The 72089-nt window shown below is 37.9% G+C and overlaps 1 protein-coding gene across 1 annotated transcript; it reads right to left on the bottom strand.

Moving 5' to 3' along the window:
* Window positions 1–21643: 21643 nt before the first annotated feature.
* Window positions 21644–71742, bottom strand: LOC116755043 (serine/threonine-protein kinase MRCK alpha-like). The gene is given in 17 exon segments (XM_032633901.1): window positions 21644–21774; window positions 23633–23717; window positions 24850–24947; window positions 31994–32590; window positions 35348–35419; window positions 36546–36762; window positions 38388–38469; window positions 47508–47644; window positions 48256–48311; window positions 48314–48391; window positions 48987–48996; window positions 49964–50059; window positions 63627–63703; window positions 66438–66585; window positions 67969–68094; window positions 68470–68563; window positions 71528–71742. Coding segments are annotated over 17 exon segments (2319 nt in total).
* Window positions 71743–72089: the final 347 nt, after the last annotated feature.

Here is a 72089-nt window from a genome sequence, read left to right as displayed (position 1 = left end):
GGAAAGGAATTGAATTGAGACACTGTCACCTCAGCCTGATACCCAGAATAGGAATTCCCTTGCAGCCTCTAAGAGGGCCATCAAATGTGACCTGGGTCTTCATGGGGACAGAACACTCAGTGCTTGTGGAAGCAGTGCATTTTCTGGTTTTGCTCTCTCAGTACGTGGTGAGGTCTTCCTTATAACAGCCAAACCCTTCCCCCTCCTCGCTGCTCTTCACAGATTTACAGCAGGTAGTTTTGCACTTTCCCTTCTCCTCCCTGCCCCACTATCTTTTTTCTTCCCCAAATTTTTATGCAAAGCTTACAGACCTCCAGCATCATGGTGCAAGGAGAATCTGGGAGCATTGCTTAAATGGTTCTTAAGGCCATCTTCCCCTGCTGATGGACTGGTGCAGATTTCAGGGGCCAAGACTTACCTTGACTGGAATACCTTCATTGGCTGGAGTCTGAGGTTGCATTAACCTTTGATGCAGCCACATTGGCCCACTGGTTTATATGTAAGTATTCAGTCCAGTAAAACACCTAGCAGCTTTGGGAAGCCATGAGAGCTTGTCACATGGAACACTCAGTGAAAAGTCTCCAGATTGTTCTCCAGCCAGATACTTCTCCAGCAAAGATGGGTTTATTTGGGATCCACAGAAAACCACAATTCAGGTTCTGTAACCATGGTAAACCATGTACAAGTCCCCATGCAGCAAAGGAAGGATAACAATTTTATAGAGAGGAAAAGGAATATAAGCAAAGAGTTCATGGCTTTTCATTAGCTGAGTCCTTGCCAGGAAGGAAGAGGAGTCTTTCTTCTTCCTGTTAAGTTCTGCTAGCCTCACTGGGCATGAGGACGTCCCCTTCTGGTCTCCCAATTCTGTTGTGTTTTTTTTGCGGTACGCGGGCCTCTCACTGCTGTGGCCTCTCCCGTTGCGGAGCACAGACTCTGGACGCGCAGGCTCAGAGGCCATGGCTCACGGGCCCAGCCGCTCCGCGGCATGTGGGATCTTCCCGGACAGGGGCACGAACCCGCGTCCCCTGCATTGGTATGCGGACTCTCAACCACTGCGCCACCAGGGAACCCCGGAAATTCCATTTTTAGTGCTCTAGTTTCCCTATCTTTTATACAGATGATGATGATGATAATAATAATAATGTAGAGCTCTTATTTCCAAAACCACTTGGAGAAAATGATATTTGCAATTTTTAAGAAATATTATAGAGTTATTATAAATTATTTGGTTGCAACACAAAAATATGCAATGTCACCTCAAAAATCAATATTTTACTCAGTTTATGCAAAAAAAAAAAATACCCAAAATCCTAATGCATTTCTATAACGCTCCCAGTTGAAAACAAAATCATTTTTAAAAGGACTGCCAATTCATTCATAACTAAAAACTTGACTCATCTTAGCACATGATTTGGTTTCTCCCAGTTAGTTTTTGAGAAAGATTAGATGACAGGTGTTCAACCAGGACTTTTTGTACTACTTTTTGGATGATTAATGGGACTTAGCACAAGAATGGGGATTTAGAAAAGAAGTAGGAGATGCTTTGTTGAACAGACATGGAACTTCATTGTACCAGAATATAGGTATCATTTCAGAGAGGAATCTCTCCCTGAGAAAACAATTCCATGAAAAATAAAACCATTCAGGGCTTCCGTGGTGGTGCAGTGGTTGAGAGTCCGCCTGCCGATGCAGGGGACGTGGGTTCGTGCCCCGGTCCAGGAAGATCCCACATGCCGCGGAGCAGCTGGGCCCGTGAGCCATGGCCGCTGAGCCTGTGCGTCCGGAGCCTGTGCTCCGCAATGGGAGAGGCCACAACAGTGAGAGGCCCGTGTACAGCAAAAAAATAATAATAATAAAATAAAACCATTCAGGAAAACAAAATCCGAAGGCAGTAAAAGAAAGGGAAGTTGGCATACCTACCCCTGAAATTTTAGTTAAAATAATGTCAGCTGTAAAGCCAGGGTGAAGTGGGCTGACTGGAGATTGCTGAGACCAAATGGTAAAACAAAAGCTTAAACTGAAAAGACTCTAGTCAATATAAGAATGAATTAACCATTTTCTACATGCTAAAATTGTGCAGAAAGTCTTTTAAGCTTTTAGAAGATAATTTGTTCTGACCCTATTAGAGGCCATTGCAGTACTGCCCAGACTAAGATTGAGTCATAGAGAATTCAGAGGAAAGAAAGATTAATATAAGCTCATTAGACTGTCAACCTAAATAAAGAGGTAAACTGAGGCAAGCTCATATGACCAGAAATTGAGTTTTTTCTACACTAGCAGAAGAATTACAATTCAGGAAATGCATGCATTAGTGCTACAGGTGACTCCATTGAGGGCTTGGGGTCAGCTGTATTTATGGGCAAGAAGTGCAAAGAGGGGAAAGTCCAGTCAGAGTCCAAGCGGTAAGTGCATTGGCTTGAGGATGAGGAGAGATTCTTGACGAATGTTCAGTGGTCAAGAGATAAGTCTAGGTTTTCTGTAAATCAGGCATTTATAGGAAATCAGTCTCTCCATTCTTAAGGTTCATTCTTCTGACAGTGCATGCATGTGGTTCTCCATTTCACATTCTCCAGTTCCATTTCAGATTGAAATCCTTTTACATATCTAAAGGAGAGGTCTAACGCCTTGGACCCCTGGTTTTTCTACAGCTTATGTTTGGGGGAATCAAGTCCATCCATCCTCTCAAATTCACTTGGCTCATGTCCCAACACCTGACCGGTCAGCCCCCTCTCCTATACCTTTAACAGAAGCTACCACTTCAGGGAACACTGACCCTACCACCCACTTTCTAGCAGTCTTTCCACTGCCTCGAGATCCTATTCCTTACAGGATGACCCGGGTCCCAATTGACACTAGACTCATGGAGAAGCACCTGGACCAGGAAGTGTCACAGGCCAGTAGGACAGCACTCAACCCCTTCTTCAGAGGAGGTCCTGCCATCCAGTGCCCCAGGCACAACTCAGGTGAATGAAGCGAGAGCAGGTCCACCTTGGCTCAGAAGCTCCAGCCCCACAGGAGCCCAGCTCTCTCCTACCATCCCCACAGGCCTGGCTGCCTTGCTTCCTACCAGGGACAGTCCCAGTCACCCTAGTCAGGGAACCACAGCTTCCCACCAGACATGCCCATGCAGTCATGCAACCCCAAAGCCAGATGCAATTTACCAGTCAGGGTTATTTCACCATAATTGGTGCTGCCTGGTGGCACAGGTGGTAACCCCCTTTCTCAGGCTTCAGGGAAGCAAAACTAGAAAGTCAGCCTGAGGTCCAATGTGCCCTCCAAGGAGAGGATTTTGCCAACCCTCCACCCACAGGGTTACCTGGTATTTTGATCACAGTGGTTGGTTTGGTTTTGGAGAATAAAATAATGGAGATGAGCCACATGTTTGCCTGAACTGGGATGCACTGTTTTCTTCTCTTCCACATCAGTGCTTTTAATTCAGCACTCTTTTAATTCATAGCTTCTTTGCACCTCTCCACATCCCACAACCAAACCCCCATAATCGAAGAAGTAAACCTGAAAAGACGATACTGGGCCAGGGAAGCACACAGACATCTCCGGGCGAGTTGGCACAGGTTGTGTATTCCAAACAAAAGGGGAGTGTGAGCAATTCAAATAAAGAATATAAATATGCAATGTCTGGAGGTCTGTTGAACAAATTGACACTAGTATTTATGTATATGGGAAGGTAAGAAGATCTTTAGCTTTCAACACTACTAATTGCTGTTTTGAATTTTCAACATGTATCTTTCTTTCACAATTCTGGAAGAAAAAAAAAAGCAGGTATTCATAATTTATGTTACCCTGCTGAGCCCAAGCAAGGACCTTTAAATGGGGAGGAGGTGGGATCCAGGTCTCCCAGGTCCTGCGTGACTGGTTTACAGGGAGGCAGATGGAGCCCAGCTGAGTTCCCAGTATGAAAGCAGCAGACACTCCTTGGAACTAGAGAGGTCCCACCGCTTGATTCCTTGGGAGGCCTGCTGCCTCTGGTCCCCTGGAAACAGCTCAGGGCTCCTGGCACATTTGAAAGTCTTTGGCTCCCTCTTCTGGACAATCTCTGCACAGCAACCATTTCTTTCGGTAAAAGCTGAACAGATCTCTGTTAACACAGACAGAAATCAAACACTGAATAATTGATGGCAATTCCAGCTCTGATATCCTTGGAAATGATTGCTTACTTCTCAAAGGACCAAACTCCAAGAAACAAGGAGTCCGAGTGCCTGGAGTGAGGACCGTTTCCTTTGGCTGCATCTCCCTCTCCATCGAGGTTCAGAGAATTTCCCACTGCTATCTCAATAAGAGATTAAAAACATTTTAAAACTAGTATTTCTAATTAGTATCATGCTATTAAGCTTCAGCCCAAACTTTGGAGCCCCATATCCATGTTTTGTCTTTGTCTACATAGAAGCCAAGGAGAGACAAAAAGTTACCTGTTCCTCACACGTGTTCACACAGCCCGGACTGCCGGCTCTGCTTGGGGCAGTGACATTGGGGTGATGCCCATATCAGGTCACAGTGAGATCCATCAGAGCACTAAGCCTTGGGAACGTGGAAAGTTGAATAATGACTCTTAGGTGTCCTAATCCCTGGGACGTGTGACTATGTTATCTTGGGTGGAAGGTGTGATTAAGTTAAGGGTCTTTCAGGGAGTTGATCCTGCAGTACCTGGATTGGCTCCATGTAGGCATCAGGGTCCTTATAAGAGGAGCTAGAGGAGGACTGGACTACAGACAGAGGGAGCTCCGTGACGGAAGCAGAGCGACAGAGAGAAAGAGATTTGAAGATGCTGAGCTGCTGACCTTGAAAGGGGAAGGAGGCCGTGAGCAAAAGATGTGGGCAGGCTCTGGCAGCTAGGAAGCAGATTGTCCCCTGCAGCCTCCAGAGGGAGCACAGCCTTGTCAACCTATTTTCGACTCTGGCCTCCACACTATAAGAGGATAAATCTGTATGGTTTTAAGCTACTGGATTTGTGGTCATTTATTACAGCAGCAATCAGAAACTAATATAGGCATGAAAGGGTTAAATGATGGGCCCTGTCTAATGAAGGGAAGGAGCAGCTGCCTCCCCTTCTCCCCTCTCATGTGTCTCCTTGAAAGCATAACAGGCCCAGTAAGAGACCAACATCTCAAATTTATAGTTCAAGGTCAAAGGCCTGTAACCCTTGGAGCTGTAAACACACACACCTCCAAAATTAACTCAGTGGTCACTCACGAGGTATGCCAGCGATGTCACAAAGACAGCCACTTGTCTCTCAAGGAGATGAGAGAATTTTTCACTTTTTTTCTTCTGCTTTCGTGTACACATCTGCATGAAATTCTTGGCAGACTTTGTAATCTATTCATGCTTGCTTAATAACAAACCCTCTCCCTCCATCTGTCTCTCTCTCTCTCTCTGCCGCCCACCCCTATACTGTACAGAGGATGCATCCTTTGTCATTGTCTTTCCCCAGCAAGGCCCCACAGCCAGACCATGTCAATCATTCCTAAAGTCATACATGGGCTGCCTGAGGCCCAAGCACCAGGTGACATCACTTTTGAATGCCCAGGTGACAAGATGGTGAGTGCCCTGGATGTTTCTGCTAGAACTCTGACCAGAGGATCAGGGGACCTCAGTGCCCTTCCAGGCTCTGCCAACTAAAGGAGCAGAACCTTGGGGAGTCCACTCCTTTGAGGGATCCCAGATTCCTAAACTGAGAGAGTTGGTCATGAGCTGGCCTCCAGGCTCCTGCAGTTTTCAGATCCTAACAGCAGAGGGTAGAGATGGAGCAAACACCTCTCTCTTTCCGGATGCTAGACTGTGACAGTTGTCACATGGCTCCAGTGACTGGACACATCTGTGCCAACAACCCACAGGCCAAGCCCAGAGCAGGGGCTGAAAGCCGAGGGGGCTGGTTATCACACGCGTGCACTGGTTCTGAAACCCTGGCTTGAAGTGTAGGGGGAAGGATGGAAGGCCCAGTGACAAGGCTGAGAAGAATCAGTACAGCTCACAGGCTTTCCTGATTTAGACAGGTGTGCAGTCGGGACTGTTGTCCTGCCCACAGGGCATCTTCATTCAAGAGCTCATCACAGGAAGTTCACTGTTCTCGCCAATGTTATTCACTGTCAGGTCAGTGAGTCTAATAACAGAGTTAATTTGGAGAAAACACTGTCATTTCAGCCTGTTGGAATCCTGAATGTGCAGGAATAAAATAGAAAGATAGTTCTATTGTTTGTTTGAGATAACAGCTTGGGAGGCAACTCACAAGAGAATGAACTGCAAAGTGTTTCTCGCTGGTGCTCATTTTCCTAACAAACATCCCCAAATTGCTATTGAAACACAGCTCAAACACCTCGATTCTAAGATAGTCTGAATATATATGTACATATAACTGAATCACTCTGCTGTACACCTGAAACTAACACAACACTGTAAATCAACTAGACTCCAATAAAATTAAAATATTAAAAAAAGAGCCCAGGTACAAATTGCCACGTCTCTCTCTGCCACCATGACTGTGGACGCATCTGCCAAGAGGGAGCCTCCATCTCACCCACGTTGGACATACAGTATCAGCAGAAATAAACTTGTGTTGTGTTGAGGCAGAAAAAAATAAATTCTAAGATATTCTATATTTACCTCACTCAACTTAAGGGAAAGAGCAGACCCAGTTGTGGTAATGCGTCCCAACCTGAGGTATATTTATCTCTTTATTGTGCCTTTTCAGTGCACACATCCTTGACCATAAACCCAAGACTTGCACAAAGAAGATAAGCGAAGAGGTTTTTTGAGAAAAAGAAGTCGGATTCTCAGAGACAGTTCTCCCATCATACAAGGTGGAAGGAAATCCACAGAATAATGAAAATTAAATACTATATCACTTTTAGTGCCATCTCATCCTATCCAAATCATCAGTTAAATGTAAATATTACTCCAAATTAATTTTTGCGTAGCATCCTATCCCATTTTATCCCACAGCCCATCCTATCCCACATCACTTCCTTCCTGTCATCATTTCTGTACACACAAATCTTTTTTTTTTTTTTTTTTGCGGTACACGGGCCTCTCACTGTTGTGGCCTCTCGCGTCGTGGAGCACAGGCTCCGGATGCGCAGGCCCAACGCCCACGGCTCACAGGCCCAGCCACTCCGCGGCATGTGGGATCTTCCCGGGGCACGAACCCGTGTCCCCTGCATCGGCAGGCGGACTCTCAACCACTGCACCACCAGGGAAGCCTGAAAAGAAAGTTTTTTTAAAGAAAATAATCTGTTCAGAGCAAAGGCTTTTTGAGCTCTGTATGACAACAGAACGATATTAACATGACAGAACTTTCAAAAGCCATTTTGACATGTAATTTTACCTCTCCTGATAGTCCACGTTATTCATTTTGTAATCAGCAACTGTCTAGACAAAGTAAACAAGTACATAAGCTTCATTGCTACATTTTTGGTAGCTGAGGAAAAGACAGCAATATATGTGGAAAAATCAAATGCTGCTTTAGGACAAAAATGGTCATTGTTTCCTGCTGTAACTACAACAGTAAGATTTATATATTTCTGTGTATATACATATATATAAACAGAAATTTGATTTTAGATATTACATAATTCTTTTAATATAATTTTCATATACTGTTCATATACTTTAAATGTAATTTGAAACAACAAATATTAAGATTAAAAAAGAACAATGAATAACTCCTACTGGCATAACTGATTTTTAATTTTTTGTCTTGTGTGTTTTGGTCGTATTTACTGCTCTAGAGCTTTAACATGGACATATTCAAAGGAGCCTGTTGTTAAGAGTCCCATCAGAACCTAGACCAGGTCTGCGCTGTGTAACACCGCCACCTTGTGGCCAAATAGCTCATTACACAGCAACCCCAAATTAAATTTATATTAAAGATACGATCTTTCAAAAAAATCATAAACAACAATTGAAGCAACTAGATATATACAACCTAAAAGCAAAGACACAGGGACTAGGATATTTACATGTTTTTCACACATCAAATACATTTTAATATTTTGTGATGTGTGACTCTTTACATTCCTAAACATTCCATTTTCTGAAGTTAAATTCTGACAGGTTTTTAAAAGAACATTAACTAAGACACACAGAAAAATATCAGATATCTCTTAACCTCCCGACCAACTGTGCTTTCCCAGGACTCATGGAACGCTATGTGTGTGGTGTGTTTTAATCACTGTTTTTCTGTTTATAAAGTTATACATGTTCATTTCAGAAAATTTAGAAATTACAGAATTTTCTTGATACCAAAACCAGGCAAGGATGTCACAAAGAAAGAAAACTACAGGCCAATATCACTGATGAACATAGATGCAAAAATCCTCAACAAAATAGTAGCAAACAGAATCCAACAGCATATTAAAAGGATCATACACCATGATCAAGTGGGGTTTATTCCAGGAATGTAAGGATTCTTCAATATACGCAAATCAATCAACGTGATACACCATATTAACAAGTTGAAGGAGAAAATCCATATGATGCTCTCAAAAGATGCAGAAAAAGGTTTTGAAAAAATTCAACACCCATCTATGATAAAAACCCTGCAGAAAGTAGGCATAGAGGGAACTTTCCTCAACATAATAAAGGCCATATATGACAAACCCACAGCCAACATCATCCTCAATGGTGAAAAACTGAAAGCATTTCCACTAAGATCAGGAACAAGATAAGGTTGCCCACTCTCACTGCTCTTATTCAACATAGTTTTGGAAGTTTTGGCCACAGCAATCAGAGAAGAAAAGGAAATAAAAGGAATCCAAACTGGAAAAGAAGAAGTAAAGCTGTCACTGTTTGCAGATGACATGATACTATACATAGAGAATCCTAAAGATGCTATGAGAAAACTACTAGAGCTAATCAATGAATTTGGTAAAGTTGCAGGATACAAAATTAATGCACAGAAATCTCTGGCATTCCTATACACTAATGATGAAAAATCTGAAAGTGAAATCAAGAAAACACTCCCATTTACCATTGCAACAAAAAGAATCAAATATCTATGAATAAACCTACCTAAGGAGACAAAAGACCTGTATGCAGAAAATTATAAGACACTGATGAAATAAATTAAAGATGATACAAATAGATGGAGAGATATACCATGTTCTTGGATTGGAAGAATCAGCATTGTGAAAATGACTCTACTACACAAAGCAATCTACAGATTCAATGCAATCCCTATCAAACTACCACTGGCATTTTTCACAGTACTAGAACAAAAAATTTCACAATTTGTATGGAAATACAAAAGACCCCGAAGAGCCAAAGCAATCTTGAGAACGAAAAACGGAGCTGGAGGAATCAGGCTCCCTGACTTCAGACTATACTACAAAGCGACAGTAATCAAGACAGTATGGTACTGGCACAAAAACAGAAAGATAGATCAATGGAACAGGATAGAAAGCCCAGAGATAAATCCACACACATATGGTCACCTTATCTTTGATAAAGGTGGCAGGAATGTACAGTGGAGAAAGGACAGCCTCTTCAATAAGTGGTGCTGGGAAAACTGGACAGGTACATGTAAAAGTATGAGATTAGATCACTCCCTAACACTATACACAAAAATAAGCTCAAAATGGATTAAAGACCTAAATGTAAGGCCAGAAACTATCAAACTCTTAGAGGAAAACATAGGCAGGACACACTATGACATAAATCACAGCAAGATCCTTTTTGACCCACCTCCTAGAGAAATGGAAATAAAAACAAAAATAAACAAATGGGACCTAATGAAACTTCAAAGCTTTTACACAGCAAAGGAAACCATAAACAAGACCAAAAGACAACCCTCAGAATGGGAGAAAATATTTGCAAATGAAGCAACTGACAAAGGATTAATCTCCAAAACATACAAGCAGCTCATGCAGCTCAATATCAAAAAGACAAACAGCCCAATCCAAATATGGGCAGAAGACCTAAATAGACATTTCTCCAAAGAAGATATACACACTGCCAACAAACACATGAAAGAATGCTCAACATCATTAATCATTAGAGAAATGCAAATCAAAACTACAATGAGATATCATCTCACACCAGTCAGAATGGCCATCATCAAAAAATCTAGAAACAATAAATGCTGGAGAAAAGGAAACACTCTTGCACTGCTGGTGGGAATGTGAATTGGTACAGCCACTATGGAGAACTGTATGGAGGTTCCTTTAAAAACTACAAATAGAACTACCATATGACCCAGTAATCCCACTACTGGGCATATACCCTGAAAAAACCATAATTTAAAAAGAGTCATGTACCAAAATTCATTGCAGCTCTATTTACAATAGCCTGGAGATGGAAACAACCTAAGTGCCCATTGTCGGATGAATGGATAAAGAAGATGTGGCACATATATACAATGGAATATTACTCAGCCATAAAAAGAAACGAAATTGAGCTATTTGTAATGAGGTGGATAGACCTAGAGTCTGTCATACAAAGTGAAGTAAGTCAGAAAGAGAAAGACAAATACCATATGCTAACACATATATATGGAATTTAAGAAAAAAAAAATGTCATGAAGAACCTAGGGGTAAGACAGGAATAAAGACTGTGTCCTACTAGACCTACTAGAGAATGGACTTCAGGATATGGGGAGGGGGAAGGGTAAGGTGCGACAAAGCAAGAGAGAGAGGCATGGACATATATACACTAACAAACGTAAGGTAGATAGCTAGTGGGAAGCAGCCGCATAGCACAGGGAGATCAGCTCGGTGCTTTGTGACCTCCTGGAGGGGTGGGATAGGGAGGGTGGGAGGGAGGGAGACGCAAGAGGGAAGAGATATTGGAACATATGTATATGTATAACTGATTCACTTTGTTATAAAGCAGAAACTAACACACCATTGTAAAGCAATTATACTCCAATAAAGATGTTAAAAAAAAAAGAAAGAAAGAAATTACAGAATTTTATTCCTCTGGTTCCAAATCCATTGGGAGCATTTCCTGTATTGGCGATGGTGGGAAGGGATGATTTCAGGATGCCCTGGACACTGGCTTTCCTCCTGCATGTGTGGGTCTCAGGCCCCAGCTGGGCAGAGGGGACTAGACATGCTCCCCTGACTTGGGCCCACCACAGCCTCCACACTACCCTATTTCTTACCTCCTGCACCTGAGCCTGGACTGGGCTCCTAATAAATGAGGAGTGAGGGTGACTTCCATAGCACAGCGGAGAGGCTGATCCAAATTTAGCCATTGGCCCCAAACTCAGACACCTGGGTCTACACAGTCCTCGGAGAGAAAAGGCACAGACCACTAGCTGGCAAGAAGCTGAAATGGGATTCATTCACTCATTCAACAAATATTTGCTGAGTTCCAACCAAACTGTGTCTAAGATAGAGATGCATAAGATGGTTTGGGGCCTAGAGTTGTAATCACTAACGTGGTTCGATGATAATTAACCACAAGCCATCAGAGATAAAGTGAACACTAACATATGACAAAGCAAAAAGAAAAAGAAATATAAACACTGATTTATCTGTAAAAATAATGTTACTCAGTGATTTGTGACCTTACCATTTGAGTGTCTAATTGCCATGAAACATAGGAATTACTATGCACACCTACACTATTACCCATTCCAAATTTAATTTTGCTAAAAACACTGCACAATGAATATTCCATTCATGCCTACTCAGGCTTTACTGTGTCGAATTCAAGGCGTGTCATTGTCTTCCCCAAATTAAAAGAGAGCTAGAGCTGCCACCAGTGTTATTGCTATGAGCACAGGAAATAAAAACAAATGAGTAGCAGTCAAGAAAATAATATCTAATAGTAGATCTTAAGAGTTAAAATATTGTTTATGTCAAAGATGATGTTACGAGACCTACAAAGGTCATAGCCCCATGTGCCTTGGTAAACAGGTTGCCAACACTCTTTACACTGCTTAGGATTTCAAAAGCCATGTTTACAACCATTGCCTAGGCAACCTAAGATCTCGCGGAGACCAGCTCTTGAAGATGATGCAGGGAGGTCCCCAGCAAGTTCACACTGGCAGGAGAAATGATTTCCAGGTTTGGGGATTTCTGGGTCCAGCCACAGGCAGACTATGCAAACACATTCCCATGCTGAATAGCACCTAGATAACCACCTTTTAAACACACAGCTGAGCTAGAAAGAGAGCAATGAGCCACCCAGGCCAGGTGGCAAAGGGAGGTTAGAATGTGACCACTCACTCTAATGACCACACAACACTTCGCTGAGCACAAAATTCCTTCCAGTGGGGAGACAAAAAAGCAAATGAGTAAGTACAGCACATAGATGTTGATGGTAAGTTCTACGAAGAAAACAAGGCAAGGAGGGCTGGATATGAAGTGAGGATTTGGAGTCAAAATAGAATGCTTGGCAAAAGTGGCTGAAAACTGACATTTGAGCCAAAACACAAAGGAAGTGAGGAAAGGGCGCAGTGGTGGCCTGCAGACTGTGCCTGGAAGGTCTCAGAGGGGATAAATGCTCAGGAGGGCTCCCAGGAGCAGGAAGGAGCCTGAGGCTTTGACAGCTGACGAGGGCGAAAGGCAGGGCACTGAGCTGGGGAGGCCAGGGGGCCAGGCCATGCTCCGCCTTGAAGATGCCTACAAGGACACAGGCTGTTCCCCAGTGAGGGTAGAGGCCCTGGAGGGCTCTCAGCAGAGCTTGTGACTTGGTTTATCAGGCTCACTGTGGCTGCCGTGAGAAAGGATGCAATCACCTTCTGATCACCCCATTGATAAGGGAGGGATTCCTGCCCTGGATGCGTGACACCCAGTACTGGACAGATGGGATGGTCAACAGGTTATTAGTCACATTGAAACCAATCAGGGCCCTCCCGGGTACAAAAGCCTTTCCCTGTCCCGGTTTCTTTTTTGTAGGAAGAAGGCTTCAGCCTCCTAGACCTTCTCTGAGTTCCAAAGGGCAGATCCAAACAGTTACTAATTAGGGGAGGGAGGGAAGAAACAAAGGAGGAGCTGTCGAGAAACAACAGTGCAGTGATAAAGCAGGGTCCTGGTTCTTCCTCAAGGGGTATAGGTAACAATATATCTTTGAGTTCTTCTGCAGGAACTAAGACTCCCACCCAGGTGGAGGATGGTAACTTCAGGCTGAGCACAAAATTCTTGGAATATCACCCTATTACCTCACCACCAACCAAAGTCACACATCCTGCATCCCTCATCCCAAATTTTTCCTATAAAGACTCTTCCCCAAAACCATCAGGGAGTTAGGGTCTTTTGAACATGAGCAGACTGTTCTCCTTGCTTGGCCCAGCAATAAACCTTTCTCTTCTCCAAACTCCAATGTTTCCGTTTTTTTGGTCTTACTTTGCACCGGGCACATGAACTTGCATTTGACAACAACATGTACTCACAGCCCAGGAGAGGAGGACCCACAGGGTCACACAGGCGATGTGTTGGGACCAGAGGGGACCAGCAGGGACCCTGAGAGGTGAACTTTCTAGTAACAAAGAAGTGCCCACAGGAGGGTGGAAGGGCTTGTTGGAATAATGCTGTTGGCAGGCAGGGAACGGAAACTCACCTCTTGGGCATAAGCAGGTACCGTGCCTGTTCCCTGAGATGAAGATGGTTGTTTGACTACAGGACCTCATCTGTAGGAACACAATGGGGAGAGAAAGTGATGGTTAGGCTGTTTGAGTCCCCCACCCCAATTCCAGATGCCAAGGCAGCATCTAATATTGAACCTTGATAAAGGATCATCAAAAACATGAACTTTAGAGATGGTCCCCTTTGTAGGCAATTGAATGACCTATGAAAACATGTGGCATTGGTGTTGAGCATCTGTGTGCCCAGGGGTTGTGAATGTAGACTAATTAATGCCTGAGGCAACAGCGATGCCCACCTAGGAGTCCATTCACCACCTTGTATAATAACTTAAACAGGAGTCTTTGAGGAGCCATTATGCCTCGCAGTTAAACCAGCTGCTGGGGCCTCAGCGGGAGTGGAAGCTCCATAGAATACCTTTGTCAAGAGCCAGCAATGATACATCTTGAGAAACAAAAAGAGGACCTTGGTCCTATCAGAGTTCCCAAGGGGATAAGAACTGTCCTGGTGAGGCCATGAACTGTGGCCTTAGTCCATGTAGAGACATCTGTGACCTTGATTTATATCTGGGGCATCTGTGAGGCAACAGATTCCTGAGTTCTTTACCCCACAGGGACCAGTATTGCATGATGTCCCAAGAGTTTGTAAAAATGTGCAGATGGGACCAGTTGTTGGCCAGGGCATCCAGAGCTAAGATGACGCCTGAGGTTTGGCAAACTGTGTTGACCCTTGGGTCCCATGCTTTACCGGGGACATCCTGGCTGAGGGATGGGAAGCAGTAACCTTCCACCGCGGCACAGGTCCTGCCTCGATTGCTTTTCTCCCCTTCCTACCTGATCTACATGCGTATCTTTCTTACAGCCTTGTTTGTACAGGAATATTTCTGCAAGTTTCCAGTTAGTTTTCAGTGAGAAGTATTCGACAAGTAGATATAGTTTTAATGTGTTCATGTGAGGGAGGTGAGTTCCATGTCCTCGTACTCTGCTATCTTGATCAATCTCGACCTCTTTGGATTTTGTTCTGCTTTTTGAAACTGTAGGTTTGTGTCTTTAGGAAAATTTGGGACATTTTTGGCCATTGTTTCTTTGAATACTCTTCCAGTCTCACTCATTCTCTCACCTCCCCTTCTGAGACTCTGGTAATACGTATGTTAAGGTTTTTTTATAGTCTCAGAGGTCCCTGAGACTCTTCATTTTTTAACCCACTCTATTTTCTCTTTGTTGTCCAGATTGGATAAATTCTGTTGCTTTGTCCTAAAATTCACCGATTCTATCCTCTGTCTCCTTCACAGTACTACTGAGACCACCCAAAGACTTGTTGTTTTGTTTTTATTGCATTTTTATGTTCTGTAATTTCCATTTGATTCTTTATTGCAGCTTCTGTTTCTTTATGGACATTTTATATTTATAAATTTGCTTCAAGAGAATCCATAATTGCTTACTGAAGTGTTTTTGTGATGTCTGCTTTAAAATCTTTCTCAGATAATTCCAACATCTGATCCCTCTCCATGTGCATGTATATTGATTGACTTTTGTCATTCAAGTTGTGAATTTCATGGTTCTTAGTGTGACTAGTGACTTTCAGTTGTATCTTGGACACTTTGGGTGTTATATTATGACACTGGATTCTATTTAATATCCTATTTTAGCAGGCAGACCCTTTACTGAGGTGTAGCATGAGAGCCAGGCAAGTGTGTGATCAGCTTCCTGCAAGGACTTACTGACATCACCCTTGCAAAACTGGTGTGCTGACTCCCATTGTCTCGTTGCTGAAGGGTGGGCTAGAGTCCAGCTCCCTTCTGGCTCTACTGAAAACTTCCCAGTCAAGGAGGGCCACTGTCTCACACTACCTTGTTGCCTGCAATTTGGAGTATAAGCTCAGCTCCATACCAGGTCCTACTGAAACCAAGGTGGGTTATGCAGTCTGTTGACCAGTCTTCTTTTCACTACATGTCCCAACTTGTGGGTGCCTGGTGGGGGCAGATGCTCAGCTCCCCATTGAGCCCCACTGACACCAGATGGGGAAGGAGGACAGTGGAGTGCTGACTAGCCCTGCGATGGTCAATCTCATTGCAGCCATTGGGTCTGGGGCTTCAGTTCTCCCCTGCACTTTGTCCATATCGGGGGTGGGGGAAGGTGAAATTCTGACCAGCCTCAACTCACACCTTTCATGAAGTCCTCTGGTTTCTCAGGGTGGGTGGAAGCCCTCAGCTCTCTGGCTTTATGAAGGCTGGGGAATTAGAGCACTTCCTGCTTCTGCCAAGCTGGAGATGGAAGATGAGATGCCTATTTGGTCCCTGACACCATGGGTGGGGGAATCTAAGCACTGCCATCAGCTTCTGCAGAGCAGGAGTAAGGAGACTGAAAGGGCAGCTTATTGTCAAGCCCCACCAAAGACACATGGCAGTGGGAGAGGGTGTTTTTCCTGTTGATTTTTAAAGTGAATAGATCATGTATTGTCAAAAAGGCTTTCTGTTCTAGTAGGCACAATTTTCCTAGTCCTTTGGCTAGGAGAAACAGGCTTTTCTTGGAATTTATTTTTCCTACGCCTATTAGTGGTTCTGGGTAAGAGGCTTCTGTAGCAGTCTCTCTGGGGTACTGGGTACTGGGAAACAATAAGGAAACCAAGGTACACACTGCCATGTCATTCCTCAAGGACCAAGATCCCTTTCTTCTTCCCACCTTTCAGAGCATTCCCATATGTGCTTGTTGTCTTATGGTCATGATTTTTTCAGTTTAAGAAGGAGGATCTGGGAGGAATGGGTAGTTCATTATTTTTTTTATTAATTTTTAAAATTTTGAGAAATTTTTTAAAGTTACAAACAATAATGTAATAAGCATATGCCCATATTCTCAAATGAATCAATTATAAACATTTTTCATATTTGTCCCATATTTTTGCTCTCTATTTTTTCATTTCCTTTTACTTCTTTTAATAGAGATATGGCTTAAATAGCACTAAAGGGCATGTATTTGAATATACAGCTGGATGAACTTTTCCAAACGTACACTCCTGAAACGGAGCAGGACCCTATGGTCCTTCCTCCACCTCGCCATATCCTCAGCCTGCTTTTGTCTGTGAAAAAACTTTACCCAAGGAATAAGTTTAATCAGAGAAGTGGGAAAATGCAGAAACAAAGGAAAACTGTCAAAGGAGACAAAATAATAATAGTTTAGTCATGAAGCATAGTGAAGGACATTTACTTCCTCCTTAAGGTCTCAGGTAATATTCTGAGCCATGTCCTGTGAGCTGTCTTATGGATACTGAAACCCCCACCAGGTAGAAGTTAACTACATAATGACCAGGCTGTAGCCATGACATAAGCTGCCACAATTCTGAGAATTGGCCTCAAAGAAATGGAAACAAATCAACCCTGGAACTGAAGATTAACTGTACCTAAAACAATCAAGATGATGCTGGTCAGACCACCAATGACCAACTTCAAGATGACTGTCAGAGATGACTGTGCTGTTTCTACATGTAGCCCCATCCCTCTGTCTATAAAAGCTGTTTCCCACTGACTGTCAGTGACAGGGATTCAGCCTTTGGACAGGTGTCCACCCCCGGTTGCTGGCATCCAAAATAAAGCAAACTTTCCTTTCCACCAACCTTGCCTGTTTATTGGCTTTTGAGCAGCGAGAATCTGGACCCCACTTTCCGTTACACTCTTATGTAATTTGCCACCCAGAGTGGAATGTGGAACTCTTCCTTCCCCAGGAATTTCTTTCATTCCCCTTTGCCATTAATAACTACCCCTCCCCTCCACAGTGGGAAGCACTCCTCTGACCTCTGTCACCATATACTAGGTGTGCCTGCTTTTGGACATCATATTAATGGAATCATGTCTCATAGTTTTTCATTTTGTTTGGTTTTTGTGTTTCTGGCTCCTCTGTTTCAACATAATGTTTTTGAGATTCATCCACAGCGTTGTGGATCAGTAGTTCCTTTGATTGCTTAGTAGTACCTATTATTTGAATATTTCATGGCTTGTTTATTCATGCTCCTGTTAATGAAAATAATCTTCTGGAGGAGGCAATTAGAAGGCTTCTATCTAAAAAGATCTCCAAAGATCTTTCAGAGTCTTTATTTCCTATTTGGTCAGTTACTAAGCTTAGCTGTATACCACATCACTTTTCTTTCAAGAATTCCTATTTGTAACATGAGTGATATAAAATACTACTCATATATTCTTATTTATTAAGTCATAATTATGCATATATACCAAGATTGTCCTGTTTACTATTCCTTTCTCTCTTGTTTCCTCCTGAAATCTGATTTGATTTATATGTTATTTATTTTTGTGAGAAAACAGATTGCTGCCCCTCTCCCATTTCTTAATTGTATTTCTAACATGTGCCCAGGTGAGGCTGACACAACTGGTCAGAGGACCATTCTTTGAGAACCACTGCCCTAGATACAGACTGTTACCCAGGTGATGCTGAGACCACGTGCTAAAGGCCTACTTCACCAAGGAGAGAGCAGTGAAACCAGCTGGGAGAAGTATGCAGGGAACTCGGAGAGCAAGAGCTTCAGAGAAGATGGATTTCCTAGTGCCCTCCCTCTCTCATCACACCCCTCACCATCTCACTTCCTTCTTTTTTTATTTTAAGTTTTATTGGAGTATAGTTGATTTACAATGTTGTATTAGTTTTAGGTGTACAGCAAGGTAAATCAGTTATAAATATACATATATCCACTCTTTTTTTTTAGATTCTTTTCCCATTTAGGCCGTTACAGAGTATTCAGTAGAGTTCCCTGTGCTCTACAACAGGTTCTTATTAGTTATCTATTTTATATATAGTAGAGTGTATGTGTCAATCCCAATCTCCCCATTTATCCCTTCCCCCCCTTACCGCTGGTAACCATAAGTTTGTTTTCTACATCTGTGACTCCTGTTTTGCAAATAAGTTCACTTGTACCCTTTTTTTTAGATTGCACATATAAGCTATATCATATGATATTTGTCTTTCTCACTTCCTTCTTTGATGTGAAGAGTCAAAGAAGCTTCTCCCCTTCCTTGCCTGTCCAGAGAAACCTCTGAAAATCCTCCAACCCAGAAATATAGGCATTGCAGAGCAGTCAGAAAATCCTAACACTAGCATTATCAAATGCACATAGGAAGTCTCAAGAGTATACAGATAATGAGAAAAAAAGAAAAAAGAAAAACCGCTTAAACTGGTGGAGGATATCATGTAAATACTTCTTAATTTCCTTGCCTCAAAGGAATGAGATTCAAATATAAGGAATTTTATTATTATTTCATTTATTATTATTTTTACTTTAAGACATGATTATGAATTTACTATTAAACTAAAACCCCAATTGGCTGTTCCTGTCACAGAAATCTCTCAAAATAAAATACTTTTCAACAGATAAGACATAAAACAGATTTGAATTATTAATGTTAATATTTTTAGTAAAGATGAAACCAGGAATTTTTCATAGAAAAAAAATCAGAAGCAACCAGACTAGTTATTGCATACATAAAAATACCTCGCCATAAAATACATGTCTGGAAACTAGTGCATTTTTCAGTCCTCGGGCATGAGAACAGGCCAGTCTCAGGTGGGGCTGTCTCCAGCACCACTTCTTCTCTAATGGTGAAAAAGGGAAAGAACATAAGACAGTCATTGGAGAAATGTCTATTTAGGGCTTCCACCCATTTTTGGATTGGTTTTGTTCGTTATTGAGCTTCATGAGCTGCTTATATAATTTTGGAGATTAATCCTTTGTCAGTTGCTTTGTTTGCAAATATTTTCTCCTATTCTGAGCATTGTCTTTTTGTCTTTTTTATGGCTTCCTTTGTTGTGCAAAAGCTTTTAAGTTTCATTAGGTCCCGTTTGTTTGTTTTTATTTCCATTACTCTAGGAGGTGGGTCAAAAAGGATCTTGCTGTGATTTATGTCATAGAGTGTTCTGCCTAAGTTTTCCTCTAAGAGTTTTATAGTGTCTAGCCTTTCATTTAGGTCTTTAATCCATTTTGAGTTTATTTTTGTGTATGGTGTTAGTGAGTGTTCTAATTTCATTCTTTTACATATAGCTGTCCAGTTTTCCCAGCACCACTTATTGAAGAGGCTGCCTTTTCTCCATTGTATATTCTTGCCTCCTTTGTCAAAGATAAGGTGACTATATGTATGTGAGTTTATCTCTGGTCTTCTCATCCTGTTCCATTGATCTATATTTCTGTTTTTGTGTCAGTACCATACTGTCTTGATTACTGTAGCTTTGTAGTATAGTCTGAATTCAGGGAGCCTGATCCCTCCAGCTCTGTCTTTCTTTCTAAAAAAAACATACAGATTGCAAACAAACACATGAAAAGATGCTCAGCATCACTAATCATCAGAGAAATGCAAATCAAGACCACAATGAGGTATCACTTCACACCAGTCAGAATGACCATCAAAAAATCTACAAACAGTAAGTACTGGAGAGGGTGTGGAGAAAAGGGAACCCTCCTGCACTGTTGGTGGGAATGTAAATTAATACAGCCCCTATGGAGAACAGGATGGAGGTTCCTTATAAAACTAAAAATAGAACTACCATATGACCCAGCAATCCCACTACTGGCCATATACCCTAAGAAAACCATAATTCAAAAAGAGTCATGTACCACAGTGTTCATTGCAGCACTCTTTATAATAGCCAGGACATGGAAGCAACCTAAGTGTCCATCAACAGATGAATGTATAAAGAAGATGTGGCACATATTTACAATGCAATATTACTCAGCCATAAAAAGGAACGAAATTGAGTTATTTGTAATGAGGTGGACAGACTTTAGATCTGTCATACAGAGTGAAGTAAGTCAGAAAGAGGAAAATAAATACTGTATGCTAACACACATATATGGAATCTAAAAAAACATTTCTGAAGAACCTAGGGGAAGGACAGGAATAAAGACATAGATTTAGAGAACAGACTCGAGGACACAGTGGGGGAAGGGGAAGATGGGGCAAAGTGAGAGAGCAGCATTGACATATATACAGTACCAAATATAAAATGGATGGCTAGTGGGAAGCTGTTGCATAGCACAGGGAGATCTGCTCGATGCTTTGTGGTGACCTAGAGGGGTGGGATAGGGAGGGTGGGAAGGAGATGCAAGAGGGAGGGGATATGGGGATAAATGTGTACATATAGCTGATTCACTTTGTTGTGCAGCAGAAACTAACACACCATTGTAAAGCAATTAAACTCCAATAAAGATGAAAAAACAAAAATTTTAAAAAGGAAACAGTCAATTTAGATGAATGCCTCATGAATTCTCATGTTTGAAATCAGAAGATCTTCAGCCTCATTTTCAAAAGTACTACTTTATTAAAAATTATTACTTTAGGTATTAATCAACAGAGATGCTACTGCAATCAACTTTAAGAGACAAAGACAAAATTGTACTGGTGACTTTTTCAAGGGCAACTGATAGGTATATCCAATTACAAATTTGGTGAATGGAGAGAATATTCAGTTATTCTGTGCTTCCCAGATACTTTTAAAAATTTAAGTATCTTAAAGTTTTTGGTACAAATCACATGGCATTTAACAGCCACAGACATCAAAGAGGCTCTGCCCTATTATATATTTTTCATATAATTACGGCTCCTTTAAAAGAAACAGCACTGCTCTAGAGAAGTTTTTATTTGTAATCCAAAGAATATCAGCTTATTTTTCCACTTAGTTATAGAAATTACCACCAAGTAATAGGCAATAAGAGAATGAAAGTTCTTTTATAAAGTCAAAGGAAGTCATCTCCAGAGTCAGAGAGTAATCAATCCACATGCAGCTCAGTACTATTTATTCCTTTGCAAAATGCTTCAGTGACATACATTATGGTGTGTATACACGTGTTCTATATTTGCATTATGTGGAGGCTTAAGTACTGAATTTCAATTATTCCACATTCACAGAGAAATATATCCACGTATTACACTTCCATTCATACTCACTACATAAATGTTTTCTTTAAAGTTGCACAGAAAAATAAACATAACACTGCTGCAAACAGATGTCTCCACCTGAGTTTCACAGATTTATTTCTTTTTCTTCCAAATTACATCAAATATCACATGGTCCTCAAGTGGTCCCTCTGGACCACACGTGAGAGGGTGGTCATCATAGCCCCTTCAGTAGCATCCCTTTCCCTCTGGGAACCCGGAAGGAATAATGATGCTTGCTGCTGTGGTGTCGGACCATTTTCTTCTGTTGATTATCTGATGTTTTGGGAAATACCAGCTCATCTCCACCTATATGTATTTTAAAACAAAAAAAAACCAATGTCATTCTTTAAACTGTTAAAAAGCCTCACATCCAGTTTCTCATGTTAATTTCACAACTGTTAATTAACTGCACAAATATCATACTGCTCTGATTTTTTTTTTTTTTTTTTTTTTTCGGTATGCGGTCCTCTCACTGTTGTGGCCTCTCCCGTTGCGGAGCATAGGCTCCGGATGCGCAGGCTCAGCAGCCATGGCTCATGGGCCCAGCTGCTCCACTGCATATGGGATCCTCCCGGACCGGGGCACGAACCCGTGTCCCCTGCATTGGCAGGCAGACTCTCAACCACTGCGCCACCAGGGAAGCCCCCTGCTCTGATTTTTTAAAGTTAAAAATGGATGAATATGGCAAATTTCTCAAGAATTAAAACAGTATTAATGAACAGAATTTAATGTTCAATGTAAGCAACACTTAAAAATGAATTTATTGCGACTCTTATCTATAAAATGACATCATTTCACTGGAAGGAGAGGGCAATCATGTTGGTGTCTTTCCAGTTTGATTTGCCCTCACATTTCTATGCTATGTTTTTCTCCTATCAGATTTTTGTGGCTAAAGGGTATCAAAACTGTCTGTTATGCTTCAGGGGCAAGCATAAAGGGCCAGTCATTCTGTAAATGAAAACAAGTACAATAATTGTAACTGAGCAAAGCATTTCTGAGGTCCACTGCTGGAGGAAGAGGTGCTGAGGTAAGAGTCATTATCTTATTCTTCTCTCCTGGAGGTAAGAGTCATTCTCTACTTGCTGCCTCTTCTGATCTTGGGGAAAGATGCACCTTCTTTAGACTCAAGACTTACTCTGTTTAAGTTATTAATATCTAGAAGTCAACAAAATGTCACCCAGAAACACTCAAAACTGTATTAGACTACAAAAAGAAAATAAGAGAGCTTCTTATAGGTTAAATTGTGTCCCCCCAAAATATGTCATACTAACCCCCCCAGAGCATGTGAATGTGAACTTATTTGGAATTAAGATCTTCGCAGATGATCAAGTTAAGATGAAATCACTGGGGTGGGGGGCTAATCTGATTGTGTCCTTATAAAAAGAGGAAATTCATACACAGACATGCACAGTGAATATGCCACATGAAGATGAAAGCCGACATCAGGGGTGATGTATGTAAAAGCCAAGGAACACACAGATTGCCAGCAAGTCACCAGAAGTTAGGAGAGAGTCCGGGAAAAGGATTTCTCTCACAGCCCTCAAAAGGAACCAACCCTGCTGACATCCTGATCTCGGACTTCTGGCCTCTAGGACTGTGAGACAATACATTTCTGTGGTTTAAGCTATCCAGCCCTGTGGCACTTTTTAGCAGCCCTAGCAAACTAATTCTCTGCTACATTAAGTATTCCATGCTATGAATAAAATAAGAAAAAAAGATAAATGAATCCCTGTGGCTTTTCTCACATTCCAAATCTGCTAGAGTCTAAAATGTAAGCGGGAGAAGTTGGAGCAGCGTGGTGGGGTGGGCCACATCTGCTTCCCCTGTGTGCACTGCAGCTTGGAGCACATCTGGACGCACAGCCTGCTGGGAAGTGAATGAATTTTCACAGTGAGCATTCAAATGGTAGATTAGTGTTTCCAGGTGCTTATGTCCAACCATCAGTCCTGCTTAAAAATAGCTGGAGTGTGCCACAAGTAAATGCTTTTATCTCTACTGCTATGCAAGGATGAAGGAGAACCACTTTGCCAGGAGAGCATCCCAGAACTGTGTGTAAAGGGCACAGGTGTCCATGTCAGACCCTCACTAGCTCTGTGACCTTGGACAGTCAGTTAGAGACATGATCTCTTAGAAGTACTTCTACTAAGAAGAAGTCATTTCTTACTTGTCTTCTTATTTCTGAAATATATTAATTTGATTGTCTCCAAAAGCAAAATATTTAGGAATCCTTCACTATTCAAGCGTTGACTCTAAAATAATAAAAAAAAACAAGATTACCATTTCAGTGAATACTTTTTTAAAATTAAGTTATAAGACTATTTTCTTACATATAAAGAATTAAGAATAAATATATTCTACTTAAACTCCCCCCCTCAGAATAATGTAGTCTCAAAAAAAGACCCCAAAAACATAAATTAAAGAAAATAAATGGTGTTACAAACTCATATTGATAAAATTTCAGAAACATGAATATCATAGATTAAAGAAATCTGAACATTAACTTAAATAGCAATATATTTCATTTTTATATTAACTTTTAAAACGTTATTAGTAACTAAAAAATTATCCTGAGAAGATTCATCTGCCTTGTGAATTCATTTTATCAAACAGTAAATGTGACTTGTTCACGTTTAGAACGCTGGAAAAGTGTATTTTAATATTTTATGTAGTGGGACCATTCTTAAAAAAGCTTTTCCCATTGCTTATATTGTTTAAAGTGAGGCAAAATCTCACATATAATTGTAAATACTTCCTTCATCCTTTCCTGTATAAACTCCTTTTTGATGGCTCCTGCTATGTATACACCACATATGCCAGAATTTAATCATTCTTAAATCTTCCGTGGTCTTTTAACAAAATAGAGGTTTTTACTTATAAATTTTATGTAAATTTTAGATTATTTGTAGAAAAGATACAAAATTTTTATTTTATTATGAATCTGTGAGAATCTAATTGAGAATCCTAAAACACAGTTTTGGCTATATACTTTTCCTTTTTTTTTTTTTTTGCCAGTAAAATTTTCCTTCACAGTGTGCAAAATTATACTAAGTGAGAATTAGTAATAAACACAAGTAACTAAACTGAATGTGGGAAGTAACATCTATAATGTATGCTATAAATATTCATATTATATTATATATATAAATAAATAGTACATTTATTTATTTCATGACAATCCTACCTTATATAGTGCAACTAAATATCACAAAATAGCTCTTGTACTAGTAAAAAAATTAACCAATTTGGGTTTTGGTGGTTATTTTCACTCTTAGCTAAGCCTTCAAATCACCAAGTGCACATTAGTAAGTACAGCAAAGGCACAACTGAGTTTCCATTTTCAGTCAGTAATTCATCAGTCACATGATCTCAATGTCAAATCACCTTCTTGAGGGGGATGGTTTGGATCCATTCCATGGAGTTCACATCAATGATATCCACTGCATTTTCACTGTACACTGAGAGATATGGGGCATTGTAACCTGGGAAAAGTGGAGCAGGTGACAGCAAGCATGGACTTCATGATTCACTTTTTACTTGGAATTTTTATTAGGATAATTATAGATTCACATGCAGTTGTAAGAATAACACAGAAAGATCTCTTGCATGCTCTGCTCAGTTTTCCCCAATGTAACATTTTGCAAATCTAGCATACTGACATTGATAGAGATGACCTATCCATCTCAAGCAGATTTCCCCAGTTTTACTAGCACTCATGTGTGTGGATGTCTGTGTGTGTCTGTTTGTGTGCGTGAAGGTATATACAATTATATCATCTGTGTAGGTTCAGGTGTCTACAGCCAAAGTCAAGATACAGAATAACTCCAAGGATCCCTCATTGTGCCTTTTTATAATCTCACTCAGCTTCATTCCATCCTCCCCTCCTTCCTTAATCCCTGGGAATCAGTATATTCTGTACTCCATTTCAAAAATTTTGTCATTTCAAAAATGTTACCTGAAAGGAATCAATTTCCTCTAAGATCAGGAATAAAACAAGGTTATCCACTCTCACCACTATTGTTCAACATAGTTTTGGAAGTTTTAGCCACAGCAATCAGAGAAGAAAAAGAAATAAAAGGAATCCAAATCAGAAAAGAAGAAGTAAAGCTGTCCCTGTTTGCAGATGTCATGATACTATACATAGAGAATCTTAAAGATGCTACCAGAAAACTACTAGAGCTAATCAATGAATTTGGTAAAGTAGCAGGATACAAAATTAATGCACAGAAATCTCTTGCATTCCTATACACTAATGATGAAAAATCTGAAAAAGAAATTAATGAAACACTCCCATTTACCATTGTAACAAAAAGAACAAAATACCTAGGAATAAACCTACCAAAGGAGATAAAAGACCTGTATGCAGAAAACTATAAGACACTGATGAAAGAAATTAAAGATGATACAAACAGATGGAGAGAATTACCATGTTCTTGGATTGGAAGAATCAACATTGTGAAAATAACAATACTATCCAAAGCAATCTACAGATTCAATGCAATCCCTACCAAACTACCAATGGCATTTTTCACAGAACTAGAAAAATTTCACACTTTGTATGGAAACACAAAAGACCCCGAATAGCCAAAGCAATCTTGAGAAAGAAAAACAGAGCTGGAGGAATCAGGCTCCCTGACTTCAGACAATACTACAAGGCTACAGTAATCAGGACAGTATGGTACCGGCACAAAATCAGAAAGATAGATCAATGGGACAGGATAGAAAGCCCAGAGATAAACCCACGCACATATGGGCACCTTATTTTTTTTGTGGGGGTGGGGGTTACGCGGGCCTCTCACTGCTGTGGCCTCTCCCGTTGCAGAGCACAGGCTCTGGACACGCAGGCTCAGCAGCCATGGTTCACGGGCCAGCCACTCTGCAGCATGTGGGATCCTCCCGGACTGGGGCATGAACTCATGTCCCCTGCATTGGCAGGCGGACCCACAACGACTGTGCCACCAGGGAAGCTCTGGTCACCTTATTTTTGATAAAGGAGGCAAGAATATACAATGGAGAAAAGATGGCCTCTTCAATAAGTGGTGATGGGAAAACTGGACAGCTACATGTGAAAGAATGAAATTAGAACACTCCCTAACATCATACACAAAAATAAACTCAAAATGGATTAAAGGACCTAAATGTAAGGCCAGACACTATAAAACTCTTAGAGGAAAACATAGGCAGAACACTCTATGACATAAATCACAGCAAGATCCTTTTTTACCCACCTACTAGAGACATGGAAATAAAGACAAAAATAAACAAATGGGACCTAATGAAACTTAAAAGCTTTTGCACAGCAAAGGAAAACATAAACAAGACTAAAAGACAACACTCAGAATGGGAGAAAATATTTACAAATGAAACAACTTACAAAAGATTAATCTCCAAAATTTATAAGCAGTCCATGCAGCTCAATATCAAAAAAAAAAAAAAAAAAAGCCCAATCCAAAAATGGGCAGAAGCCCGAAATAGGCATTTCTCCAAAGAATATATACAAATTGCCAACAAACACATGAAAGGATACTCAACATCACTAATCATTAGAGAAATGCAAATCAAAACCTCAGTGAGGTATCCACCTCACACCAGTCAGAATGGCCATCATCAATAAATCTACAAACAATAAATGCTAGAGAGGGTGTGGAGAAAAGGGAGCCCTGTTGCACTGTTCATGGAAATGTAAATTGATACAGCCACTATGGAGAACAGTATGGAGGTTCCTTAAGAAACTAAAGCTAGAACTACCTTACGGCCCAGCAATCCCACTACTAGGCATATATCCCGAGAAAACCATAATTCAAAAAGTCATGTACCACAATGTTCATAGCAGCTCTATTTACAATGGCCAGGACATGGAAGCAACCCAAGTGTCCATCGACAGATGAATGGATAAAGAAGATGTGTCACATATATACAATGGAATATTACTCAGCCATAAAAAGAAACGACATTGAGTTATTTGTATTGAGGTGGATAGACTTAGATCTGTCATATGGAATCTAAAAAAGTAAAAAAAAATGGTTCTGAAGAACCTAGGGGCAGGACAGGAATAAAGACGCAGAGGTAGAGACTGGACTTGAGGACACAGGGAGGGGGAAGGATAAGCTGGGACGAAGTGAGAGTGGCCTGGAAATATATATACTACCAAATGTAAAATAGATAGCTAGTGGGAAGCAGCCACATAGCACAGGGAGATCAGCTCAGTGCTTTGTGACCTCCTAAAGGGGTGGGATAGGGAGGGTGGAAGGGAGACGCAAGAGAGAGGAGATATGGGGATATATGTATATGTAAAGTTGATTCACTTTGTTATAAAGCAGAAACTAACACATCATTGTAAAGCAATTTTACTCCAATAAAGATGTTAAATAAATAAACGGAATCATATGGTATTCATGATTAATTATATCTGCTAAGCCCAAATACATTATAAAAAATACCTTCAGAGTGGAATCCAAAGAGAATCCCATAATAATATTATAATTATCATATAATAGCTGCCTCAAAATCTTTTTTTTTGATACACAGGGTTAACATAAATTAAAATGGCACATAAATGATGCGCATGGGTCAAATTATATAGTACAACACATATGTAAAGTCTGACAACAATCTTTCTAACACCTACATCTAACAGCAGCTTTATTAAGAAATTTCATAACATTTCAAAATCTATGGTTCCTAAACCAGGTCAACTGCCAAAAAGAATATAGTGTAAGATTAAAAAAGTATATCTGGGGAGTGAAATTGATGAGCAAAACAGAAAGAACTTCCAGCCAGTAACATTTTTGGAACTTTCCACTTTATTAATAACAACATCTTATGGCTCCTGAATACTCACCTCAACATGAATATGTCTCCCCATTAAAGCAACAGCAATATAATTAACAACACTTCCTACACTTATGTTGTGCCATCTCTTCCCTTTCTTCTGTGGTCAACTCTTGAAAGTGTCATTTACATTTCACATCCTCCACTTCCCAGCCCTACTGACACCCAGTCCATGGCAATCTGACTTGTGTCTTAACCCATCCATTAAAACTGCTCTCACTACAAGCCATTAACCATCCATTATTCCTAAAACCAACAGACACGTTTCAGTCTTTGTCTTACTTGAAAGCTCAGCAATACTTGCCTCCTACAATTCTCCCTCTCAGTTTCCTTTGTGGGCTTCTTGCTCTCTGACCATCTCTCTAATATTTATGTTTCTTGGTCCTCTGGCCTATGTCCTATTCTCTCTCACTCTGTTTACTCTCGCACTGGAAGTACAAACTCAGTGTGTCCAAGGAACCAGGCTGATAATGCCAGAAACTAGTCATTGATTTTAGCTTTACAACAAATGGGATGGACAGACATTGTGTGCTCTGATGCGTTCAGCGTGACATACAAAACTAGTAAGAAATTACTCTTATTAGAAGCCATTAATGCTCATTTTCAGTTGTAGGAAATTCAGGATGTAGAGGAAGAAGTTAGAAAGCACCACGAGGAAACAGACAGATCCAGATTGTAGAACATCCTACAGTAGAGCAAATCAATGGTGTGGAAAACAACTCAGGATTAAAAGATATTTAAGAGATAACCATAACATGCCATGTGTGGACCATTTTTGGATTCTGATTCCAAGAAATACACTGTCAAAAGAGATGTCTTTATGATAATCAGCAATATTTGAATATGGACTACTGGATGGTAAAAAAGAATCATTGGTAATTTCTTCAGAGGTGATAATAGCAATGTGGTTTTATGAGAAAATGACCATATTTTTAGAGATGTATGTTAAGGTGTGTAGAAGTGGAATGAAAATAATGTTTGGGATTTTATTTCAAATACATCAACAACTCAACAAAAAAGAAAAAATATTAAGCTATCATATCCCTTCCTCCTCTGTCCATCCGAATCTGTCCCACCTTGTGTTTTATTATCTCAGTAATATCAGTGGCATCACTCATTTTCTCAACTAGGAAATCCTGATTCTCTGGTCCCTGAGCTTCCACTTCTAATCAAAGCTTTGTAAAGCAAAGTTTTTTCAATTATATCTCCTCAATATCTCTCAACTTGTCTCCTCTCCATCCCAACTGTCTCTACCATACATAATTTTAATCCACAATTTCTACAATGACCTCCTAGTTGGTCTCTTGGGCTCCAGTCTCACCTCTCATTTATCGTTTACCTCACCACTAGAACCTAGGGATGTTTCTGAAGTGCAACTCTAACCATGTCAGTGCGTCTGTGATCTGGTTCATGAGAACTTCTCCAGTCCCATCTCTTGAACTCTTATCTTGAACTCCATGCCTGAAACAGTGAACTTATTATAGTTCCTCACAAAATGCGATATCAATGGCCTTTTCCAGTTATGACAGAGTCATCTGCCATTGGAATTACCCTCCCACCATCAATACTTATAAAAATGGACAAGTCATATGAAATAACTGTTTTTAGGCATTAGTTAGTAGGAAGCACAGGACTGCCATTCGTAAAAGAAGATAAATATATAAGGTGGGTCCCACATTCCCCTGTTTCTTTGCCTAAGGGAAATTTCCAAAACTGCTATGCAGGAAAATGGAACCCAAGCAGAGAGTTGACGTTTTGCCAGACAGAGGAAACAGATTCTAATGTGTCTGGAATTTGCAAGACAGAGTACTCAGAGGAAAGAGCCACAAAGAAAGGTGTCCTAGAAATCTGCACAGCTGTTCCCTTGAACTTCCTGGCCAAATCCAAAACTGCACACAGGCAGAGCAAGATTCCACAAGACTCACACAGAGCATTGAGAGTGAACAGAAATTTCATAGGTAGTACAGTGCTGGAAAGACATTAGATTTCTGAACCAGAGTAGAGAGACATTGGTGAAAACCCTAGGCATTCAGTTGAGACCCAGAAAGGCCATTCTTTGGGCATGAGGACTAGAAGAAAAGACAAAATAGGCCCACCCTAACAAAGTCTAATTCCAAGCCTCAGCAAAACTAAAGTAATTCATCAGTAGGTTAATTGTTTGTCAGAACAAAACACACAACACCCTCTAGAGATATACATAATATAACCCAGAGTCCCTGTATCATAGCATTCATAATGTTCAGCAAAGATTTAAAAAAATAATAAGACCTGTAAAAAAGCAGGAAAATAACAGCTTTAATCAAAAAAAGAATCAGTAGAAGCAGACCCATAGAGGCCATATGTTGGAATGATTATAAATAATTGTATAAATAGTTTAAGACTTTGTGAAAAAATATAAACAAATTGGCAGAGAGGAGAAATCTAGCAAAGAAATGGAAATTTCAAAAAAATACTTGAAATTATAGAACAGAGGAATATAATACCTGAAATGCTTAAAAATCCCTCGACAAACCAGGCATAAAAGATCAGTGAAACTGAAGATATAATCAGTATAAATTATCTAAACTGAAGTAGAGAAGGAAAAAAAGATTTTTAAAAAGCAGAGCCTCAACAACTTGTAGAACAAAGTCAAGAGGTGTAATATACATGTAATTGGATCTCCAGAAAAGAGAAAATAGGTTAAAAAAAATTTTAGAAAATATAATGCCTAAACATTTTCCAAAATTAATGAAAGATATCAATCTTCAGATCCAAAAAGTCCTGAAAATCCTCAGCAGAATATATACAAAGAAACTCACATGTAAACACATCGCAGTCAAATCGCTGAAAACCAAAGATAATGAGAAAATCTTAAAGTTTGCCAAATAGAAAAGACAGAGGGAACAACAATAAAAATGGTTGATTTCTCACTGGAAAAATGGATACCAGAAGAAAATAGAATGACATTTTTTAAGTGCTGAAAGAAAAAAACGCTTCTCGTTTTTTTAGCTGGCCTTTCCAGACTCACCAGTTTGGATTGTGTCCCTCCTACATGCTCCTGTAGAATACTGTATTCCCCTATCACAGCACTTGCTTAATTTAATTATTGATCTCATATCATGATTATAATCTCAATAAAGATACAGATTATTTCACCATGTTTAATATTGTGCCCTTAACTTTTAGCATAGTAAGTTCATATTAAGTGCTCAATTACTATTCTCTAAGTGAATAAAAAATGCTGTATTAAATTTATAAAATGATGGCCTGCATCAATGAAATATCAAATAGGCTAAAATTATTTAGGAACATTCTATGTAGACTTTACATAAGCTAAATCTAAAAGGCAAAATGTAATCTACTTAGTAAATATTTCTTATGGTTAATTAATGCTTATGTGATTTTCAGTGACCATGAAGATATCTACTTAGGACCTTACAAAAAGCAACAACCTGGATTAAGAATATATTCAAGGTAAATTACCCAATGAATATAGTATAAATTAAAGGCTAAGTTATTTCACATGTATGACTTAGATATAACTTCTTTAGAGCTATTCTACTTAAAAAGACATAGACAACTTAGGAAAATTCTTCAGTGATGTAGTTTTCAAAAGTAAAACCGTCATTAACAATATTTACTCATATGATATAGAATTGTAATAACAAGGTTGGAAAGGTACAGAGAGACAAGGAAATAAATTGTAAGATAGCCTTACGGCAATAACTTGGATTTGCTGGCCACATCAGTTCAACTGGCCTAGATCTGAGGCCCCCGTTGTCAGTGTAAACGCCAACGCTCTTAAAACATAACAGATACACAGTACTAGAGATCTCAGTTGCACAGAGAGCGTCCACTGGTTGATGTGCAATAAATGACAGTGTAGGGTCATGGGAGTGCAGCATCCTGTATGGAATTCCTTCTCTCCTCAAGGGGTATCTCAGGAATCCTGATTGGAATCCTACACAGAGCTATTTGCTGAAGATGCTCATCCACTGGACATTGGTTGGGATTTGGAGCTCTTTAAATTTTCTGTGAGAAATTTTCTTGCTCTGAAACAGCTCATAACAGAAGATTTGGCTTTTCCTAGCCACACAGAGGCATGTATGGGCCCCTTGGCACACTGTTCCAGAAATCATGGTCTCGCACCCTTTGGTTTCTGCCAGCTTGTGAATATCAGTCTTTCGTCCATCCAAAGCTGACATGGGCACCAGCTGCACATGGTGACTTCGTCTTGAGATCACTGCAACCATCTGGCCATGGGGGATAAGCTCAATCTGGTGAATCTTCTTCATGTAGCCAATGCAAATAATTTCTACACAAGTAAGCATATTTGTAAGTCATTTTAAAATTCTAAATAACTTCTGTTTATTTATTTCAACTGTTCTCCAAATTTTACTCATAAGCAATTAAGACATTTTTCCCAATAAAAATGATCTGATAAATCTTCTTAGTGTCATTAACTTGAGTAATTTCTCTACAAATAAAACAGCAAGTCACCTTCAAATAGCAATGTTTTCTTACTTTTTAATTTTCTTTATTGAGGTATATTTGACATATAACATTATATTAGTTTCAGGTGTACAACATAATGACTCAATATTTGTGTGTATTGAGAAATGGTAACCACAATAAATCTAGTTAACATCCAACATTGTAGATAATTACAATTTTTTCTTGTAATAAAAATTTTTAAGATCTACTCTCTTAGCAACTTTCAAATACACAATACAGTATTATTAACTATGATCATGTTGCTGTACATGACATACCAAGGACTTATTTAATTTATGATTGAAAGTTTATACCTTTAAAACCCCTTCACCCATTTTGCCCATTACCCCCACCTCTGGCAACCACAGATTGTTTTCTGCATCTATGAACGTGTTTGTTTAGATTCCACATACAAGTGAGGTCATATGGTATTTGTCTTTCTCTGACTTCCTTAACTTAGAGTAACAACCTCGAGGTCCATTCATGTTGTCGTAAATGGGAAGATTTCTTTCTTTTTTATGGCTGAATATGATATTCAGCCATGATATATATATATATATATATATATACATATATAATGTATGTATGTATATATATCTCACATTTATCCATTCATCCATTTGTAGACATTTAGGTTGTTTCCATATCTTGACTATTACAAACAACGCTGCAAGGAACATGGAGGTGCGATATCTTTTCAAGTTAGTATTTTTGTTTGATTTGAATAACTATCCAGAAGTGGAATTGCTGGATCATATGGTAGCTCTATTTTTAATTTTTGAGGAATTTCAATACTGTTTTCCATATGGCTGCAACAATATACATTCTCATCAACAGTAAACAACGGTTCTCTTTTCTCCACATCCTCAACAACACTTATTATTTCTTGGCTTTTTAATAATAGCTATTCTAACAGGTATGAGGTGATATCTTATTGTGGCTTTGATTTGCATTCCCCTAGTGATTTTGAGCACTTTCATGTATCTGTTGGCCGTCTGTATGTCTTCTTTGGGAAAATATCTATTCAGATCCTCTGTCTATCTTTTAATCAGATTGCTTAGTTTTTGTGCTATTGAGTTTTATGAGTTTTTATATATTTTGGATATTAACCCCTTATCAGCTATGATTTGCAAATATTTTTTCCCATTCGGTAGGTTGCCTTTTCCTTTTGTTGATGGTTTTCTTTGCTGTGCAGAAGAATGTTTTCCTATTTTAAAATTCTTTCCAATTTTTACTCCAATGGATTTAAATCAGGTTCTAATAAAATCACAGACATAAACTCAAAGGGTAGGTTTGAGAAGGACCAAAAAGGGATAGGAAGAGCATAAGAGATCAAAAATTATATAGGTTAAAAAAATAATAATAATTATTCCATAGATAACATAATTACCTTAAACATAAAATTAGCATAATAAAGCACTAAACTCAGTCCTGAGATTCTAGACAGCAAGGCGAACACCCTCAATGTCTGACAAGTGGAAATATACTGCTTTTTCTTTTTCTTTTTTCTTTTTTTGGCCTTGCCGAGCAGCTTGCAGGATCTAGATCCTACCAGGGATCAAACCCAGAGCCCCGGCAATGAAAGTGCCGAGTCCTAACCACTGGACCACCAGGGAATTCCCAATATACTGCTTCTTTAGGGAAAAAAACTTTTTGTTTCCGGCACTAAAGTGATTCTTTTATTACACAAGTATTTGTTGATTGACTACTATGTGCCAGGCACTGTTTAAGTGCATAAGATACAGAGCTGAACAAAAAGAGACAAGTCCCTGCTCTTATGCTGGCACCTGGTGGACCTTTCATGGGTCTCCTCACCAGGACTGAGTCACCCAGACAGCATGGGAAGCCTTCAATGGAGAATAGCTAATGCCCTTCAAATGCAGGTTCTCCTTTAACTAACTTATCATTAGAGTGCAAGACATTCAAGAGAACATCTATATTACAATGACTCCTCTTCATTTCATCTACTCCCCCATTTCTCCCTCAAACAACCATTAGATCCAAACAAAAACAAACAAAACAAAAACAGAAACAGAGAACTCTGCGGTCTTATCTGGGAAGTATTCACTTTATGTTGTTACTCTTTGAGGTGTCAATGTACTAGTGGGGGAGGGGGATTCAAGCAGAAGTGTTTCCTTTCATGAACCAACTTGAAGATGGTAAACTAAGTTCTTACAACGCACTTATTAGATAAAATCACTTGCGAAGATATTTGGACACACTACTCTATATAAAATAGATAACCAAGAAGGATCTACTGAGAGCTCTACTCAATCTTCTGTAATAACCTATATGGGTAAAGAATCTGAAAAAGAATGAATACATGTGTATGTATAACTGAATCACTTTGCTGTACACCTGAAACTAACACAACATTGTAAATCAACTATACTCCAATAAATTTTTTTTTAAAAGATATTTGGGCTCTGGAAGATTATGGATCTCTGAAAGTAGAAAAGTCATCATTTGACTTGAAAGCACATCGAACCAGATGTGGAAATTTTCTTTTACAGAAAAGAAGAGAACAACCTGATATTATTATTATTAGAGTTTAAAGTTATTCCAGAACAGTAAACACTCTCCTTATCATCTAAGGTAACGTGGACAACAAATAACCCTTCTTCACTTCCCAGAGCGATTCTTTTGTGATCTATATTTGACACATAAATTAAAATATCAAGTATTTTGGGGGGCAAACATTAAGTGAAGCTAATAAAATAAACTGGACAAGTTTATCAATGTTGAAAAAGTTTCAAAGTCAAATTAAATATATATTTAGCAATACTACAGTGAAAAGAAACATAAGAATAAATAATTGGCACTATGATTTTTCTTTCACATTACAGAAATTAGCATAATAAAACATTACTTTTCTCAATAGAAAGATCATTTTGCAAAGTAATCTTTATGAATACTTGGAGAAAGTATAATATTCAAGTAATGATAAACTGTCAAATTTTCTATAAGTGATGTTTAATGAACGAAAAAATTTTATAAAATAATTTGGTGACCTTGGCCTGAGCTAAAACAGCATGGGGAGGTATGTCACAACATAGTGAGAACTAAAAAAGTGCAAAGATAGCACATTAAGTGAAGACTTTGAATACAAAGCACAGACTTTACATATATAAGCTCATTTAATCCTCTCCATAACTGAAAAACTGGAATTATCTGCATTTAACACATGAAGTTTAGTAGCTAGCTCCGTGACCCCCAGGAGGAAATAGCTAAGTGGCTCTATTGTCACCAGCATCTAATGCAGAAGAAATGCTGTTTAAGAAATGCAAGTATTCTTGTCTATTGATAAAACTTTCAGTATTGATCTTAGCAATTCATTCATTGATTCACTTGATTTTCACTTATTTATTGAGTATTGGACATTGGGATTTGAAAGACAGTCTCTGTCCTTAAGGTAGGTAGTTCACAGTTACACACAGGGTCACACCCCTTATGTGTTTGGGGCCAGATGTGTTTGGGAACTCATAATTTTTCAGACTTGAAAAGGTAGATTGAAAAGACTTGAAAGGTAGATTAAAGAAACACCCTTTCAGGCAGGGCCTGGGGAGCCATCGTATAATCAAGTATATTTTTGCAGAGAATCTGATGAGTAGCTGTGGGATAGAAGTGGAAAGACAGCCCTCCACCCCCAGGTAAGCCTCATTCACTCAGGTTTTGCTGACAAATGAATTGTGGATAAAGTTAAGGTTTTCAGATTTCAACATTGGGGCTGTGGTGAAGTGTAGGAACCTAGCGAGATAAATGTTGTAAATCCATACCTATGATTGCAGCTGTCTGGGTGGTTTTGATCAGGGGTAACTTGCTGTCATAAGCCTCTTTCAGAACATAGACTGAGCGGTCTCTGGAATTACTTTTTCTCAATATTTTGTGCAATTCACTCAGCACACCCACCCGCTCACTCTTCTCATTCTCGCTATTTGCTAAGATTGGGATTGAATATCTATTACTAGATGCTGAGAGCTGGGAAGCTGTGACCTAGAATGATTTAAGGAATATCTAGGTTATAAGAAAGCAAACATTCTTTATGCCAGCCTGTCTAGCATTTTTCATAAAACTCACCATTGTTAAATGACACTTGTAATACAGTTACCCTCTTCCTAGTAGTAAAATAGATGACGTGAGTATCAGAAGCAGGCCAAAAGCAAAGTGTCAGAATCACGTCTATTTTGATCCTCATAAAGCCACCGGTGTTCTCTGACTACCTAAAATCTTGTACTTCATCAAATGAAAATAGCTACCATTTATTGAATGCTGACTCTGTACCAGAAACTGCTCTAAGAAATTGACAGGTGTTAATTGATTAAATCCTCACAGAAACCTCAGTGGGTAGTTACTGCTATTCTCTCCATTTTATCAGTGAGAGGACAGGAGTACAGCAGGGTAGAATGCAGGCAGTCTGATGCCAGGACCTCCACTCTGAGACTTTCTATTTCTTTAATTCTAACACACAGCTTTGCATCTTTAGATTATCTCTGAAACGGCAATATGTTCTGCAATGGCAATCATCATAATCAATTGTGATATTACAGAATGTTAAGGAGTTTTTTGTTGTTAAGTTAGAAATATTCAAAAACACTTGTTTTCCTGGTTGCTACATGCCTATAACTTACATTATACTAGTAAATGGCAAATCAGATTTAAATTTTAAGATACATGATTAAGCTAGCAGAACTCTAAATTTATATATAAAACTTTCTTTTGTGAGCATGAAGTTAGCAGCAATGACTTTATAAATTCCCACTGTAAGTCAGTTCCAAATGGCCAGGTCTTTGTAGTCTCTTGGTGGTTGGGTACAGTCTAAATAGATGTCTATCTTTGCACTAAGGAACTAAGAATACTCCTGTCTGGCCTTTGTTAAACCAAGATTCCTAGGTTGACTGTAACCACATGGGTCCCGAGGGGATAACAGCCCTTTGCTTTCTCTGTCACTTTATTTAATCCATTCCAGAATCACTTTTATTTTTTACATGAATTTTAAAGAGCAGAGTGTCTATATTTTAGAGTTTGCAAAACAACATCTTTCCCCAATTTTTCCATTTTGTACTCTTGGTTTGAATCTGAATTATGACTTCAAACTGTTGCCTCAGAGAAGACTTACTTTACAAAGTACCTTTAGTTTTAGAAGTTGTGTATTCATGCTACTGCAGGTCCATGAATCGATGACCTTCCTCGTCTGATCCGGAAGTATATGGTCTCTCTTCCTCTGTTACTGTTTTTTCCTTCTTCTTTCACACCCCCCACCCCAGTACCATTCTGCTTTGTAAGCTTCCCCTGTTTTCAGCTATGAATTATATCTGTCCTGTTACCTTAGTGTGGAATGAATGGACACCCTCAGGAACATTTTTATTTTAAGTCTCAGATTTAACTGTAGAATGAAAGACGTGACACCTGCAAAAAGCTATTTATAGTATTTTTGAATAAGAATAAAGGGCTAGATTTCTTGTGGCAAGTGGGAGAGGGAGAGAAACTATCTCACAGCACTTCTAAAATCTCAACCTCCAGGTACCTTCAGTAACTCAAGGAGCCCTGACCCCTAGGAACAGTCAACAAAGGGATGAAACAAAACATACAAGGGATCCAATGGCAGTATGCACACTTACCTTAAACATACGAGGCATTTCCTTTCTCCTTGCAGGAATAAAATCAGAGGGCCAGACTGAACTAACAGAAAGTGCTCCATCCCTGAAGGAAAAGCAAGACACTGGGAGTGAGTAGAATCACCTGAAAGTGAGTAAAACAATAAATAAGCATAATCCTCAATTTTAATTTCCCTGATTTTTAACATTCTTCTTTTCAGTAACTGACAGTGGTCAAAATATTGTATCAACAGTACCCTGCCTGTCGCATATTATCAGAAAACTCAAGTTAACTCTGGGCTGTCCCTGATTCACCGTTCACAGGGAACTAGGAAGGAGCACCTGTCTGACTCCAAAGCCATGGTCCCTAGAATATGGGCCATGTGCCCTCAGATCAGCTCATCTGTATATTTTTTAAATGTTACCAAGATAGACTTGACATATAATGAACTGCACGTTTTTAAAGTGAACAATTAGGTAAGTTTTGATTTATGTATACACCTGTGAAACCATCACCACACTGTAGATAATGAACATGTCCATCACCCCCAAAAATTTCTTTGTACAGCTTGCAACCCCTACCCCCCATCCTTAGCACTCCTCCCTCCTCCCCCACTGATCTGCTTCCTGTCACTCTAGATTAATTTACATTTTCTAACATTTTATAGAAATGAAATATACAATATGTGGTCTTTTTGTCTGGCTTTTTCTCAGCATAACAATTTTGTGATGCATTCATGTTGCCATATGGCTGAATACTTCATTTCTATTTATTGTTGAGTAATATTTCATTGTATGGATATGCCAAAACATATCTGTTCACCCATTAATGGGCATTCGGTTTGTTTCAAGTTTGGGGCTATTTTAAATAAAGCTGCTATGAATGTTCATGCTATGCTTTCTCTTGTAGAAATACCTAGGAGGAGAATGACTAGATCATATACTAGGTGTGTGTTTAGCTTTTTATTATATGATTTACAAAGCAATATATGAGAGATCTAGGTCCTCCACATCCTCCCAATACTTGAAATGATCTTTTTAATTTTAATCTTTCTTATGATATTAAGTGGTACCTCATGGCTATTTTATTTGAATTTACCTAATAATTAATGGTGTTGAGCATGTAAGTATCTGTTATGTGCTTATTTGACATATGTATCTTCTCTATTGAAGTATCTTTTCAAATCCCTTGCCCATTAAAAAAATTTTTTTTTAATTGGGCTATTTTCTTATTATTGGGGTGGCCAAAAAGTGCCTTCGGTTTTTAAATAAAAATAAAAGACACATTTTTCATTTTCACCAAGAACTTTATTGTACAATGTATTCACCCTTTCTTTCCACTACCTTCTGCCAGTTTTCAGGCAACTCCATAATTCCATCTTCCCCAAACATTTTATCTTTTTGAGCAAAGAACTGTTCCAGGTGCCTTTCACAGTCTTCCAGGGAATTGAATTTTTTTCCATTAAGAGAATTTTGTAAAGATCGAAATAAATGGAAACCCGAAGGTGCAATGTGTAATGAATACGGAGGATGAATCAGAACTTCCCAGCCAAGCTGTAACAGTTTTTGCCTGCTCATCAAAGAAACATGCCATCTTGCGTTATCCTGATAGAAGATTATGCGTTTTCTGTTGATTTATTCTGGACGCTTTTCATTGAGTGCTGCTTTCAGTTGGTCTAATTGGGAGCAGCACTTGGAATTAATCATTTGGTTTGCCGAAGGAGCTCATAATAGAGGACTCCCTTCCAATCCCACCATATACACATTACCTTCTTTGGATGAAGACCGGCCTTTGGTGTGGTTTGGTGGTGGTTCATTTCGCTTGCCCCACGATCTCTTCCATTCACATTGTTTTACAGTATCCACTTTTCATTGCCCATCCCAATTTGTTGTAAAAATGGAACTTTTTCATTACGTTTAAGTAGAGAATTGCACACGGAAATATAGTCAAGAAGGTTTTTTTCACTTAACTTATGTGGAACCCAAACATCAAAGCGATTAACATAAACAAGCTTGTGCAAATGATTTTCAACACTTGATTTAGATATTTTGAGTATGTCGGCTATCTCCCACATAATTATAACGTTGATTGTTCTCAATTAATATCTCTATTTGATTGCTATCAACTTCAACTGGTCTACCGGACTGTGGAGCATCATCCAGCAAGAAATCTCCAGCACGAAACTTCGCAAACCACTTTTGACGTGTTTGATTAGTCTCAGAACCATCTCCATACACTGCACAAATCTTTTTTTGCATTTCAGTTGTGTTTTTACCTTTCTTGAAATAATAAAGCATAACAGGCCGAAAATGTTGCTGTTTTCCTTCCATCTTCAATATTAAAATGGCTACACAAAAATTCACCAATTTTGATAAGTATTTTTTTTTAATGCACGCTGATATGACAGCTGTCACATACAATCTAACAAAATTGTTTCAAATGAAGTCAAAGACATCTTAGTGCTACTAGAGCCATCTTAGAGAAAAAAACAAATGAAACTTTTGGCCAACCCAATACTGTTTTAAGAATTTTTATATATTCTAGATATAAGTCCTTTGTCAGATATTTGGTTTGCCTCCAGTCTGTAGCTTTTATTACTTCTCTTGACAATGTATTTCAAGGAACAGAAGTTTTAAATTTTGATGAAGTCCAATTTATCAATTTTTAAATTTTACCTGTTGTGCTTTGTGTTGTATATAAGAACTATTTGCCTTATCCAAGATCAGCAATTTTTCTCCCATGTTTACTTCTAGGTGCTTTATAGTTTTAGGTTTTACATTTAGTTCTATGGTCTATTTGGGGTTAAATTTTGTATATAGTATAAAGTATAAATCAAAGTTGACTTTTTTACACATAGATATCTAAAATTCCAATTTCATTTGTTGCTAGCTTTTGCAACTTGTTGAAAATATTGTATATATTAAAGTAACAGAAAATTCAGAAATATAGTTACAAATGTTTTATACATGAAAGTATATTTTATGTGCATGTTAAAAATATATATGTAAATATATTTTATATGCATATTAGAAATGTTATATATATTTCTAGGTTTGTTTTTTTTTCAAAGTTGTTTTGGCTCTTCTAACTCTTTTGCATTTTCCTATGACTTTTAGAATAGGCTTGTCAATTTCTACAAAAAGAATTAAGAAGCCTACTGGGATTTTGATTAAGACTATGTTAAAACTATCGATCAATTTTGAGAACAATCACATTTTTTAAATACTGAGTTCTGCAATGAATGATCACAGTCTCTCTCTCTATTTATTTAGATCTTTGTTAATTCTTTCATCAATATTTCATATTTTTCAGTGTACAGGTCTTGCACATCTTTTGTCAGATTTATTTCTAAGTATTTTTTAATATTTATTTATTTTCCTTATTTATTTTTAAATTATTTTCGGCTGTGTAAGGTCTTAGTTGCAGCATATGGGATTGTCCTTGAGGCATGTGGGATCTTTTTGTTACAGCACACGGTGTCTTTGTTGTGATGCTTGGACTTGTCTAGTTGCGGTGTGCGGGCTTCTCTCATGTTGTGGCGCAAGGGCTCCAGAGCACATGGGCTCTGTAGTTTGCAGCACGCAGCCTCTCTCATTGAGGTGCACAAGCTCAGTAGTTGGGGCTCGCAGGCTTAGTTGTCCCAGGGCATGTGTGATCTTAGTTCCCTGACCAGAGATCGAACCCGTGTCCCCTGCACTGGAAGGCGGATTCTTTTACCACTGGACCACCAGGGAAGTCCCTATGTTTTGATGCTATAGCAAATGGCATTACTTATTTAATTTTGATTTCTGATTATTTGTTGCTAGTATAAAGAAATGCCATTTATTTTATATATTGATCAAGCGTCCTGCAAACTTGCTAAATTCATTTATTAGTTCTAATAGCTTCTCTGTAGATTACATTGAATTTTCTCCATAGATATTCATTTTGTCTATGAATAATTTTGCTTCCTTCTTTCCAACACGGATGTATTTTATTTCTTTTTCTTCCCTGGCCTGGATTTCCAATACAGTGTTAAATAAGTGTGTTGAGACCGAACATCTTTGTCTTGTTCCTGATCTTAGGGAGAAAGCATTGAGTCTTTTGCCGCTAATTATGATGTCAGCTGTGGGATTTTCATAGATGCCCTTTATCAGGATGAAGAAGCTCCCTTCTAAGTGTTCATCAAGAATATATGATTTTGTCAAATGTGTTTACTGTATCCACTGACATGATCTTTTCCATTTGTTGATATGGTAAAATACATTGATTTTTCAATATAAACCAACTTTCCTGAGATACACTACACTTGCTCAAGATGCAATATAATTTTTACATAATATTGGATTCGATTTGCTAACATTTTGTAGTTTTCCTCACATGCATGTGCTGATCAGTAATCTGCTGAATCCTCAAGATAGATCCTCTGTAGATCCATGCAGAGCTAGTGCATGCTCTCAATCTCTCCCTCCCTCCCTCCCTCCCTCTCTCTCTCTCTTTCTCTCTCTCTCTCCCTCACTCTCTCCTCTCTAGCTCTGTACTTTGTCCTGTGTACTCTGGCTATTGGGTCTCTCTGGACTCTCAGCTTTATCTCTTCAGTTCAGGGAGTTCATCTGGGTCCGCCTGGGATTCCACTTTCTGTGTTATATACTGGAAACTCTCACAAGGCAGTAACCTGGGGCAAGTATAGAGCTGACCTCATTTATTTCCCTTCATTATCTGATATCCAGAACCTTAAATCAGTTCTTTTGTTATTTCACGGGGAAGGTTAAATATAAATATGGCCCCTGTTACTTCATCTTGGTTGAAAGTAGAAGTCTGTTTGATTCAGCTCACTTGATAATTTTTGGCTTCTCCAACACTTAGAACAAACTCATTTCTTTCCCCTAATGCTATCATTCTCCACTATACCCCTACAGCTGTCAATGTGACCCTCAGTTTTTCAGTCCTGATGACTTAAAACCTCAGTACCATCTGGTATTGCTACTCTTTTCTTCATCTTCCTTTTTCTGCCACTCACCATGTCCCATGAGGTAACTGTAGTAATATTTCCTGCACCTGTCTCTTCTTCTGTAATTCCTGCAGCCACCACTTTAATGCAGACACTCATTTGATCTGCAGGATGGACAATTGTAAGCTGGACTTCTTGGCTCCAGCACCACTTTAATTTTCCCTGTCCCCAAAATGAAACACACACACACACACACACACACACACACACTCCCAAACCAACTTATTGAAAATCTACATCAAGAATAACTTTCTGGGCTTCCCTGGTAGTACAGTGATTGAGAGTCCGCCTGCCGATGCAGGGGACACGGGTTCGTGCCCCGGTCCGGGAAGATCCCACATGCCGCAGAGTGGTTGGGCCCGTGAGCCATGGCCGCTGAGCCTGCGTGTCCGGAGCCTATGCTCCGCAACGGGAGAGGCCACAACAGTGAGAGGCCCGCGTACCGCAAAAAAAAAAAAAAACCCAGTAACTTTCTAAAGTCACCTTCAAGATTATCTAGTTTCCTGTATCAGTTTTCCAAGGTAATACCAAATTTCTGACAAAGATGACATTAGCTGAGGTGAAGAATATAAAACAAAGTTTGTGAGTAAGGAATCAACATAAGATAGGATGAATGTAGAGACCCACAGAATCTGTGATAAGGAGAAAGTTCAGGCTGAGCAAGCACACAGCCATCACAGTGCAGGTTACACCTGGAAAAGAAGTATAAGGGAATACTATGAATAAATGTCTCACTACCTGGAGCCACAGGAAGTGAAGGGACCACCCAAGGAAGAAAAGAAGGCCAAGGACAGATGCTCAGAGACACTAAGAGAAAAGTGTAGAGGAGCCAAAAAGGTGCAGAAGAATCAGGGGGAGCAGAGAACATATTGCATTTCCCCGAAGGATACACTTCCTATAAGTTCATCGATTCAATTTTATTAAACACTTAAAGAGTGTCTGGAGTGACATTTGCAACGATGGCAGAGTAAGGATCTCTGAAGGTTCTCTCCTTCATAAAAGAAATGAGAAAACTAGCAAAATTCATCAGAAACAACTTTTTTAGAACTCTATAAATTAACCAAGGTTTGTGGCAATCTGAGGAGGATTTATTTAAAATAATAATTAAAAAAAAGCCGAATCTTGGTAAGGAGTATGAGCTTTGTGGTAGTTTAACTTGCCCTAGGCCCATGCTCCATTTCCATCTCCTCAGTAGCCTTGAAAAATGGCAGCCTGCATTCACAGTGCATCCTAGAAGCCACTCGACACCTGAGGGAGCTGGAGAGTAGAAGGAAGAAGGAGAAAGGAGCTGGAGTATTAGGCTTGATTCAGAGGTCTCCCAGGGAAAAGTCTATTTCCCAAGGGGAACTTATAAAAAACTATTTCATGCAAGCATTTTAACTGCATAGCTGCCTATGCAGTGCTTAACAGCTGGACAAAATAATAGACTAACCAAAACTCTTAAAAGGAGAAGTTAGAAAATGAGATATCCATAGGGGTTTTGAAAAGGTCTGACATATTGCTAAGAATCTAGAGCATCATGCACATGCATAGAACTGTGAACATGCTTAGGGCTATGCATATGCTCAGGAAAGACCAGAGAAGGACATAAGTTCTCACCTCTGGCTGACATTGGATGCATAGATAAATGTTTTTCATCAAATTTGGGAGGTTTCCTGACATTATTTCTTCCAATATTCTTGAGGCTTTGCACAAGTATAATGTGTTGTCAACTGCCTGGCTGAGTGTTGAAGAAGTGACCCTACTTGCACAGAGCTCTTCAGCAAAGTGTGGGAGATTCACTGGTTCCAGATGTTTAAAGAAATCTCTGCAAAATCATTAGCTAGCTACTAAGCTAATAAAGTAGAGACGTCAAATAACTACACATGACTAAGAATAAAGACCTTATGGATTAGTTTGAAAAATTCACGGAACAAACAAACAACCACAACAAACAACAATAACAAATCCTGGAGAAGAAGTAGAATTTGATAACTAGAGCTGACAATAGTATTATTTGAAATGTCCAGTTTAAAAAAAAAGTGATACTGTATGACTTGCAAGGAAGCATAAAAGTATGACCAATACACAGGAAAAAAGCAATCAATAGAAACTATCTCTGAGGAAACCCAGATGTTGGATTTACCAGACAAAGATTTAAATCAGCTATTTTAAATATGTTTGAAGACCTTAAGGAAATCATGCCTAAAGAACTAAATGAAGCTATGAGAATGATGTCTCACCAAGTAGGAAATATAAATAAGGAAATGGAAAATACAAAAAAGAACCAAACAGAAATTCAGAGGTTGATGAGTACAATAACTGAAATGAAGAATTCACCAGGAGGGGTCAACAACAGAACTGAGCAGGCAGAAAGCAGAATCACTGAACTTGAAGATAGGTCAATTAACATTATCCAATCTGAAGAAAAGAAAGAAAAAGAATGAAGAAAAATTAGTAGAACCTCAGAGTCCCTTGGGACACCATGAAGAATACTAAAATATATATAACGGGAGTCCCAGAAGGAGAGGAGAGAGAAAAGGGGTCAGAAAGGATAATTGAATGAAAATCTCAAATCAATATATAAACTAACTTTCCATCTTGAGAAACCAGGAAAAGAAGAGCAAACTAAACTCAGAACAAGCAGAAGGAAAGAAATAATAAAGTTTAGAGTGGAATTAATAAAACAAGAGAAAATCAAGAAAACCAAAAGTTGGTTTTTTGAAAAGATCACCTAAAATTGAAAACTTTTAGCTAAACTGACGAAGAAAAAAATGAAAGAAACCTCAAATTACTAAAGTCAGAAGTAAAGTGGGAACATTACCTCTGACCTTTCAGAAAATAAAAGAAGTATAAGGGAATACTATCAACAAGTGTATGCCCCCAAAATTAGATAATCTAAAGAAAATGGAAACATTCCTAGAAAAACACAAGGTACTAAAGCTGACTCAAGAAGATGTAGAAAATCTCAATAGACTTATAACAAGTAAAGAGATTGAACTAGCAATCAAAACATATCCCATAAAGAAAACCTCAGGACCAGATGACTTCACTAGTGAATTCTACCAAACATATTTAATACCAATCCTTCACAAACTCTTTCAAAAATAAAAGAGAAGAGAGTACTTTCCAACTTAATCTGAGGTCAGTATTATCCTAATACCAAAACCAGGCAAAAATATCACAAGGCAACAAAACTATAGACCAATATCCTGTGTTAATATAGATGCAAATATCTTCAAAAATTCTATTGAACCCAATCCAACATATTATAAAAAAGATTAGATACCATGACCAAGTGGGATTTATCCCAGGAATGTATAATTGGTTCTATATACAAGTATCAATTAATGTAATACATCATGAGAATTAAGGGGAAAACAATCATGTGATCTTCTCAATAGACACACAAAAACATTTGTCGAAATCCAACACCCCTTACAGATAAAAACACTCAAAAAACCAGGAAGAGAAGGCTGTTTTCTCAACCTGATAAAGGGCATCAGCCATGAAAAATAATGAAGTATTGATACATGCTACATGGGTGAGTCTTGAAACATTATGCTTAGTGAAAGAAGTCAGTTACAAAACTCCACATGTTGTATGATTCCATTTATATAAAAATTCAGAATAGGCAAATCCATAGAGACAGAAACAGATTAATGGTTGCTGGGGCTGGGGGCAGGGGTAAATGCAGAGCGACTGCTAATTAATAAAGGTTTCCTTTTTGTGTGATGAAAATGTTCTAAAATTAGATTGTGCTGATGGTTTTACAACCTTGTGAATACACTAAAAACCACTGGGTTGCCCATTTTTAAATGGTGAATTTTATAATATATGAATTATATCTCAGTATAAAGAGCATCTGGTTTTAAGGTTGTATTTCCTTTTCTGCTACACACACACATACACACACACACACAATAAGAATATAAACTTCTGACTAAAATAAATAAATAAATAAATTCTTACAAATATTACACAATTATAATCCATAACTAAGAGGTAATGATGCAAAATTTAGGCAGAAATCTTCTATTTTAAAGTTCACATGGCAATGGAGAAAATTAGAAACTTAACATAAGTTAAATGACAACACTATTTTTAAAAATTTCAGAAACCACTTTTATTCCCAGATTTTTTGATAAAAAATAATCTCCCTTACGAAGCTTACCTCATGTCAATCACTTGACTAACTACAACATTGGGTTTTGAGTCTTCTTCATCCATATCATACAGGAAGAGTTTGAAGTCACACACTAGAGCCAATGCCCTCTGCCATCCTTTTTTCATCCCTGCTTTCTTTGGAATCTTTAGTTTTTATTTTTCAAAAAAACAATCCAAGCTGAAACATCAAATACTACCCAATTATTACATATAAAATTAAAATAATAAAAATGAAAAAAAAATGTGTTACAAATCTACCACTTGTTAAAGATTGGAACAGAACTACATAACATAATTCCTTTGAGGACTAAACAATTCTTGGGTTGTGAAAATACGATCAATACAATTTCCATTAACACTAGTCACAGCGTTGCCTCTACATAAGATTAAATTCAATTTTGGTAGCCTCAAGTTCAACTCAGATTTTAAATATTTCTGAAGAAGATTCTTTCACTTTTAGTTTCATAATTTATTATTACTGACCGGAAGTCAAAGTTACATCATTAGAAGGGATTTTAGCATTTGTTCATTGCAAAGTAAGATCTCAACAGAAAACTTTGGGAAATTTGAAAATATCCTATCAGGGACACCTAAACTTTATTCTGAAATCATATTCTTCAGATGATTTTCAGTTGCATATAATTAATTTTGTATAACATATCATAAATATTTCTGAAAAATATTGTGCACACATTGTGAAAAGTGATTAATAAACTCTTTAAGACTTCATCTGAAACAAAAATATTGACACTTACCCAGACATGGCCTTCATAGGCTGTTTCCATGCCTTTCTGTGGTCTAGACAGGAGACACCTTTCTTCTGATGAAAAGGCATGGGACACGTTTTTGGAGCTTTTTCTACACAGGTTGTGTGACATGAGAACCCACATGCTTTTTGAGGGAAATAAAGAGATATGATTGTAGGGGATATGATGGTTTGACTCCCTCAACCCCCATTGCAATTCTGTCTACTACTGTAAAGGTGAAATGCTAAAACTACATTTCCCAGACTCCCTTGGAACTAAGTTTTGGACCTGATGTAAGCTCCACTAATAAGATAGCTCTCTATGAGACTTTGAGTTGAGTCAAGCTGGGAGAGATGCCTGATGTAGCACATCCATTTTACTGGCTTGGATCTTGACAGAGGGAGTGTGAGGTCACAGCTGCAGTGATGGTTTCTGAATTTGTTGAAAGCTCTCTTAACTCTGCAGCAACAGGGTCTTTCCTGACTCTGGCAGAAGTTGCAGGTTCTGAGGGCTGCAGCAGTGCTGGCAGCTTCCAGATTCACCGTCTTCTTGGGACAATGGTGGAGCTGTCCCAGGCTCAGCAAGACTGAGTAATGCTGGCAGCAGGAGATGCTCCTGGGTGCTCAGCTCAGAGCCTGCCTCTGCTGCCCTAGGAGAATTGTATGGGCACATAATTCCCCATTTAAAATCCTATTTTCTTTAATACGCTAGGACACATTTATGGTTAAGGCATCTGTGACTGTCACAATTCTGAGGGCAGGAAAGTTGTCCTGCTCAGCGCTGTGAGTCCCTGAGTGGACACTCGACAGGACTGGCTGGGGAAACCAATGAGTGCAGAGTCTGTTCCCTAGGATGACGTATGAGGTGCCTGTGTAGCACTGTGATCCACTGTTTGATATTTCCAAACATATATTTCTTTCTTTCAATGGTATCTACTGTAATAAATTCATTGAGTAAAATAAAAGGATTACAACTCAAGGATAGTGTTCCATTTTCCTGTCACATAAGCTGGTGAATGTCATCCTCATACTCTACTAGTGCTACAGAGAACAAAATTTCATTAAACACATTTTCCTAATAAGTGTGGCCCTGCCTGCAGGCTACACAGCATGCCTCCCTGGGGTGCTGTTCACACAGGTATGAGGGCATGAGGCTCTTTGGAGCTGCACAATGCAGAGGTCCCCCCCAAATACTCCCAATGACCACCCGTTCATATGAAACAGATTCAGAGGAATTTTTAGTAAAGTAATCAGTTCACCATCATGCTTCTACAATTCAAAGAGAACGAAATTTCTTCTTACCAGCTAAATGCAGTGGACTGAATGTTTGTGTTCCTTCAAAATTGACATGTTGAAATCCTAATCCCCATGTGAGGGTATTCGGAGGTGGAGACTTTGGGAGGTCATGGGGGTGGAGCCCTCATGAATGGGATTAATGCCCTTAAAAAAAGAGACCCCCACAGAGTTCCCTGGCCCCTCCCACCACATGAGGACACAGCAAGAAGTCAGCAGTCTGCAACCTGGAAGAGGGTCCTTACCAGAACTGGACCATACTGGTGCCCTGATCTCAGACTTCCATCCAGTGAGGAATATATGACTGTGTTTAGAAGCCACCTAGTCTCTGTGCTTTGTTATGGCAGCTGACTAAACCACCGAGTTGACTAAAAAACTTAGGTACAAGTATTATGGCTCTGACTCCATGTGTCCCTTCCTCGGGCGCAGCCTTGTCTTATCAAGCCCACCATCAGAGATGTACACTGGTGACACTTGGTGGGAGCGGTAAAGGACGTGAGGTAAAACCTGTGGGTTTTATGCTACAAAATGAAGAGAACAAACACACATCGATGGTTAAATAACTATGAAAAGGTGATTCTGGTGATTCCTTCAACCTACCCTGCCCAAAATATCATTTTATATGCCAAGATAAGCAGCTCCCCCTTTTCTTACCAGCATTTAAGATTCTTGCCCCTAATTACTTCATAGTTGGAAAATACTGATTAAAGGATCCAAAAATTACCAAGAAGAGAAGAGAGGAGGAGGAGGAGAAGAAGAAGGAGAATTATTTAAGTGGTGATCAAATGTTCATTACTACTATTTGGAGCCAAATTAATAAAGCCTGGCCTTTATTTGAGCTGATAGATCCTGAACATTTAAAAATTCTAGATTGATAAATTCTTCAAACGATTCCTTAACTATTAATGGAGTCAGAATTGCCTATGTATACATATTTTTACTGGGGAGGGGTAACAAAAAATAATATGGTTTTTATACGTTCTTTGGAAAAAAAGAATAATTTTAAATTTTATCTCTATAGAAAATTATGTGTTTCATTTTCTATTATCAATAGAAAAAATAATGTGCTCCAGGAATTGGAACACTCTGATTAAGCAAGCCATATTACACTTTCTAGGTGGAAGACACACTGAAATTTCTAGATGAAACCCCAACAAATAAAACTCCAGAGGTCTTCACAAAATTATCAACAATTTGAAAATCCACTATGGATTGTCCATTTCTGTATCATTCCTCTTTGACCTGAAATTATTGTTATCATAAATTAGCAATATCTAAATTACAACAAAATCCGGTTTCTCCAAATACTAGTTGGGAAATTTTCTCACCTTCATTGTCTCTGCTTCCTGATTTGTGATGTGGACAGTTTGCAGTCCCTGCCATGGGCCCTGACTGTGTACAGGGGCTCCCTGCTTTTTCTCAGATCTTCAATTTATTCCCCTCTTTTCAGCACCACATGTCACCCCTGCCTCCTAAAGGACTTGGTGTCCCTAATCCCTGAATCCTCCTAGGTTTCCAAAGTATTAATTATCTTGTGACTTTTTGGCAAGTCATTTCTAAGCACCTGACATTCATATTTCTCAGCTCTCCTAACCCCTCACTCAGGTTCTTCCATCTTTCAAAATTATGTTGACTTATTTGTCTACTCTCTCTCTTTAGTCTGTTTAACAAGTTTCATTAGAAGCAAAAGTGTAGGCATTTTTGAATCTGCTATATTTAACCAGAAGTCTCCAAGAAAAAAGGAAGAAAAGAAAGAAGGGAGGAAAGGAGAAAGGGAGAAAGGGAAGGAGAGAGGGAGGAAGGGAGGGGTTAGAGACCAAGACTAACTTATTCTCATTTTTCAAGGACCTGTTAAGTTTATAACTAAATCAAGTATCTTAGTTGGAAGGAGGATTCTGTTATGATATTCCTTTCTCTTTATCGTTGGTGTGTGGACTGGAAGGTGAGCAGAATCTGTGATCTGAATCAAAGAGACAAAAATAAATATAGGCAAGTCACCTATGTCACTAAAATTATAAGAATTAAATTATTTCTCAAGTAAGACAAAAGAGTAATACTTGTTAGACAAAAACACAGTAAAACTAAAATTCTCACAAAGCTGAAAATATATTTTAAGTAATTTAAATCTATGCTTTCTATTTCTACAAACAAAATACATGTATACTTCATATACTTTATAACAATTTGGCTACTTTTAAATGTGTGTCATAGTGTGTGCATGTAGACTACATTAAAAGGAGAATATTAATCATAAACGTATTTAAAAGATACTTTCATTAAGTAGATATATGATCAGAATCTTCAAAAGACTCATTGAACTACTTGTCTTATAAATGTAGAAGGGATTTATGGCCGTAAATATGTAGAAATACATTAAAATCAATTATAGAGGGTTCAGCAAGATTTTGTGAATACTAATAATCTAAAAATGGGTACAGGTAATTTAGATTACATTTCTTAAATTAGACTTCAAAAGCATATGAAATTTGGCTGTCTATATGATATAAAATTTTTCTTTCCAAGGAAATAGTAGAAAATACGTTTTGAAATGGAAAGAATTGGATGCTTACAGATGTTACTGGGGAATAAAGTTTGATTGTAAGTGAAGATGCTGCACAGCTGAGCAGAGCATATAAGTATATAGACTTGAATAATGACAAATACCATGGAGAAAAAATACAAGAAATTGGTAGTAAATGCAGGAGATTCAGAACATTTGCCAAATTTTCAAAGTTATGAAGAAAAAAATGTCTCTTTACTATGCATCCCAATAAATAGACTTTTTCATATGGATTCATAGAATGAATATAATAAAGAATCCCTCCTAGGAGACAATTTATTGATGCCTTAGCTCCAATTTAATTTTATTTTATTTAAAAAGAGACTATCTTCAGTCTGAAGGGGGGGAAAATTATCATATCAGTTGATGCAAAAAAAGTATTTGACAAAATTCAACATCCATTCATGATAACTCTCAACACACTAGGAATAGAAGAGACTTCCTTATCCTGATGAAGGGCATTTACAAGAAATTAAGGCAAACACTACCACTAATGATGAAAAACCAAATGCTTTCCCCTGAGAATGGAAACAAGGCAAAGATGTCCACTACCACTTTTCCTATTCAGGCAGAATAAGAAATAATAGGCAGTACCATACTGTCTTGATTACTGTAGCTTTGTAGTATAGTCTGAAGTCAAGGAGCCTGATTCCTCCAGCTCCGTTTTCCTTTCTCAAGATTGCTTTGGCTATTCGAAGTCTTTCATGTTTCCATATAAATTGTGAATTTTTTTGTTCTAAGAAAAAAATTTTAAAAAGGTCATGAAAACCTAGGGGTAAGGCAGGAATAAAGGCACAGACCTACTAGAGAATGGACTTGAGGATATGGGGAGGGGGAAAGGTAAGCTGTGACAAAGTGAGAGAGTGGCATGGACATATATACACTACCAAACATAAAATAGATAGCTGGCTAGTGGGAAGCAGCCACTATAGCACAGGGAGATCAGCTCGGTGGTTTGTGACCACCTAGAGGGGTGGGATAGGGAGGGTGAGAGGGAGGGAGATGCAAGAGGGAAGAGATATGGGAACATATGTATATGTATAACTGATTCACTTTGTTATAAAGCAGAAACTAACACACCATTTGTAAAGCAATTATACTCCAATAAAGATGTTTAAAAAAAAAAAGAAAGAAAGAAAAGCAGAGCTCTGTGTCCACTTTCTCTCCCATTCTCTCTACCTGCCACCTCATTGTGTGGCCACTGGCTGTGCCATGTACCCTCCAGGACCTGTGAGTGATCAATCCTGTTCCTCAAAGTTCCCTGATAGTTTTTACTGAAACACATCCTGCTATCATAATAAGAACCACAAGTCTCAGTCCAGTCACAACAATGGCCCCTGTGGTGGTGGAAAGGAATGTCTGTGGGACTCACTACAAGTACTATGGCCCAGGTGAGTGCCCCGGGCATTCCTAGCCAAGAGCATCACTACCAATAGGCTGAGACTAACACAAAAAACATTGTTTAATTTTGCTCATAGTGTGTTCTTTATTGTGTCTGGTTTTTTTCATTCAACATTATGCTGAGAGATTCATTCATGGTGTTGTGTGCAGCTATAATTTATTCATTTTTATTACTATAGTATATTCCATTATATTAACATAACATAATTTCTTTATTCATTCTACACTTTGATGAACACTTGTGTTTTAGCTGTTATAAACATTCTTCTATGTATCTCCTTGCATAAAATGTGCAACCATTCCTGTAGGATGTATTTCTAGAAATGGAATTATAGTATATGCAGGTTCATATTTCTTCAAATACTCACCAACATTTGCTTTTATAGTCATTTTATTTTAACTAGTGGCATCTCATGAGGTTTAGAACTTTTAATACGTTTATTGTCTATTTGGATTTCCTCTTTTATGAATAGCCTGTTAAGTTTCTTGCTACTTTCCCACTGGGTTGACTGTCTTTTTCATATTGATTTATAAGGCTCCTCACATATTCTGGATATGTGCCTTTGTTAGTTGTATGTGTTACAAGTATCTATCTCCACTCTAAGCCTTGTGTTTTAATGGTCTTTTTCCCACTGTTCTACACTACTAGCATTATAATAAATCAAGTATTCCCAGTACATTTTTTTCTGGGAACTGTTGTGTTCCACTTGTCTACGTGTCTATGATTTTACAAATACCATACGGTTTTAATTACTGTAGTTTTATAATGTCTTGATATTTTTTAGTGCCTATTTGTTCTTCAAAAGCATTTTTACTTTCTTGGCTTTTTGTGTTTCCATATAAATTGCAAATTCCATAAAAAAAACCAGGATTTTTATCAAGATTATATTGATCTTGATATATTATACTGAATCTTTAATCTTGATTGAATCTTGATTGAACTGATATATTATCAGTTAAGGGAGAATTAATATCTTTATAATATTGAGTCTTTCGATCTAGGATTATAGTATAACTCTCTATTTAACTTAGGCCTTTTCAAGTGTCCCTCTTTAAATTTTATAATATTTCTTCCTAGAGGCCTTTTAGCTATTTTTAGATTTGTTTCTAAATACTTGATTTCTTATGCTATTGTAAATGGTGTGTGTTTAAAAAGGTAATTATTTAATATTTATTCTTCATCTATAGAAAGACATTTGAGTATACTGACATTGTAGTCAATATATTCTGTACATACAATATACTCTGTATATTGATTTTTGTACATTGACATGGTAGTTAACCACCTTGCTAAACTCTTTTATTAATTCTAAAACTTTATTGAAAGACCCTCCATTTCATAATGAATAGAAATAATCATAACAGGCATATTTGTCATGTCCCTAAATATAAAACTGGAAAAGTTTCAGTATTTCACCATTAATTACACTGTTTGCTATGAATTCTGTTGCTGGTACTGATACCTTCCATCAGATTAAGGAAGTTCTTTTCTATTTCTAGTTGGGAAGAGAGGTTTTGCTTTTGTTTTTGTATCATAAAAGAATGTTGAATTTTATCAGATGTTCCTATGCTTCTATTGTTATATGATTTTTATTTTTAACCTGTTACTATGTTATCCTCATTCATTTTCTAAAGTCAAACTTTGTGTATCAGGAATAATACCAAATTAGTCATGCTGTGTTATTCTTTTTATATATAACTGGATTCCGGTTAGCAATGTTTTTTAAAGAATTCATTATGTTCAGCATTTCATGGGAATTCCCACTGTAGAGCTAAGAGTGTACAAAAGATCAAATTTGGTATGTGTTTTATGAAGATGTTCTACCATTGAGCAATAATGATGAAATATACTGAAAACAGTGTATATAATCTTTGAAGTGTTCCAAGGAATGCCATTGCTATCAGCACAGATAAAGCCATACATGTTCTTGTTAAAATTCAAACTACAGTTCAAAGAATGCTTCTGTATTTTCAGCCAAAATCCTGGATTGTGTTCCTTTGTCTTTAACAGCCATATGAACATTGTTATCCTAGCCTTATCTTCAATAATCTTTTAAACCAGTGGCTAAAAATTAAAGCTCTGTTTTCAGTTAAGACAAAACCTTTAATTTTCACAACAGGTATAAAACCAACAAAATACTCATTAATGTCAGAAGAAGAATTCTATATGTTCACAAGTAAGATTAGACTACAATCTTCCCTTCTAATATTGTCCTCATCAGGTTTTGGTATCAGGTTACAGGAGCCACATAAAATAATTTTGGGAGTGTCTTAGTCAAATATAGCTGCCAAAACAAAATACCATGAACTAGGTGACTAAACACAGGAATTTATTTCTCTTTGTTCTAGAGGCTGGAAGTTTCAGATCAGGGTGCCACTGTGGCTGGTTTCTGGTGAGAATTTTCTTTCTAGTTTGTAGACAGCTGGCTCCTCACTATGCCCTCACATGGAAGAGGCCACCAATACTATCAGACTAGGGTCTTACCCTTATGACCTCATTTAACCTTAATTACCTCCTAAAAACACTATCTCCAAATACAGTCACACTGGGGATCAGGGCTTCAATATGAGAATTTAGTGGGGGACAAAATTCATTTCATAGTTTTCTGCCTCACAAAATTCATGTCCTTCTCATATGAAAAATACATTCATTCCAGCACAACAGTCCCGAAGTCTTAACTCATTTCAGCATCATCCCTAGTGTCTGAAGTCCAAAGTCTCACCTAAATATCTAAATCAAGTATGTTTGAGATTTGAGGTACAGTTCATCCTGAGGCAAACTTCCTCTCCAAGCTGTGAATCTATGAAACCAAACATATTATGTGTTTCCAAAATACAATGTTGGGACAGACATAGGATAGACTTTCCTATTCCATAAGGGAGAAATAGGAGAGAAGGAAGGGGTGGCAGGTCCCCAGCAAGTACAAAACATAACAAGGCAGACTCCATTAGATCTTAAGCCTCCAGAGTAATCCGCTTTGCCTCAATGTCCTACCTTCCTGGCCCACCGAGGTGGCAGCATCACCCTCACCCCCCCCTCCTCTTTGGGGTGACCCTGCCCCTTCAGCCAAATGGGACCTGCCCACATGGTTTTCTACAGAAGCTCTGCCTCTGAAACAGAGGAGCAAATAGTTTTGTCCCCTGGGCCTATGATGCGAGTGGCAGCCCTTATGATCTCTGAATTGCCTTTCAGATCATTCTTCCCTTTCCTTTAAGAATAGTGCAAGTTCACAGCCACATAGCTCTAGGTCCTCTTCTGTAGAACGCAAGAAGTCTGACAGCTTTCCTTCATTCTCCCTGGCTTTCTCTGTCCTCTTTACTTCAAACTGGCAGTGTCTCTGCTGGTTTAATGCCATCTCTATTCCTGGCCTCAGCTGGGATGACTCATTAAATCCATGCATCACACCCGTGGTCTTGTTATCAAGTGGTTGTTCAGCCACACCCTCAGTGTTCTCTTCAGAACAAGCTCTCTTTTTTTGCAATATGAATAGGTTGAGAGTTTTCTAAATTTCTAATTTCTGGTTCCTTTTTGCTTAATAATTCCTTCTTCAATTCATATCTCTGCTCTTGCATTTTACTGTAAGTAGTAAGGCGAACCCAAGCCACACCTTCAATACTTTGCTTAGAAATCTCATTTGCTAAATATCCAATCTCATTGCTTGCAAGTTCTACCTTCCACAAAACACTAGAACACACTTCAGCCAAGTTATTTGCCACTTTCAAACAAGGCTCGCCTTTCCTCCAATTTCCAATACGCTCTTCCTCATTTCCATTTGAATGGCCCTTAACAACTACACTCCACCAATATTCTGTTCATGAATATTTATATTTTTATCTAAGTAGATGGAGGCTTTCTCTCCAGCTCTCTTTTTTTCTTTTTGAGCTGTCAGCAGAATCACTTTTAATATCCATATTTCTACCAACAATCCCTTCATAGCAATCTGGGCTTTTCCTAACATGCACCTCAAAACTCTCCCGTCCTCTCTCCTTTACCCAGTTCCAAAGCCATCCACATTTGTAGGTATTTGTTACAGCAGCACTTCTAAGCACCAAAATCTGTCTTAGTGTTCTCGAGAGGAACAGAAACACCAGGAATATATATCTGTATCTATATATCTATATCTCCTATTGGTTATGTTTCATAATCATGTGAGCCAATTCTTTTTAATATCTATATCTTTTTATGTATCCTTATGTATGTGTATATATATATATATATATATGTTCTTATCTTATATAAATATATATTTATATGTATATTTTTTACGTATTTATTTATTGTAAGGAATTAGTTCACATGATTATGCAGACTTAGAAATCTCAAGACCTGAAGTCAACAAGCTGGAACCCCAAGAGAGTCAATGATGTAGTTTCAGTCAAATCTGAAGGACTGGGAACCGGGAGAGCTGATGGTGTAAGTTCCAGTTCAAAAGCCAGCAGGCTTTCAGACCCAAGAAGAGCCAAAGTTCCAGTTCAAATCCAGAGGCAGGAAAAGACTGATGTCCCAGCTCAGTAGTCAATCAGAAGAAGTACTCTGTTATTCTCTGGAGGGTTAGTCTTTGTGATCTATTCATGTCTTCAACTGATTAGATAAGGCCCACTCACATTGGGGAGAGCAATCTTCTTTACTTAGTCTCTCAATTTAAATGTTAATCTTATCAAAAATACACTCACAACCACACTCAGAATAATGTTTGGCCAAATGTCTGAACACCCTGTGGCCTACTCAAGTTAACACATAAAATTAACCATCACAGGGATTTCCTTCTTTTCTTATTTTCTGGAAGATTTTGTGTAAATTAAAATTATTTCATCTTAAATGTTTGATAGAGCTATTTTCGTCTGGAGTTTTATGTGTGGGGAGATATTTAAAAACAGATTCAATTTATTTAATGATTATAGGAATATAAGCTTTTCTCCATTTTTTTTTTCTTGAGTTGATTACAATAAGTGATACTTTCTAACAATTTGTCCTTTTTTTCATATATTGACATGATTTTTTGCATATTTTGAAATGGTCTAAAGTTACTATATACTTTATTATCTTTAACTATCTGCCTCAGATATAATGTCTGTTTTATCATTTTTCATATTGGTTTTATGTGCCTTTATGTTTGTTTCTTAATGAACCATGTCACACTTTTGTCACTTTTATTAGCTTTATCAAGGTTGAAATTATTGGCTTTACTGTTCCATTCTATTTTATGTTACTTTTTTACATCATTATTATTTTTACTTTTGCCTTCCACCTTCTTTGGGTATAAATTGCTTTTCTTTTTGTAACTTCTTAAAATGGATGCTTAGCCCATTAACTTTTCAGGATTTCTTCTTGTCTAGTTTATGTATACAAGGCTATAAATATTTTCTAAATACTGCTTTAGCTGCATTCCACAAGTGTTGATATGTAGTATTTTATTATTCACTTCAAACTATTTTCTAATATCCATTAGAATTTCTCCTTTGATTAATAGTTTACTTAAAAAGATATTTCTTGATTTACATTTGGAATTTAACATATATTTTAAAAGATTGATTTATAACTTAGCTTTTTCATGGTCAGAGAGCATACTTTCCATGAGTCCAATCCATTTGCATTTGTTGTTGAGTCTTAGTTTGTGGTCCATCTGCTTATTTTTGTTAATGTTTTTGTGATTTTAAACAGAAAATGCATTCAGCATGTGTTGTGTGTTCTATATTTGTCCACTTGTCCATATTTGTCCACTTTTGTTAATCATTTTATTCAAATATTGTCTGTCAGTTACTGAGAAATGTGTGTTCAGGTCTTCCATTATAGTTGTCAGTTTGTGTATTTCTTCTTGTAGTTCTGTCAATTTCCATATTATTTATATTTAGACTACGTTATATGGTCAATATATGTTTAAGATTAGTGTGACTTCCAGGTAAAATAACCTTTATCATATAATTGACTTTCTTTACCTACAATATTTTTTTTTGCTTTAGATTTTATTTTATCTGATATTTATGTAACTTGTTTTAGCTAATGTTTAGATATTAAAGCTTTCTGTATACTTATGTTTTAGATGTTTCCCTTATGGAGTGTATATGTTAGATTTTATTTTTATCTACTCTGACAATCTTTAGTTTTTCACTGGAGTAATTTTCTTCACTTTTAATCATTTTAGTTACTGATTTACTGAGATTTATTTCTATCATCTTAGTTTGTGCTATTTGTCCCATCTATTCATTGTTTCTTTTCCTCTCCTTTCTCATCTTGTTAGATTAGCTGAATATGGTTATAATTACTTTTTCACCTTTGAACTTGTTAATACTGTTCCTATCCTATTTGTAGTTTCCCTAGAAATTAAAGCATGTACAATTAACTCCACAAATCTGAATTTGATCAAATCCTTACCCTCCTCCTGAGCAATACATGGATCTTGGGATACTTTCAATTCATTTACCCCTCTTTTGAATTAAATGTTATTATCTCCATTTGAAAGTCCATCTTGGTTTGTTTTTTAATTCTGTAGAAATTATTATCACTGTTTTATTCAGTCAATGCTAATTTACATTTGCTTATATATCTACCAATTTCTTTGTTCTTTTTTCCTTTCCTATCTTAGACCTACCATTTGGGATCAGTTTCCTACTGCCTACACCACACTCTTTAGAATTTCCTTTAATGAGATTTTGTTGCTGACAGATCCTCTTCTCTTAATTTTCATTTATCTGTAAATAAAAGAAATTCATCCTCATTTTTGATAGATAGGTTTGCTGTTATTTTCTTATAGTACATTGAATATATCTTTCCTCTTCCAGCTTCTGTTGAAATTTTTAAGAATTCAGCTATCATTCCCTCTGCTATTATTTTTAGGGTAATCAATCTTTTTTCTCTGGATGACTTAAAGATTTTGTTCTTTATCATTTTCTGCAGCTCTACAGTGTATCTAGACATGAATATATTCTCCTTTATCATGCTTGGAATTTCTAAGCTTCTTGCAACTGTGGATCTAGTCTTGAGTCTGAAAAATTCTCCGCTATGACATTTTTAACTATTGCTCTTCTCTCTCTACTCACCCTTCAGGACTTGGGTCAATTGCTGGGAATTTCTCACTTAATTCCTACAATTTTTATCCTCTCTGCTGTATTTTCTATTTTCTCTCTCCATCTTGTTCTGGTTTGTCTTTTAAATCACAAATTCTCCCTTCCACTGTCTTCATTTTGCTGCCAGTTATGTCCACTGATTCTTTTTTTTAATATGTCATCCTATATTTTATTATTGCTTCCCTGAAATTATTTCCAAGTTTATCATTGACCATATTATACAAATTCTAAGATGCACATTTTTAAAATGTTTTAACATCTTTGAAATAGAGATACGTCTGAAAATCACTATTATTTTACAGTTATCATCAGCCAAAAAAGCAACCAAATCATTTTGTGCACAAAACCAAATTTACAAACTGGTATAAAAGGAACAAAAGCATTTGTAAGATTGGTAACTATGAACCAGGTACGAGAGCTTCTTAAAATTTTTCTCCCGTAAATATGAGAGATGCAGAATAGGAGCTGAAACTACAGCCACCATTTGATTAAGCTTCAATAAACTACTGCATTCTCCAATATCTATGTGCTTTTGCACAGGGCAAGAAGGTGATTAAAGGAGATTCAAAAAGACAACCAGCCCTGCATTTTTCAGATCTTTGCACTACCCTCTTCAACTGCCCCCAGGACATTGGTATTGCTTTTGCTTTACTATTTGCATTAGTTTTCTATTGCTGAGTAACCATTTACCACAAATGAGGCACCTTGAAACAATACCCATTTATTATCTCACAGTTATGCATGTCAAGAATCTGGGCTTGGCATGGCTGGGTAATCTGCTCAGCATCTCACAAGGCTGAAATCAAAGTATCAGAAAGGCTGGTATCCCATTTGAGGTTTGGGGTCCTCTTTCCAGCTCATGTGGCTGTTGCAGAACTCATTTCCTTGCAGCTATAAAACTCACGGAGGCTGCATCTTCAAGGTCAGCATAATAGCATCTCTCTGACACTCAACCTTCTTGTAAAGAGTTCACCTTATTATGTCTGGTCCACCTAGCATAGTCTCCCTTTTCATTAACTCAAAGTCAACTGGTGAGTAACCTAATGATAAGAATGATATTCTATCATTTTCACTGATCCTCCCCACACTCAAGGAGAGGGGATTTTACAGGGTATGTACAACAGGTGGCAAAAACTAATTCTAAAGGTCAATTTGAATTCTGCCTACCAGACTACCCCAAAGAGAAGGCCTCAGGGCCTCCATCTGGCTCTTCTTACCGTAATAGGCCTCCCTCACTGCCCAGACTGCAGAGATCATGCATGGATCATACCAGTTTTTAGTGTATTTATTCCAATTATATATTCAGTAACCACAGGTTAGATTCATGGTCCCTTTGAGTTCACTGAGACAGAGTCCCAGCCCAAAATGTCATTTACCTCCTGTATGATATAGCTCCAGGCTGACTTATGGACATTGGTGGTGCTTTGTGTCCCAGAAATCAACATTGACAAAGAGCCAGTGTTTATCATCTCTGAAAAGTCTGGCGTTTCCTTTTGCCTAGTGCACAACGACTCTGTAATTGCCTGCAGATCCCTTCCTCCCAGCAGCAGTGGGTCCTGGTCTGCAGTCTCCTTCTACACTCTGTGAACCAGCCCCATCTTCTAAGCTTCTAGGTTCTTAAACCCCTACCCCTTCTTTTTGTTTTTCAAGCTCCAGAGATGGTAGCTTCTCCTGCCTCTGTGTCACCTCACCATTTGCTTTTTGCATTTTTAGTCCTCCAGTGTCTGTTTAACCAATTCTCTGTTTTAAAATGAGGGAATGAACCCAGAGGACATTATGCTAAGTGAAATAATCCAGTCACAGAAGGACAAATACTACATGATTCCACTTATAAGAAGAATCTAAAATAGTCAGACTCATAACAGAGAGAGGAATGGTGATTGTCAGTGACTGCAGGGAGAGGAAAAGGGAAATGTCTGTCAGTGAGTGCAAAGTTTCAGTTATGCAAGATGAATAAATTCTAGAGATCTGCTGTACAACGTTGTGCCGATAGCTAACCATATGGTTAAATGCACTTAAGAACTTTATGTTAAGCGTTCTTACAGGAATTCCCTGGCAGTCAAGTGGTTAGGACTCCGAGCTTCCACTGCTGGGGCCCGGAGTTCAATCCCTGGTTGGGGAACTACGACCAACACAGCATGGAAACATAACAAACAAACAAACAAGTGTTCTTACAACAACAAAAAAGAAGTACAAGGAAATTTTTGGAGGTAATTGATATATCTACTACTTTGATTGTGGTGATTGTTTCATGGGTGTATGTGTATGTACAAAGTCATCAAACTGTATACATTAAATATGTACATCAGTTGTATATCAACTAAACCTAAATAAAGCTTTTCAAAATAAATAGATAAAATAAAATGTCTCTATTAAAATAACTGTTATAGTTCCTATTTTTCTGACTGGAGCCAGACATATATCCAAGGGTTCCTCAATAATAGAATGGGTAAATAAACTACAATATATTCATACAATACCATCATATATACTGAAATACAGTTGAACATATTGTTGCTGCACATGGATGAAACTCATCCATGCTGCGACACAAAAGGACATATACAGTATGATTGCACTTACATACATTCTAAAATTAAATCCTCTTGTGTAGGGATGCATACATCGAGTGTAATAACATAACAAAAAGAAGGACGTCCTTACCATGAGCAGCAGAGTAGCAGTTGCCCACAGCAGAGAGGGAAGGCTTGCTACCAACTAGAAGGGCACACTTCTGGGGCATCAGTCATGTTTCCTGTCTTCACCTGAGTGCGGGCTATAGAGGTGTTTTATACGCTCTTCTGTATGTGTGTCATAGTTCACAGTGTAAAATATTTTGTTTGTTATTTTAATTCTAATACAGGTGACCTTGTAACTTACATAAACTTGCAGACTTACTTTCCATGAAAACTGTTTCTTTCCTATGTGCTTATATCAAGACTTCAGGCCTCTCCCAGGGAATAATATTAAAACAGTTTTATTGCAAGAGGAAAGTGCTGCTCTGAGCACATCAGTGACTTCTGAAGTGGCTGTAGAACATACTCAAGAAGTTTAGTACTTACTTCACACTGATCCACGGCATAGGTAGTTGTATTAAAAAGTGCCAAGGAAGATGAAATTGAGTCTGGTAGCACTAAACCTGGAACACATCAGCAAAAATTTATTAAACTCAGAAAATTGAAACTAACGTTCATGACTTTTTGGACCTTAATCTCTTTAAAATCGTTCTCAAACCATATTTTCGGAGGTAATCTGGTTTATCATCTATATATACTTAAGTCAAAGTATGTTTATATTTATTTTTATATGTTAGGTACATTTAATATATCTAAGCATTCTGCATCTCAAACGAAACAATAATTTTTAGCAAATTTATGGTAAACTTATAATGGAAGTATATAAATAAATTATATAAGTTTTTATGAATTAACTCCTGTGTGTCAAATCATAGCTTTCTTTTCCCTAATAGTATTAGGTTCATACAGAACTTGAAACAATTTTGGAAGCCCCAAGGGGATTTCAGCAATATGGTCATGCCAACGATGGCTGCTTTTTCTATGCTAGTTTCTCCCCACTTCAGGAATCAATTTCAAATTATTCCTCCTAGGTACCTAGTACAATAACCCCTCAATATCCAGAGGAGATTGATTACAGTACCCCCTGAAGATACCAAAGTCCTCTGATGCTCAAGTTCTTTATATAAAATGATGTAGTATTTGCTTATAAGCTACCCACATCCTCCTGTATACTTTAAATCATCTCTAAATTACTCATAGTACCTAATACAATGTAAATGCTATGTAAATAGTTGCTGGCAGGTGGCACATTCAACATAAATTCTATGTAAATAGTTGCTGGTGCATGGCAAATTCAAGTTTTCCGTTTTGGAACTTTCCGGAATTTTTTAATTTAATGTTTTTGATCTGAGTTGGTTGAATCCACAGATGCGAAACCCGCAGATATGGAGAGACAAATGTATGCACTTCTTTGCCTAAGTTTCTATAAGAAGAACACAGGCAGACATAAAACAAATATTAATTATACTTAAAACTTTTATCATATTGTCAAGGCTTTATTTATTTAGACAGAATAAAGTATCCAACTACAAGGTTTTTTTCCTTAAAGGAATTTTAAAGAAATTCCATGCATTATCATTTAGCAGTTTTACTAACTTTAAATATAATCAAAATGAAGTCTTACTGTAAGATTATAATTTTACTTAAATATGAGAGAAGAAAAAGCACAAATTCAGACTTTCTCTAACTAGCATACCTTTAGCAACTGACATTGCCAAGAGTGTGAATTTTCCAGCTATAAATCACTAAACACAATTGCTTAATAGTCAAATAAGGAAGGGTGTTCAGAAATGCCACATAATACTGCACAAGGATTGTATTGCTCTGCAGCATTTAGAGAAAAAAATAATGGTAAAAATAAAATTCCAGGATAACTTGATAAAGTATTGTGATTATATATATATATATATATATATATATATATATATATATATAGTCTTTCCCACCTATCAATGTTTTGTTATCCAAAGTACCCCATCCACTTGTTCTGTGTAGTGAGCAATACTCTGGCCTTGACTTCTTTGCTGGAGCCTCAGCCCTGGGACCACCACCACCAAAGCACACTACATCACTTATCATACATTCAGTGCTTCCTACACCTCTCTTGAATTAGAACCTGTCTTGGTTCTCATCTTTGCAAGGGTACTCAAGTTCTCTTTAATTGTTTCTTCTATTGTCCATAAAAAAGTCCAATCACAAATATTTATAGGACAATTTTATTTACTTCCAGAGTTTTCCTATCCTGAATTCCTTATGAGCCTACTCCCTCCCCTCCAGAATATTCATCACTGGCGCAGGCTCAGAGTCCTTGGACTCTAATCCAGTCCAATGTGAGCCAAAAAACTGTGGCAAGAAGGGAAAGAGGAACTCAGACAGGTAGAAGCTCCACTAACACATTTGCATAAGAAGTGGCTTCTGTTAAGACAATAAAATATCCCTTCAGTTAAAGGTAACATCCACAGTTGTTTTTTATTAAATTCTCATATTATAAATACCCTCATAATGAAAAGAATCTCAGAAACCCATGTATTGAAAAGGGTGACACATTCTTAGCTTCCAGAGTCATGGGCAAATGTCAGGAAATCTTAGTGGAGAAAAAAAACGTTAACAGATAGTTGAAAATGGCTTAAAGTGGGCATGCGGACCCTGAGAAAACCATAATTCAAAAAGAGTCATGTACCAAAATGTTCATTGCAGCTCTATTTACAATAGCCAGGACATGGAAGCAACCTAAGTGTCCATCATCAGATGAATGGATAAAGAAGATGTGGCACATATATACAATGGAATATTACTCAGCCATAAAAAGAAACAAAATTGAGCTCTTTGTATTGAGGTGGATAGATCTAGAGTCTGTCATACAGAGTGAAGTAAGACAGAAAGAGAAAGACAAGTACCATATGCTAACACATGTATATGGAATTTAAGAAAAAAATGTCCTGAAGAACCTAGGGGTAAGACAGGAATAAAGACACAGACCTACTAGAGAATGGGCTTGAGGATATGGGGAGGGGGAAGGGTAAGCTGTGACAAAGTGAAAGAGTGGCATGGACATATATACACTACCAAAAGTAAGGTAGATATCTAGTGGGAAGCAGCCGCATAGCACAGGGAGATAAGCTTGGTGCTTTGTGACCACCTAGAGGGGTGGAATAGGGAGGGTGGGAGGGAGACGTAAGAGGGTGGAGATATGGGGATATATGTATATGTATAGCTGATTCACTTTGTTATAAAGCAGAAACTAACACACCATTGTAAAGCAATCATACTCCAATAAAAATGTTTAAAAAAAAATACAGAAAAGCGGAGGAGGATCAGGAGCATGCTGAGGCAAGTCTGAGGGAGTCTCCCATGTCTCCCATGAGGTCTCCGCAGCTGCACTTTGCCGTATCTCACTTTGCCTCCTCTTACAGCTCTGAACACACAGACCTGTGTTGCCTCGACTCTGTCCAATTTAAACAATAGCCGACTTCCCCATTGCCAGTGGTTTGTCTCATGCTGCAACACATGGGAGCATTCCAAAACTGGGAAGTGACTGATATGAATTGAAAAATTTTACCAATTACTAACATGTTTTTAGGAAATATATCATGATGCTGAAAAAAAGTAGTTCCACTGAAAGAGATTTGGCAACTGCATCAAGGTTTGTTTCTTAAGGAACCAAAATAATGGAGCCAATAAATATGTATATATATTATTTAACTTTCAGTCTGAATTACATGCCTACTTTTGAGCAAATATGTGAACTGAGATGCCCTAAATATAATATGAAATAACATGTTTATTGTGGACAATTACACAGATGTTATTTGATAGCTCTTTACACTGTATCATTCACACAATGAGAAATGTCTTTTCCTTTTCATGTTTAATAAAGTATACTGGTCTTATAACTGGATCATTTGCAGCATATAAAGCTTTTGGCTTTTAATAATTCAGCTTCTTGCATTGAAGTTGATCCACATGTTAACGATTACAGTTAAGTGAATAAGGCTTTAGGCATGAAAGTGGCCCTCAGAGGCTTATGTTTCTTCTCATCTCACTAAAATGACTCTTTTGGAGCACGTTTACATAAGAAATGGATGTCATATATATTTTTTCACACTGGTTTGAATTTTCTTTCTTTTATTCCTTTTACTCTCCAATATTACACCACCTCACCTACACTGATGTATTCATTAGCTATGTTTATTGTCTATTTGTATGATTATCGTATTATCATCCACAGTGTTGGAGTTTAATTTGCTCTATTTTTGTGGTAAGAATGAAACAAACTGCTTCACTAACCAGCAAGCAGAATGGAGAGAGGAGCCCTTTAAAAAATACACGTTGCAATATACAAGTTACAACCTATAATTAAAAATATGAGAAAACCAACCTCAGTAGACCCTTTAGAAGTTAAAGGTCTATGGGAAATAGGCCACATTTTGAGTTTACCTCATTCTATTTTCATTCAAAAAAATTTTTTTCTTCATATACGAGGTATTTCTTACTAGAGGATTTTGGGTGCCTGCGAATCAAGGAAATTTTAAAAATAAGGAGAAAACGACAGAAATGTCATTCACAGATGATTCAGTTTTCAGTATTATTGATACCATTTTGTAGAGATGCCAGAATCAATTAAAGCCTGTTGAAAGTACATATGTTAAAAGTAACTAATTGCTTTCAAATTTTCATTACTTTTCATTTCATAGAAAAAAGCTTTTCTTTAAAAAAAAAACACTAAACTTTATGTCATAGGAAGAAACTAAACACATAACTATGCTTTAAGTACTTTGCAACCAGATTGTAAATAAGTTGTTTTAAAAATGGTGTCAGTCAGTCTCACCAGCTTAGAGTGGCTGGAGCAGCCTCTGGGAGGATCTTTCTGGAAATTCGCTGTGAAAGCCGACTCCAACTTAAGCATAGCTGACATATCCAGTTTATCAAATCGCTCCATTGCCCCTGGCATTTTCTACAAAATCAGATAAGTAGGTTTTGATTTCCATCTTATACTTACAAAATTTTAAATCACTTCTAGAAAAACTTAGGAGGTGCTGGGAACCATTAGTTTTCTTGAATAGTAAATAGAAAAGCTGATTGTTAAATTGTATTATTTTCACTAAATTTGGGGATATTATTAAAGATTCATATGAACAGTCTCATTTTTCTGCTTATAACTATGATAGCTGCCTCCCCTCCCGAAAAAGCAGGGCTCATCTCTTATGAAAATGCATTTTTCAGGTTGAGATCTAGACAAATTGACATTATTCAGCAACTTTATTTTCATCATTTTTAGCTTTCCTTTTTTCCATTCTATGAGTCTTCCTGGGATGTGACTGACACTCACTCTTGCTCCTATAACCAAGCTGGAATTTCGTAAAGACTCCACTTCTTTGGTTTTTTCTAAGATCAAGTCCTGGGCATCCTTTTCATCCTTGTTGCTGCAATATAGAAAGAAAAAACAAATATAAAATGCAAACATGGAGGGCTTCCCTGGTGGCGCAGTGGTTGAGAGTCCGCCTGCCGATGCAGGGGACACGGGTTCGTGCCCCGGTGTGGGAGGATCCCACATGCCGCGGAGCGGCTGGGCCCGTGAGCCATGGCCGCTGAGCCTGCGCGTCCGGAGCCTGTTGCTCCGCAACGGGAGAGGCCACAACAGTGAGAGGCCCGCGTACCGCAAAAAAAAAAAAAAAAAAAAAAATGCAAACATGGAAAAAAATTAATCAACCTAAATGAGGATATGAGAAAGATACATGACAGCAAATCTTAGCATAAGACTATTTAAGGAGTCATAAATAATTTACAACCAACAGAAAAGAGTTAAAGTCTAGAGATGCTACCAAAATATATAGCCCTGGATCTTCACAATGCTCTTAGAAAATGTGAAGCGGCTGGCTGGATTTAAGAAACATTGGACAGGAGTAGACGAATTCCTAGGTTCAGACCATGTAGTTGGGGAAATCATTAATTCAGGGCAAAGACAGTTTTATGGACTTAATTAAGAAATGTCACTATTCTGAACTGTTTATTCTTAATTAGAGATTAATGTAAATATTAATGTAAGCACTGAAAATCTACACTACACCCAACTGTAATATAGCTTACTGGTAAGCATTATGTACAGTCTATACCACTTATTACTGTAACAGCCTTAAACCTCCATTCCCAGAAGGATCGCTCAGTTAATGAGATGGTTAGTCCCATCACTCCCCAGCAAGTTCTGTGCTGGCAAATGAAAACTTAAGTATAAGAGTGAACGAAAGAAACTTTTAGACATACAAAGAGGTAGATAGTTTACAACACACAAACTTTTCTGAAAGAATTCTTCCAGGATGTTCTCTAGTGCAAAACAAAAGCCGAATTCAAGAGAGAGGGAAACAGGATACAAGAACAGTGGCAACAACTATAAATGTAACTTATGATTAAGTCTAATATACTGTCAATAAATTATAATCTGGATCTAAAATCCCATATGATATCAGCATTAGATCTGGAGCGGAACTCTCAGAGTTCTGGGCCAAATGCAGGGAGAACACAAGAGCCCTACTCTCACTGTCTCCACTGGCCATTCAATCTTTGTGAAGCAGCAGTCGTCATAGAATAATGACTCTGCTGGATCACAATCAACGCCTACCAGTAAATAAGCAAATTCTTCAAACACCTTAGAAAAGACGTGCCCTATAGAAACAAATTACACAATTTTGAATATTTTTATTGTTAATGAAAACTTAGAGCATCTTGTATCTTTACAGTAAGAGGTAATATCACAGATTCTCATATAACTGAACTTGAAAAATACATTTCTTCGAATCTGATCTCCAGAAACTCTTTTAGGCTCAATTATGATGTTTTTGTATTAAGTGTGATTATAGTGGAAATTTTTGAAATAAAGCTGCATCTCACATATACTTACATGTGATACATGATATGAAGGGCTTTCAGGAGAAAAAATATTTTCTTGTGTGGTTTTCCTGCATGTTAATAATCAAAGAAGCAAACTGAGCACAATGCTTGAACAAATTCTTACAGAATTTAAAAGGAAATAACTGCCTACGAACAAATCACAATTAAAAGAGTTTAGGCAAGACACAAGACAAACACAAACCAAAATATGTGCAGGAAGAAACAACAGTGAAACTAGTGTAGGCATTGGGTCACATATTCCTGGGAACCAATTTGGTTCTAGCTGCTAGGATTTATGTGAACCTAAGTATATTAAAAGCATCTCTGGGGACTTCCCTGGTGGCACAGTGGTTAAGAATCTGCCTGCCAATGCAGAGGGCACGGGTTTGATCCCTGGTCTGGGAGGATCCCACATGCTGAGGGGCAGCTAAGTCAGTGCGCCACAACTACTGAGCCCACGTGCTGCAACTACTGAAGTTGAGCACCTGGAGTCCGTGCTCCACAACGAAAGAAGCCACCGCAGTGAGAAGCCTGCGCTCCACAAAGAGGAGTGGCCCCCGCTCACAACAATTAGAGAAAGCCCACGTGCAGCAACGAAGACCCAACGCAGCCAAAAAATAAATAAAAATAAGAAATAAAATTTTTAAAAAGCATCTCTAAATTAAGACACAAAATGGAGTGTTAATATGTATTTACCTGGCAGAGTAGTTAAAAGCATCTGAAATATATACATTCAAAAAATTGTGTGTGTGTATACGTGCATCAGAAGATAGATATATAGATATATAGATACATATATACACATAAATATTTTGCCTCATTTATTTTATCTCTTGTTCACTCTTTTTCTCCATATGTTTCTCTTTCTGAATCATTTGAATATAAGTCACAGACACTATGTTTTATTACCCCTTAACTACTTAAGTATAAGAACACTTCTTACATACTCACAGTACAAAAATAAAAACCTGGAAATCCAACATCGACACAACACTATTAACTAAAATATAGCTTATATTGTGGACACACAGCTTTTTTGTTGTTATTGTTAAATACACACCAAAAAAGAGTTAGCTTACAGAAATTGTCTTAATTTTTAATCTCAGTCAGAACTTGATAATTCAGGAAAGTGAGCTGAAGAATGTTTAAGAGTAATAAACACATGTAATTTCCTAATTCATTAATTTCATGATGTATTTAAATATAGTGCTACCTGTATTTCAAAGCACCATTTCCTGTTATAATTTGTTAGAAAAGAAAATAGAAATTTAGCTAAAAAATAAGTATTCTTTTGAAAGCAGAAGCCCTGAAACCCAGCTCTAAGTATAAACACTATTTAGCATATATTTTTAAAAAGTGTAATTGAGTTATTACTGGTAAATTAATAAGAAAAGAACTGCAGACGTTGGCCTTAAGTACCTTCCTAAGGCATTCTGTAGGGGCATAAAATCATTCACCCTACAGAATAAGGGCGTTCTGTCCTTGCTCATAGTGACACAAACAGTCCCAGGGCTTCCCCTCCTGGAGATCTTGGTGGAGCAGGGAGGCCTGAAAGTCTAGCTCCAAGTCCTGCAACTGTCCAAAGGAGTTGCCGGTGTGAGGCCAACTGCTGCTCCCTGAGGCTGGAAGGATCCTGCTCCAGGATTCCAAGGAAGGCACTGGCCTCAGTGGCAGTTAAATGAGAAGACATAACTGCACAGGCTTGATGGGCATCCATGTATAATGGCCCATCCTGTGGGAAAGGAGGAAATCCTTCCCTGGATCATAGGGTGGGAGAAATCCAAAAGGACATTCTGGTGATGACATTGTGATACTGAATCATTCAACATAGCCTTTGAACTCTGAACTTTCATATACATATATATATATACAAAATATATATGATCATATATATATATATATATATATATATATATATATATATGACAAGAAGAAATTGCTATAAGTCGCTTCATAATTTTTTTATTCTGTTTTGTTTTGTTGAGATATTTCCTTTTGGTAACCATTAATTTTGATAAAATTTCAAACTTGCAGAAAAGCTTAAGAATAGACAAAGCCCTCCTG

The sequence above is a fragment of the Phocoena sinus genome, chromosome 6, assembly GCF_008692025.1.
Source record: "Phocoena sinus isolate mPhoSin1 chromosome 6, mPhoSin1.pri, whole genome shotgun sequence".
Classification (NCBI taxonomy): Eukaryota; Metazoa; Chordata; class Mammalia; order Artiodactyla; family Phocoenidae; genus Phocoena; species Phocoena sinus.
Note: the sequence above shows the minus strand (reverse complement) of the source record. Positions and strands in the feature narration are given on the sequence as shown.